Below are 72,089 nucleotides of genomic sequence, written 5' to 3' on the forward strand. Positions count from 1 at the left end.
TGGATGGATCAGGTAAATCACATAGTACAACACCTTTGATTTATAATACATCATATCTCAAGTGTTAAAAATCTCTGCCAATCATATGGAGTTGCTCCTCATTAATATGCAAAGTTCCTAGCTCATAATCAAAGCAAATTATATCTTGATAACACAAGCTGTAATGACTCCATGAAATTAAGTCACAAAAAGGAGTAAAACTAGGAAGTTTAATAAAATTTAATAAATAATTTATTTTTGTAGAATACAAAGTGAAAATTCAAAGACATTATTCAGAATCAGAAATCCCAAGTAATCATAAATGTTTTATCAGAAGGCCAAAAGTACAGAATACTTGAACAAATTCCAATAATCTTGAATGTTCTAATGCTCCATAGTCTTGAATGTACTGATATAGGAATAGTCTTGAATGGGCTGATGTACCTAATATTGTTGATATATCACAATGATATAACCCATAGCATCTTTGAACATGTTCTCAATAATCACAATGAAGTGTTTTAGTCCCAAAGTAAATGAGCACTTGATATTTCCAATGAATAATCTAAATAAATGCTTCCTCTAAAGTTCTATCTGAACACGACTAAAAGCTATGATCATAGATTCCCAAAACCTGATATGAAACAGGAATAAATACTTTGTTTACCACATCCTTTATATACAAAAACAGTACTCTGAAATATGATGCAATTGTGTGCCCTTGATGTGAATCATTTCAGATGGAAAAATCCATAAAATCTGTAAACACGGTCAGGTCTTACACTTAAATTCAAGTAAAAATGACAAAAATCAGGCAGACATGACCTTCAACCACGACAACAGTCAGGTAGGCCAAAAGTCTAACCTTAAGTGACAAAGGTTAAGCACACAATATACATTAAATGTCCATAACACAGTCTATTTACTAAGTTTTATAAAATGTCAAGCCAGTTTACTAAGTTAAATTTTTACTGAGTCAGAAAAATACAATCACTCAAACTGATAAGCAGTTCAGCCAATCATGTGCTAAATCACCTTGTTAATCACTTTAATATGTATAGCTCTGGCTCATAATCAAACAACACCTTATTAATACGCATAGCTCTGGCTCATAATCAAACAACACCTTATTAGTACGCATAGCTCTGGCCCATAATCAAACAACATTAAAAATCTTGATGATATAAGCTAATTCACTGAAAACTAATTCCAATTTAAATAGGGAAATGCCACCTTATATGGGCCTATGTTATTTTTTTATGACACAAACCTAAAACTTGCAAGCTTTAAGCAAAGCTGGAAGGGTCCAGTATTAGAATTTTGTCTGCCAATTTAATTTTGACAAAGTAATACAAGATCAAAAGCTACAATTTTTACTCAGAAAAGTAAACAAATTATTGATTATGCACAAACTGAATATCACTTATTTGTTATTTTGCATAACATAGCAATCATTACATACTAAGATTGGGCAACCTCACATAAAAATAGCATATTCCAGATATTTATTACATCTCCATCATTATGGCAATATTTCTAATAATCCAAGCAATTGATGTTTATCTGCCAAGGTTCTCTTTGCTGATCCTCCAACAACAAGGCTAACAGATCATCTACATCAGAGGCAGGAATTGCAGGTGCTTTTTTCTCCAAATTGTGTAGACCCTGTGCAGCATAAAAGCGTTTGATCCAAACCCTATTCTAGAATTGGCATCTGACAAATAGTTTTAATGTTGCTCTGTAGTTGGAATCCATATGGTGAGGCATGCCACATGTCATATTGAGCCGTGTCCTTCAGACTTTAGTCTGTGCTCATTCCAACCCTTTCTGAAGTCTTCTAGTCTTGAGTTTATGAATGGCCAAGTACAAATTCATCAGTGTCATTCATTGGATTAGGTGTGATATAAGCAATTTCTCATTCCATGGTGTGGATTAGGTGTCATTCATGCCATTCATTGTTTTAGGTCGTCTGGGTCTATATCAATTCTCCCTCAACATCGAAAACACAGAGTAGATTTGATGTAATTTGATGATGAATATAGCTCCATATCCTTTCAATCCTAAGACTGAAAACAGATTTTTACTGTAATATGACTGCTCATTACTCTTATAGGACTTTAGATTTTTCTAAACTCTCCAACACTGAATTCACCCTGGATGGCATAAAAGAGGATGCACACCTTTGCAGATTCAGGACTGTACACTGTGTATTAGCTGTCCCACACCTCACATAAGTAACCAATCACTGGAGCCATCAGTACCACCATGTGTGGTGAACCCCATCTGTAAAAATAAACATATTTATATTATACATCTTAAACAAGCCACTGATGTAGTCATCTCAAATAATGTGTGTTGTCTGCACTTTAATTATATTTAATAGTATTCTTTATATATTGCAGAGCTATTGTAATTATCTTGTATATTAAGTATGCTAGGGCTATTATAATTATGCTGTGGATTAAGTGTGATTGGGCTATTGTAATAATGGTGTGGATTAAGTGTGATTGGGCTATTGTAATTATGCTGTGGATTAAGTGTGATTGGGCTATTGTAATAATGGTGTGGATTAAGTGTGATTGGGCTTTTGTAATAATGGTGTGGATTAAGTGTGAGAGAGCTATAATTGTAATTATGGTGTGGATTAGGCATGAGAGGGGTACTGTAATTATGGCATGGTTTTGGTGTGAGAGGGGTATTGTAATTACGGTCTGGATTAGTTTTGAGAGGGGTATTGTTATTATGGTGTGGATTAGGTTTGAGAGGGGTATTGTTATTATGGTGTGGATTAGGTGTGAGAAGGGTATTGTAATTATGGTGTGGATTAGGTGTAAGAGGGATATTGTAATTTTGGTGTGAATTAGGTGTGAAAGAGCTATTGTAATTATGGTGTGGATTAGGATTGACAAGGCCATTGCAATCATGGCATAGCTTAGGTGTGACAGGGTTAAGTAATTTCTCATTCCACTGCACTTTACCTCATGAACAATTACTGATACAAAATCTGCACATTAGACAAACATCTTCCAAGATAACAAAACTTAGTGAATCACATGTCTGATGCATGTAAATTGAGATATTACTTTGAAATTAGACAATGACTGTATGTCCTCATTTATAATCCAAGCCTAGATATGTTGTCATATTAAGCAATGCAGATCTTGGTCTATTGGATCCACAGTTGCAGCTGGACTCAACTTATATGCGAGTATATATGCATGCATGCAATGTTCCTAGTCCAGTGGGTTTTACTCCCAAGATAAGGCTGTATCCAGTCCCTCAATTAAATTAGCTACATATGCATTATTATTGACTAATTTTTTTTAAAACTTGATCCCAATATCATATATTTATGGCAATACTGTGATCACATGACTGTGATCTGTTTTAAACAAGAGCCTGTTTAATAATTTGGCAAGATATGGGTTATTCTTCAAGAACAAAAAATTAAATTAGTTTTCCTTAATTTTGAAACAATTTAGGTCATGAAAGAGCTGATAGTTGTTAATTTAATAACTACTGAACAATAAAATCATTAAGTCTTCCTTAAATTTTGTTTTCATTTAATGCAGGGTATAAAACAGCCAAAAGACGTTTCAAGATCATTAACTACCATGTATGTACCAGGATTAATTTATATTTTCAATCGAGTCCATATTATATCCCACCTTTATTCATTACGCCAAACATGTATGGCAATCTTGTTTACTAATTAATGTATTCCTTTTTTATTAACATGTGCTACTTCAAATATATTATCAAGCTTTCTTTATTTCATTTAATGAAGTTAATTACCATTTACAGCATAGTATTTATCATACGTGTTTATTCATATAAGATATCTGTGTGAGTTTGAGTCTTGGGTTCAGCCATTGTGGAGAAAGCTTGCCAGTAGCTTCTCATGGGTCAGTGGTTCTTTCTTGGGTTTTCCTGGTTTCCTCCTCAACCATTTATACTGTCCACCATATATATGCTATCTTGTGCTGAAAAATGGCATTAAACCCTACAACAACAACAACAATAACTCATACAAGCTTCTTAAACATGTGCCAACAAACATGTTAGATCTTTGAATTTAACATAACTATATACAGCAATAGATAAGGTCAGAGCAAATGCAAACAAATTAAAGGAAGTGTACATGCTTACTGACACAGTGTAATCTCTGGAGAAGACTTGCAGTGAAAACAACATGCATTCTAAATATGTTTTCGATTGAAACTAAACTGCATATTTATGGATACACATATTGTAAATAATTAAATAAAATAATGGCATCAAACTCCTATTTATGGAGAGAGCCAGAATGGGTGTTGACTGGAGAACATAGACAAACTATTTACATGCAAACTGATGATTTTAATATGCATGTATATTTAACAATGAATGGTTTCTCCACTAAACAAATAAATATAAATTACTTTAAAAGTTTTAAGTAGGTATTGTTTAATATGGACCAAGTTCACAACTGTATCAACAGAGTACACTATGACCATATACTTATATATCCAAATGATTGGCAGGAAACAATTTGACATTTTTGTTGGAGTCTGCAGAATTTCATTAATACTGACACATTCCAATGTAGACACCAAATCTATCTTTTCCATCTGAGGGAAATTGCTTGTGACACAAATATAATCCAGACAATGATCTCCAAGAAATTCTAGAAATGTTTCTGGTCCATATAAGTACAGTATGAATCATCATCATCATCATCAGTCTCATGACCTAGTGTGGTCATTGAGGCATTGTGCTGCTGAACATCTGGCCAGTTCCCTCCACTTGTCTCGATCATGTGCCAATGCCTGTGTCTCCGCAAAACTTTTCCTGGTCCATTCTGTGATGTTGTCAGTCCACTTTTTTCTCTGTCTACCTCTCCTTCTGCCACCCTGGATGCTGCCCTGCAGGACTGTTGTGGATAGACTGTTGGCTCTAGTGACATGGCCATACCATTTCAGCTTTCTCTTATTGACGGTGGTGAGGAGGTCCTCATATTGGCCTACTTCGTGCCTAATGGTGTTACGCACTTCTTCATTTGTGTTGTGGTCCATGTAAGAGATGCCAAGGATGGTTCTGTAGCATCTCATTTCAAGTGACTGGATTCTTTGTTGTAATTCTGCTGTCAGGGTCCATGCCTCACATGAGTACAAAAAGACTGAGATGACTAGAGCTCGCAATAGTCTGATTTTAGTTTTCAGACAGATATTCTTGTCTCTCCAGATGGGTCTTAGCTTTGACATTGCTGCCATTGTTTGTGCTGCTCTTGACAAATTTTCTGCTGTTGATCCCTCTTCAGTGATTATGGAACCAAGATATTTGAACTGGCTCACTGTTTCCAGTTCATGTCCTCTGACTTTAATCTTGGCTGAGATTTGTTTGCCACTATTTGTCATCAGTTTTGTTTTCTCAGCACTTATCTCCATGTCAAATCTGGAAGATGTTTCATCCAGGTTCTTCACTAAGGTGGCTAGCTTGTCTTCACTGCCTGCCAGCCCATCAATGTCGTCTGCAAAGCGGAGGTTAGTGATATTACGCCCTCCAATGCTGACTGTCCCACAGTGGTTTTCCAGGGCTTTGCTCATGATGTGCTCTAAGTAGATGTTGAAAAGCGTGGGTGACAGGAGACAGCCTAGAAGCACTCCCACTGTTGTCTGGAACCAGTCCCCCACAGCACCTTGGGCAATTACTGCACTGGTAGCCTTGGCATACAGCTGCTTGATGGTATTGGTTAACTTTTGACCCATGTTATACTTCTTCACTGTGGCCCACAATGCCTCATGCCACACTCTTTCAAAGGCCTTTTTGAAATCTATGAACACATGATAGATGTCTTGTTGGTGTTGCAAGTACTTTTCGCACAGAATCCTGAGATTGAATATTTGTTCTGTTGTGCTTCTTCCACTCCGGAACCTGGCCTGTTCTTCAGCGATTATTTCTTCTGCTTGTGGTTTCAGTCTGTTCAAGATGATCTTCAGCATTACCTTACTAGCATGGCTGATCAAACTGATAGTTCTGTAATTTTGGCACAGCTGGAGATTGCCTTTTTTGGGAAGTGTTATAATCAGTGACTGGGTCCATTGTGTTGGCCATTCACCTGTCTGCCAGATATTGTTGCAGATTTTTGTTAGTAGCTCTTTCACTGATTCTCCCCCATTCTTGATAAGTTCAGCTGGGATACTGTCTCCTCCAGCTGCCTTCCCATTCTTCAGTGCTCTTATTGCTGACTCCACATCTTCTTTGAGAATGGGGAAGTCATCATCATTTGAGGAGTTTGGAACTTCAAGCACCTCTGGGTCTCCTGTGGACTGATGGTTGTAGAGTTCTTTGCAATACTCAGTCCATCTTTCTGCAATGTCACTCGCTTCTGTGAGGCATTTCCCATTTTTGTCTTGAATGGTACTGACTCTTGGTTGTTTCTGTCTGGTGAGGTCTTTCACAATTTGGAATGCCTTTTTGCTGTTATTTTTTATCAGACTGTTCTCCATTTCTGTGCACTTTTGTCCAATCCAGTTTTCTTTTGCTTTGCTCAAGTTTTTTCTCATATTCTTGTTTATGAATGAATGACAGTATGAATGGCAACAAGTTATGTGAAAGGATTGATAATAAATTATATGAATACATGTATTTTAAAATAACAGAAATGGAAATTTGTTTGGAAGTTGAATTTGTTTTCTCCCATTTTAATGCTAAAATATGGTCAATTAAAATTCTCCCTTCAAATGAAAAAGACTGTCAAACTCGAGACCCAATTTTGCCAATCCACTGGTCTGTTCTGAGCTGACCTTTCTGTTCCATCACATGTGAATGTAATATTTCATATGCATTCTAAATTGACTAACACAAATGAATGGTCCCATGCACATAAAACTGAACACCCCACTCAGATTTTTAATTGCAGTATTTTGCCGTGCATGAGTAGGTAGGATTGTACAGATAATTTGATTTAATTTAAAGTGATTATTATGAAAATATTTGATTATCTCTACTAATTTAACATGATGTGAAACAGACCATAGCAAGTAGCAAACCATTAATAAACAGTAACAATATCTGAAAATAAACCAAAGATATAACAAGTGCTGGCCTCATTTCAATTTCCCCACCAAAACTCAGAAATAAATCAAGAGAGTAAATTAAATCCCATGCTATTGGTTGGTATTTTTTCATTTCAAGATCTTGAATGTTTAGCACAGAACGAAAGAAATAACTTGTATGTAACTGCCTTTAGTCACAATGTGAATAGATGACTTGTATGTAACTAGCATTACTCACACTTGTGAAAAGATGACTTGAATGTAACTAGCATTAATCACACAGTGGAAAGAGATGACTTGTATGTTGTTGTTGTTGTAGGGTTTAACGCCATTTTTCAGCACACAATAGGCTATACATGGCGGCCAGTATTACTGGTGGAGGAAGAACCCGGGAAAACCCAGGAAAGAACCACCGACCCATGAGAAGCTACTGGCAAGCTTTCTCACATATTCACATTAGCCGAATCCGAGACTCGAACCAACGCAAACAGAGGTGAGATCGCAATGATCCGTAACGAAGAGCGCTTTAGACCATTCGGCCACTCGGGGCCCCAACTTGTATGTAAGTAGCTTTAGTCACACATTGTAAAGAGGTGACTTGTATGTAACTAGCATTAGTCACAGTGTGAAGAGATGACTTGTATGTAATTGGCATTAGTCACACAGTGTGAAGAGATGACTTGTATGTAACTAGCATTAGTCACAGTGTGAAGAGATGACTTGTATATAATTGGCATTAGTCACACAGTGTGAAGAGATGACTTGTCAACCCACTCAAAATCTGTGAAACTAGGGTCATTTCACATAGCTAAAAATAGGTTCATGGTCCAAACATAACTGTATATATCTTTTCTTTTCAGTCCCAGTGCATGTATATGCATGAACGGATAAAGGGTATGGATCTCAATAATATATCATTTATGACCATGGGGCAATTACTCATTAAATGTATATATAGTACTGTTGGACAAATCTTATAAATGTCTGCAAGCTGACAAGAAAACTGAACCTATCCTTGGGCGATTCTGAACCTTCAAAAATTTATGAAAAGATAATTTATCAGATTTACAAAACATGTTAAAGTAAAATATAAGATGAATTCTAAAATTTGTTTCATTTACAAATATATAACTTGTCTACTTTTCCATTTACTATGTTTTGCACATAAAAAGCAGGTGTGCAAAATGCTAAAAGGATTTTCAAAAAATCCTGTCAAGTTTCAATAATTAAAAAGTAAATAAAAAACTAATTCATGCTTTTATCAAAGCATTACATTTTAATGATGTCAGTCATATTTGCTTTGATTTGTTTTTTTTAATTTTATATGCATTACTGCAGTATATCATAATCAACAAAAGCTCCTGTTTGTATTTTTTTGTCATGTGATAAAAAGGCACAACAAAATGAGAATGTCATTTACAAGAGACCGATCATCTAATACTTAATTTTGGGGTTTGGATGAAGAGGAGAGGGGAAGGTGGACTGTTATTTTTGTCTAATCTGATATATTCTTTATTTTACCTCAAGCATGTCAAGATAATTTATTTTCACATACAAAAATGGATATAATGGGATTTTGTTTAGCATAAATCTGTATAATAATTTATATTCAAGCAATTTCACAGCCCAAATCTTTTTTCAACAAATTTCATGGTCCTTTCCTCACCCCACTACCTGAAAATTAAATGTTTTTTTTCCTAATAGCATCCAATGTAAGTTGTTTAAGTTATTCTAACTTAGGCTATTTCAAATAAAGTCTAATATTATCAATGGAAGGTTGCAGAGCTTAACTATGTATAGTACACTGCAAGTCATCATAGACAAGATACAATTCAATGTTTTTGCTTAGGACCAAGAGAAATGAGTGCTGGTAATTAACCACTCATCACTAATTAAGCTCATTTTCAAAGTGGTATATATTTCCAATTAATAAGATAAGTATTCCATTCAATTATCTTGAGTATCCAAAATGGCCATTAGACAGCAGTCTTTGCAAAGGATTTTGATTTATAAATCCATCAACCAGCTCATGTGAGCTATGAAAGAAGCCTCAGATGTGATGTCAGAACAAGGCTGATCTGGTAAATGATGGTCAGAGGTTAATGAAATTACAATGGAAGCCAGATTGGATATGGAAACTCCCCTGGTTTAGACCAACATGTAGGTCTCCACTTACTTTTTCTTTTTCTGACAACGGAATAAAAAAAGAAATTGGAACATACTTGTTGGTCTAACCCTGGGTAAGAAACAAAATTGATGTTGCATATGTGCTGTTTGTTTCTGGTCTGCAAAATGCACTCAGATTAACTCTTTTGTTAATGAAGTACTAATTTGCAGTCTTCTGCAATTACAAGACACAAGACAAACATGGTTCCTGTATGTACTGTGGAAGGAAGGAATGTTGTGGAGAAGAAAGGAAATGCTATACATTCTGCTTAAATCAAAAGTCAAGAGGCAAACAAATATCAGTACTTAAATCAGCACTAACAAATCAGTCATTCACTTTGTGGACTGCATTGGTTTTGCTGCTGGAACAGTATACACTACTCTCAAGGAAATACAATCTTTGTTAACAAAGGTCTTACTAGATAGTTTCGTATTTTGACACCCCCCTAATTTTTAAGGTAGAAGGCATAACCTAATTATCACTAGCCTAGCATTTATAAATTCACACATAAGCTAAATCTATAATGTGGTTCAGATTTACTTTGAGTTAAGCTTGGAAATAGGTTGGCTTGTTGGTGACTGCCTGTCACAGTTAGATTTGCACTGGAGATCAAATGCGTAACTTGGGCTGCAATGAGCTGTCAACTTGGCTTACGTATTTATGTGTGTCTGCTACAGAGGTAAATATCTAAAAAATCTAGATGGTTGATGGGTGATGAAAAGTATGCTAATTTGTTATAGTACTAGTAAACTTTATTCATGTATAAGGTACATACTGATTCTTCTAGCTGCCTTGTCACAGAAAAATATTCAAAATAGCTATTTCTTGTCAAAAATGAATGTAAAATTTAGGGGTTAGTGAGAGTGTTGGTTCAGTATAAAAACCACCAGTTGCATCAGGAATTAACCTGATTACTGCAGTCAAAATCTCACATGTATGCTTTCTACAAAAATCATTAGTTTGTTTTTATTTGTATCTTCAGTGTAAAATTACTCTCATTTTTCTGTAATTGGTCATCGTCGGATGAAAATTCACCAGATAAACTGTCTAGTGAGACCAAAAGGAGAGAAGATCCAAAAGTTATTTAGCTTTACCGTCTTGTTCATTATGTCACCTTCTTAATGCAACACAACATTGTTTGTTTATTTTATACTAAAAGGTTTTCTAAAGAGAAAAAAAATAAAGTGTTGTAATGCATAAAGGAAAAGTTCGGATTTAATTCTTACACTAGGTCAAAGAGTCAGGACTTCGTTCGGTTGGGGTCACCGTGGACTTTCATTCGGGTCTCCCATTTTAGGGTTATAAGTCAATGGTTCTCCATTTTCATAAACCATGGTAATATGTTATATCACCGGTTCTGAGTCAATAAGCCAGGACTATATTTCCCCGAAGGATCTATTCGCATCTTCAGTTGTACAGCTTCCATGTACATATCATTGTTTACGGACTTGCAGCCTTCAGAACGCTTATCACATTACTGTAACTTGTAAGCTTTCCACCGACAGCGACTCAGCAGGGGAGCAATCATTATATTATTGTATAGGCAAAGCAGATTTCAATAATTTCTAACATTACATTTAATAAACCATACAGTTTCTCATTATATATTACAAAATACAGGGTAATTTATATTATTATAAAATCATTTTCTATCACCAGAAAATAATGAGTCCGTCAAAAAAAAAAAAAAAAAAAAAAAAAAAATTCCCCGCTGTTTGTTGTTGTTGTTGTTGCATTCAACTCCAACTAGGGACAATCCATTTATCGCGAAATTGCGTGCAACGGCTTAGATTTCCAAATTGTTGTGCTCTTGAGTATCCTGGCACCAGGTCGACTCGTCTTAGCACTAACCTCTTCATATTTGTGTCAAGCGAGATAGCTGGTAGAACAATTTGTATGTCTTTGGTATGATTCTGCCAGAGGTCGAACCCGCGACCACACGCATCCGAGGCGGAAGCTCTAGTCACTTGGCCACGGAGCGGTTTGCCTTGTCGGGATGCTTCTGAGATCCACACAACACATATAATAATAATACTAATGATAATAATAATAATAATGATTTTGTATAGCGCCTAATCTTTAGAAGCTCTAAGCGCTTTACAACATTAGACAACACCTATAAGATAAAAAGACATATATAATGATATGATTACAAAAACAAACACCATGAAATAAGAAAACATAAAAAACATGCTGAAAATATTTAAGGTAGGAGACATTATTAGGTCTTTAAGTTTGTTCTTACAGTCAAAATAAGTGAGTTTTGAGAGCACTCTTGAATGGGATCACTGTCTTTGTGTCTAGGTTCAGTGGGCAATTCATTCCACGTTGCTGGGCCTGGTATGCAAAAGAACGCTGTCCATATGACTTTGTTTTCATTGTGCGAATAATGAGTATACGATTGTCAGAAGAGGAGCATAAGTATCGTGCTGGTGTGTACACTAATATAATAATGAAAGACACGTGTATATATCAAATGCTGAACAGTCATGCCCCAAAGCAATGCCCCTAAGGATGATTATTTGCCTTTAGATCTTAACTTGCAAAAGAGTCGAGGCCCCCATCTTTTAACCATAGATTGGCTGAATGGCACATGACAATAGTAGGCATATTTCAGTTATAAAGCCTGATGAAGGGCACTTGCTCATGGATCCTAACTTAGAAACCAACCAATAGCGGCCTGAGCGAGGTGCGAAATGTTTGATCGCACCGGGCCTGCAAGCGGGAGGGGAGGGGGGCCTCAACTTTGAGTCTGTTTCAAATCTATTAATATTAAAGCAGATCATATAAAAATAGTTTGAGTTTGAAAACAAACTTGTACGTTTCATTTAAAATTTCACATAATTTATTCAAAGATATAGAATTTTTAGATTTTGGGGGCCCATTGGCTTATTTTCTCAACGGGCCCGCGCAGCTCTAAAACAGCCGCTGCTATAACTAAACATGCACCAGAGTATGAGACTTGAACATGGCCCATTAAACCTGGGAACTATCAAGATTCCCACCATTTATATGTATAAGTATGTTTGAGTGCAGAATGGTTTCCGTTACATATATATCAGTACCCGTAGAAACGTGCTTTTCAAATAAGTTTCTAGTATCGGCTTTTACCTGAAGTTGCTTATATACCATACTTTTTTTGTCCGGTAGAGTTCATAAGACTATGTATGTAGGAAAGAGGAAACCAATCGTCTGATCTTCGATATATCACATCTCACTATATATCACATCTCATTATATGTCACATCTCATTATATCTCACGTCTCATTATATGTCACATTTCATTATATCTCACGTCGGAAGAAACTCTGGATATGATTTTGGTGTTTTGTGTCTGGGCTGATGTATGCTGATCAAGTTGAAATGTTGTTTTATAACATGTAATCGGAGCTAGATTAAAGTGTGCATGTGTAATTGACTCCATCTTTGTGTGCGTTAGCGCGTGCAAGCATATATGTTATAGATACAATTTTATGATGTATGTTCTGAAAGAAATTTCATACAATTAGAAGCAATCTTATTAGTCATACACTTTTGAATTCTAGGAATCAAATAAAACAATGACGATCCTTCTTATTCGCAAATGTCAAGATTGAAAGGCGTGTGGACAACCATAAAGTGATTGCAGTTTTAAAATATCGCTCGATATTGACGTGTCATATGCTTACTTCATATACATTCAACACATCGGTCAAATATCTAGCACATGTACATGCAATAACGATACCAGCTCGGCCTAGGTTTATCTTACACACGAGTGTCCCATTTCAGTGTGATCTTCGCGCTTATAGATAACAATAGTTGCCCCGTACTAAAGTGTCAGATTGTCCGATGTTTGACGTCGTGATATATTCTGTACTTACCCATCACCATCCCCCGCTGATCCAGTCACATGATAAGCATGTTACGATTCATATACTGATGTAATAACTACTCTCGAAAGCAAAATAAACATTTTGTGTCGTATTTGTTACGATTTTGACATACTTTGCATGTTCAGTCCAACCCAAGCCTAACCCCACACGAATCCTCTCGATACATAGCATCCCAATAACGATAACACTTGGCTTGAAATTGTACTGCAACATTCACCAATAAATATTATAAATGTACTTGTTACGTATTATTAAATATACATGTACTTGGTTGCGTATTAATAAATATCATGCTTATTAGTTTTGAATTTATTTGTGTAATACATAGCACACTTAAAATGGCATAGAAACATAATTGACCTATCTTTCAAACCCACAGGGCTTAATGCTAAAATAATGTTCTGTTTTCATTATTTAATTTGTAATTCTATTTTAAAATTCGTCCGTTTCCTTTTGGATAGATCTTTCTTCGCAAAACTAGGATTGAATTATGATCGTTTGTTTTTTTGGTTTAATTCTCGAATTAAATGTTACATGATTTGAGACTAGTGTGTACCCTCGAAGACGTATAAAGTGACAAAGCTGTGGAGATATATAATGTTCCAAGTCATACGAGATATGTTATGCTTAAGGGTGGGGGTGGGGGGACAGAAAATAAAAAGGTACTGATACATTCCACGTTTGCATCAGCTATAGCAATTTGATTGGATACGGAATGGCGATGTGATGCTCTCGCCTCTCGCTTGTTTGAAGTTTGCAGTGCGACATCTCTATTCCAAGATCCTTAATTAGATTGAAAGACATGGTGATGTCGACAGTCATTGGGTAAGGCTACGATCTCAGCATTTAAAGTGTGTAGACTGGAAGCTGCAAACTCCTCACATTATCTTTTGCTCAGCCGCAGTACAACGCCCCTTATCATTTGTCTTACGAACGTCCAGAGATCACTGGCCCATAGGTAGAGAGCCCGTTTACTGTTACTATGTTCCCAAACCCTATCACGATTGTGGTCGAGATATTATTTACCCCACCCCACCCCCACCCCTCTCGGCATATTATTTCATATCAGTGGTACACAGCCGCATAACCTAAAAAACTCCATATAGGTAGTTATACTTGGGTTCGTATAGAATACGGTACATTTTCAAACCTATCTTTAAAGGCATACACGGTAGTTGTGTAGGCGGTAAACTATCCATTTTTATGAGAGTACTAGGTGACTTTCATGTATCTTTGTTTAAACGTACTTAACAATACATTAGGAAGCTCAGATCCCAAATTAGGATTCGACAATATATTACCTTCTTTGATAAGCTTTACGTACAAAAGTGTCAACAAACCCTAATCATATGATCTAGTTTTAAAGGTTAGACTGACACATCAGTTTTGTCTAAAGGCAGTGGGTTTTTTTTCTTGTTTTTTATATCTTTTGGTAAAAGCAAAAAAAAAAAAAAAAAAAAAAACAAGAAAACAAAATTAAGTTACATGAATATTATTAAGATAAACGTCCAATCCGATTGTTTTTACAATTATAAAGTGACGTTCCAAATATCCAAATCAAAAGTTAGCAACATCATTGTTAATGGTGGACACGCGTGTTCAACATTTCGTTTTTTAAGGAAAACACATCCATCAATAATATATATATATATATATATATATATATATATATATATATATATATATATATATATATATCCAATTCCAACGTTCAAAAAAGTTATATAATAGATTAGAGACATGACCAAGTTATGCAAGGTTGTTTCGTTTACTCTCCTATGTCCCTTCCATTCTTCCGTATACATGAGTTTAGTTCTCTTTGACGTTAATTTACCATAACATTACATGACTTGCCGTCACGTGTTGGTACACCCATCCCAACCTAAAATAATCCTATCAGTATTGTAAACACTTGTATCGGTCATAATATAATCAGTCAATATATAGGACACGTACATCGCAACTGGCTAATGACCAGGCTGAAGTGGTTTAGTACAAACAAGGTTTAATTGCTTAGATGATGATGATGATGATGGTGATGATGATAACGAGAGAGAGAAGATGAATGTTAAAAAATTAAATAAACCAATCGTTTATATGTTTCCCTTTTCTTTTGTTGAGTTTTTACTAATCAAAATAATGTTGCCCTTTTACATCTTTCGCATATTTTTTTTACAGCTATGTTATATTTGGAAGATAATGCTAATATTGTAAAAATCCGTACCCGATCAAATTTACTTACGTAGACATCTGAACTGAATTTAAATAAGTAATTAAACAAGATATATGTGTTCACTGCTTTAATATATCTATATGACAACTGTAGGTGAAAATGTATGGTTTATTGACATTGTGGTTATTATTTTTTTTTAATTTTATTAAAACGGAATGAGAAGTAAAAACAATTATGATATATGAAACAAAAAGTAACATGCACCTAACACTGGTCGTATGTTGTGGTATAAAATAGCACTACTGGGCATTATCATTGATATGTAAACCATAGACTGTAAAGAACGGAAACCTAGAACAACGTAACTTGAAAATGGTACTGAATATATAAGGAAAATAACCATAAATGTCCTTTAGTGTCTGCATGCATACATGAATGGAGAGAACGTGACTGGTGAAACCAATATACACCCTAGCGTCTTCATTTTCTATATCTGTTAAATTAGCTGTGAAGTTTCATACCAACAGGACTACAGATGATAATGAACAAAATTGTAAGAGTTATTTCCCTTTAATTGTGTGGCATGCTATATGTGTTTGAAAAATCATGTGGAAAGAGAACTTCAAAAATTACACTTCATAACTTTAAGAACACTAAACCAACATTAGATTATCATTCCTCATATGGAACATATCGTGTAGATAAAGTGGTGTTGTCACACACATATAGGACATACATACATATACATACATCCAAATACATACATACATCCATCCATCCACACACACACACACACACACACACACGTAAGTACATACATATATACGTACAGGGTCTTTAAAAGTTTCATTATAACAATAATAATAAGGTCTATAACTTCATCGTAGCCCTGTTTTGCGAAGGGGTTGAAAGATGTTTATATTATCAGCTTGCAATGGAAGATATGGAGACACGCATTGCTTCTATAAAGACGCTAAATACAGGTTTTTTTAGAGCTCCCACGATAAAATCAATTCTCTTATATATTATGATATAGAGGGTCCTATGTCAGAACGGGTCATGGGGGTAATCTAAGGTAGTTTTGTCACTGGTTACGTTTATTTGTTTGCTACAGATTATTTTTTTTTCAACATCAAGCTAGCGTCGAGTACCTGTAGTTAGTTTTTATTTCAAACTGCCAGTTTTGACTGACTGGTGGAAAGTATCAAACATAGTTACATGATTTGTATCGGACTAGTTGGATGTTACTGGCCAATAAATTAAATTTGTGTATCCGATTCATATGGTGCCTTGATTAATGGTGATTGTCTTTCAATGACAGATAGCGTATCTTTCACAGATTTTAAGCAAAACTCAAAATGTAGCTTAAACCCTCTAATCTTAAATGTATTACAACTTTGTATACGTTGAAGTTAGAATATCAGAACATTAAGTATCTTCTAAATTTCGCTTCCTCTAGTAGCCTGATAAAATAAGATTACGATGCTTTCATCCACGTATAATATCAGAGTTTGTTGTTTTGAGCTGATTCTCGAGTTTATTTTGAACAATTTATCAAATGAAGGAACTTGTCATCTTTACTTATCTTTAGTCTATATTTGAAAAAAATACAAACAAAACAAGATATTTTGATTTCTGTTTAATATGAAAAATAGCAAGCACTCTAAATATGTTGCTGTTTCATCAAGCCAATGTTGACATCCATGAGATACGACCAAGAAATTCGACATTTAAAAATCAGTAATAACACTGAAAACCGAAATACAAAATCTATATCACCCGAGAGATAAATACCATAATGTAGCATAATCCCCTAGGCTACATTACCCCGAGTCTAGCTATATCGGTTTTGTATCGGATATATCTTAGTATTTGGAGTGATAACCGGCGGTATCTGTCAGAGGATTGGTGATTCAGAGTGCGTCATATTTCTACTCCAGTAGGATACCGTCTTACTCCTAGCTTCTTGTTGCCTGTGTTGCTGAGTTGTTGAAAGGGTCGCTGTCTGTGTCGTTGATTTTGGTGGACGACTGGGACGCTGAGCCGGCATCTCTGTCGTCAACTATGTCGCTGGATAGGCGACTGCATCGTCGTCTGTGTCGCCCACTGGTTGATCATTCTATGTCGCCGACTAAGTTGCAGAGCCACCGACTGGGTCATCGACTGAACCATACTTCTGAGTCGCTGAGTATTCGATTGGGTCTTGCTTCTGGGTCGCCAACTTAGGTGCAAATGTACTCCGGTTGGGTGGGTATACTCCTTCATTTACAAAACCGTTTCGCAACACACCGCCATTTCATCCACATCTTGCAATAGACGGTGCTACGAAACCAGCTAACATTTAAAATTAAACATCAATTAAAGTTAAACGAAAATTATCTGATACCAAACGAAAATGACTATCCATGTTTTTTTTTTCTTATCCCAGTACATCTGTAATCTTTCAAGTGCAAGTAGTGTTGCTTTCCAGGAAGAAGTTACGCTTAAGTTTTGATCATACAAACCAGGGTAGCCTCCTTTATAATATAAAATATATATAACATTACCGAAATGCAACCCTTCGCCCATTTCATGAATCTCATATGAATTGAAAGTCACTTTATCAATGTACAGTCTGCATATCGCCATAGCCACAGTACTGTAACTGCCTTCTGAGATTCGTTATCGACCTGCTCTCTGCTTTGGGTAGTGGAAAGATTAATGTCCCGAGCCTCCTTTACCCTTATGCTGCATTTTACCGACAAGTGCAGCATTTATTAAGTAATAAATAGACAACCTTACTATGGTTCATGTCTGACTTAGTCAACATGACACTGTGACCGTAAACGGAAAGCAATCCAACCCAGTTGATCTACGTTTGATGTTCAATTAGTCCCTGTTCTGGGCCATGTTATCTTGATTATATTTAAACAGCTGATAGTAAATATCAAAGATCAATATCAAGTGTATCACACATCTGTATGCTGATCACACTCAAATATATATATATGGCTGCCAAACTGAAGATGAGGCTACCATCTACATTGAAATCGTATCAGTGCCGACACAATTTAGCAACACATCATACATATAATACCCCATTGAGGACAATAACACTCAGGTTATCAGTAGGCCAGTACGTCATATTCGAGTAGATAGTGAGAGGGTAGTATTTAGTTCAGCTCAATGCACTTGCATATTAAGCGGGCGTGATAACTTCTATTTTGAATTGTAGCATGGTAAAATGGTCTGCCATTCCTTAAATATGTGAGAGTAAGTCAAATTTTGTATAGGCATTACAAGTCCAATACCCGCACTAAACATTTGTACATACTATATAATGCTACATAAATAAGAAATGAAAGTGTCAGCCAAGGCTGGAGGGAGCAGTCTTGGGCCCTAGTGTAAGGGAAACTTGGGCCCCTCCTGGTTCATGTTCAAGCAAACCTGTTATTTTATAACATTAAAAGGTGTTGTTCAGCAGAGGCCTCCCCATCTCTTGTCGCCCTGAGGTATGTGTTGATTCTTTACTCATTCTCGTGAACATAATGAATAGTGTTGTCCCTTGTAGGGTTATATAGTACATGTGTGATTTGTATATAAATTGTAAACAAGGATAGGAGACCAATTTTACTGTTATATGTTCATTATATTCCTCTCTCTCTCTCTCTCTCTCTCTCTCTCTCTCTCTCTCTATATATATATATATATATATACCTATCTATCTATCTACCTATATATATATATATATATATATATATATATATATATATATATATATATATATATATCTGATGAAAGCTTGTAAAAAATGTATTACATCGAAAATAGACAACAGATAGTAAGTAATTAATATCACGACCAGTTGTAGCCATCGTGGCTCATAAAACAAATATTTTGAGAAGCAAAATAAGATGTTGATGAATCTGGAAGCTCATTACATAAATTCTATGCCTGATGCTCTTTAACAGTTTATGTTTATTCTTCTTTTTTCTTTGTCATTATTATTATTATTATTATTATTATTAGTGTACGTCATGTATAACTTTTGTCTTAACTCTGCTCTAGATGATCTAACAACAGTAAATCCTGGAAACAACATCAGCTTTGTAAGTTAAGGATAATAATTTATAACTTATATTCACTATAACAAGACAGAGAGTAATGAAGACAGTATTCACTATGACAAGGCATGTATTAATCAACTCAATATTCACTATGACAAGACCTGAAAGAATCAGTAATCACTTTTAATATGTCTGGAGTAATGAAGGCATTAATCAATACGACACGACCTGCATTTATGAATCTAGTATTCACTCTGACAAGGCTTGTATTAATTAAGCCATTATTCAGTTTGGCAGGACATTGATTAATGAAGCAATCAATTAATATGGCAAGGCCTGGATTAATTAACCCATCAATCAATATGGCAATGCATGGAATAGTGAAGCCAGTGATCACTTGTGCAATACCTGTAATAATCAGGTCAGTATTCAGTCTGTCAAGTCCTGAAGTAATGAACTGATTATTCAGTATGGAAAGGAAATGCATAATCAATAATTACTGTAACAAGGCCCATACTAGTAAAGTATTAATCACTCAAACAAGGCCTATTGGAGTTAAGCCGTTTATCAATGTTCAAGGTGTCAGATGTGTATGTATGTGATCAGTGTAACAAGGCCTGGGATAATAACGTATAGTAATGTTTGCAACACGGCCTACACGTAATCAAGTCAGTAATCAATATGTAAAGGCCTGGATTAATCAGGTCAGTAATCACTTTGGCAAGGCCTAATGTAATCAAGTCTGTAATCAATATCACAAAGCCTGAAGTAGTCAATTCAGTAATCAATTTTGCAAGGTCTGGATTAATCAAGAGTGCAATCACTATCACAAAGCCTGTAATCACTATGGCGTGGCCAGGAGTAATCAAGTCAGTAATCAATATCACAAGGCATGGGATAATCAAGTTAATATTCATAATCATCTTTAATATTGATAGCTAATTTTATAAAATCAGAAGTAATAGGTGATCATACTTTTACAGCCTATCTACTCTTTATAACAGCAGATGTAACGTTCACTGAAGTTCAGTGTCGGTCGCTTTGGTTACGTAGTTGATATAAACTGGTGTTTCTGTTTTTTTAAGAGATTTTTTTTTTTATGGTCAGCATTCTGTCTTTATGACAACTGATGTCCAAATTATATCAAGCTTTACGTTTTATATTTTCAGACAAATGGCCAACTGATTGTAATGATCATATAGAGTTGTCATCCAAAGTTAAAGGCATTCCATCATGTCTAATGTCATGGAAGGAATGATTCATGCAACGCAGGGTATGATACAATTACACACATTACAATGTTAAATGAATTGGACACTATGTAATAAAAGACTATACAATTAAGAGTGATGTTGTTGTTCTTCGTCTTCTTATTATCCTTCTTCTTCTTCTTGTTATCCTTCTTCTTCTTCTTATTATTATTATTATTAGGATAGTTAACCACTCCAGCGGCCTATGTGTTTTAACAATGATAGTAGGAACTACCTCGTTTGTTACTCATCTTTTAGAGGCCAGTGTTAGGACTTATCAGCCTGGTGTCAGGATAATGGGACTGGGTGGGACATGATCCTACATGTCTCAGAATGTTGCCCTAGTGCTTGACTTTACTATATACTGCCACCGTCTGAAGTCATCATAGCCATGTTACTAAAGCAGTAAAAGCTACATTAAAAACTAAATAAAACCACAAACACATTAAAATAGTTTATTTATAAATGTTAAATGTTGATGTCATGTTCAGTATAGTAATTAACTATCGCAACATATTTCTTTACTACAAAATTTGCTTAATAAGCTAGTTTACCAAAGTGTCTACAAGGTCCTGCCCAAAAGTGCGGTGCAAACGTGTATCAGCATATCCATGATAAGCTGCAGGACTAAGTCACAAGTTGTAACATTTGGCATGTATATATATATATATATATATATATATATATATATATATATATATATATATATATATATATATATATATATTACATGATGGGCATGGACACCTTAGATCATCATCTTAAGCTACATAAATCATTGTGAAACTGCCTTTGTTTATTTCAAGGTATGTATACATATGATACTAGATGTTAAATGCATCTACCACCTTGCAATTTACGTCATCATCCATGATGCTTGTATACACAAAATTAGTTATTAATATGAGTAGTTGCTTTTATGTTTAATATTTAGAATGTTGTAAATAAGAACACAAACATTTTAAAATCACCACGAGTATATCACAATTTACACTAAGCAGATATTTTAAAGTTTTGACAATTTTTAACGCTGTATTTTCACATTATAATTCTTAAATAAAACGATTGCCAAATGTTATAAGATATTTTCATGGAAACTTTAGTCTTTGTTTAATTTCATGCCAGTATTTACTAAAACGATTTAATACAGATATGGTCAATACTTCGTCTTCTTCTAAAATGTTCATGGTATCGTAGAAAACGGGAGGTAGATGATAATGATCGTGGTCTTGTTTTTATTGGGTTTAACGCCATTATATCAGGATATGCAATGCATAGGTGTCTTGAATAACCCGATACATCCCCGAGAAGATCCATTGACCCACGGTAAGCTAGTGACAAGTTTTCTCACATACCCACAATGGCCAAGCCTTAATGCAACCCATTCAGACTGAGATGAGGCGCCATTCATATGTAACTTTGAGTGGTTTAGACCATCAATTCACTTGGGGGACCCCATGGGGTTTTTCTGACCTACCACATGTAATGTGTGAATTCTACCTTTAACGGGTGAAAATCATCGAGAGGATTGATGACATTTGTGGCATATATAAAGCTTAAAAGCAAAATATTTTTATATCTGTATACTCTAAATAATATCGAAATATCTCCCTGCATAACGTGTCAGTGTCCTCATCCTCATCCTTCATCAAAATCTAGAACTTCGAACATTCCAAACAAATGTTGGAATCTGTATTCTTTACATGTCCATTTGCTCCCATGATCTATATTTTACCCCCAAAAGGTAAACTTGTAAACATGCACTAAATAAGTGTAACTAGTGTGGACAGTTGACTTAACCTAATCCTTAAGATAAAAACCTCTATATAACCTTATGGCAGTGGCGCCAGCAATCCAAGCAAAGATTAAGCTGTTCACCTTCAAACTATCTTGCCATTTATGAGGGCCAATGACTATGCCATTTCGTTATGTTATGAAGGAGTGCGATCGAACTAACCGTTTTAAAAGCTTATATTTTCTCTTTCATCATATATCTCTAACGCAGATATGTTTAAGTACTATTATTCAGTTTCACAATATTGTATCTACAATGGTTGTCGAATATCACATTAGCGTTTCACTTATAAAGAGAGAGAGGTTATCGACGTTTATCGTAGATGAAGTTTGTGATTAAACATTTACACTTCCCTAGTGAAAAATGTCATTGTACCTAGAAAAATAACCAAGGTTTTCTTTCTATTGAATGTTTTAACCGAATATAGTTCAAGTTCCGTTAGTCTGTTTCTCCCTATGTATTATTGGTCGATTCATTACACCGATATATACAAGGTTTGAAAGTTTACTTAATTTTACAACAACAATATGTTCTATGTATTATCCTTCAAATTGTCCATGTTGAAAATGTTTGGTGTTGTTTTAATGCGAACTTGAAGAGGGTTTATCCTTGTTAACACATTTCTTTCGTAATTTGCATAGCGACGTGATACAACAATCCAACAGCATTCAGAGCGTCATATCATAAAACAACATAGCTTTATGGTTGTGATTTTAATTGTATTGGTTTTGGATGTTATTTTATTTTACATCTTCATTATCACGTAGAATGTTGACTGTTGGGAAGCGCCTAGTCTATTTGAAAACAAACGCTGTGCCTTCATTTTGAGTGTCTCTTATTTTCGTTTTCCAATATACACTAACCAAGGCCTGACCATACGTGATTGAGATGGTTATTCAAGTGAGAAACTAATTAAACAAGCAGTACTACTCTTGCTTTTGATGTTAAATATTAATTTTATTCAATTCTTGGCGGAACACTACTTTGATTACATACCAGTATACTGTATGGTCACCAGTGTTGATGCGTGTAAAGAATAGATCTTTTCGATGAGTAGACAGAGAAGAGGGGTGCCACAGTGTGACAGAAAAAAAGCAGAAAATGTAAAATAGTTGTAAATTTTGAAATACAGGACTGACGTACATGGACCAGGGCTGTCATATTTCCTAATTGAAAACAGAAATATGTTGAAAACAGCGATATCATCACGGTGGCGATGAAAATGGTTACACACGTTTGGTGATATAATTTTTCTGTCACTTTTACATTTCAATATCTTATTATGAAACATACGATAACTAATTTTGGTTATACATCATCCCTCTCACAATCGATCGATACGATTGTACTCAGTTAAAGCTAGAATCAGTACAGTAAAACATTAGTACATATTTTGTCAAATTGGATTTTGGGTTCGTGAGATATGTAAAACCATGCATTTGGTACATTCGGAATCCATTACCTACAAGTCTCCCTATTTTCAAGTATATCGTCATCTTTATATAAATTGTAACTGGCTGACTTATAAGCAGCAGTGCGGTATTTTTAATCTGTAAAAGGAAGAACTGATAAATTAATCTTTTTATCAAATGAAATTGTTTTTATAGTTCCGACACAAAGCTGATGCAAGCTTGTAAACAAGGCTGCAGAGATAAGCTACATACATCTAAAATTATACAATGATACTTTATATTATGGGCATTTAATTGTTTGATCTTCAGAGACAAATAACCTATAATTTACAGGATATACATATATGAAGAAAAAAAAATAGTCCGTTAAACTGTGTATCTTTGAAGAAAATTACTTTAGGAAATTCAGCGGAGTGCTAAATCAAATTTGTCATTTCACTCCATTCAGTATACATAAATAACAATATCATTAAGTAGTTTTATCTGGCATAATCATATTTGCCCAGTCTAGTGATGGGCATGGTAAAATATCTTAAAGGGAGTAAATGGTTCAAATGATACAATGTACTTTTCGCTTAGTGTTATTAGCCTTTATTGCATGTCTTTGTCACCCGTATATATAAAATAAATTTTTATTTATATTCATGTATGTACGCAACACATAACAATACATACATTTAAGCATTTGGCCTCGCAATTAGAAGTCTACTAATTAATCATGTTATTATTTACAATTAACAAATCACTGAAGCCTAAAACTACATTAAAATATACATATACTGGGTGAACAATGAAAATATATCATCGAGTGGGTGATGGTCTCATTTAATTATTCCCACCGATATTTACTCCATATAAATATTGATCCTTCATAGCATTAGCACTATTTACATATTGCTCGCAATAAGTGGTAGAGAACAAAAGAAGTGATTGACAGAGAGATAAAAACATGATCTTATGTCGCATTAATAAAGTAACCTCACGTGACAATTTTGATGTTTTTCACTTCTCATAATACCGTTAATTAAGGAAAACTTCAATGATTCATTCATCTATTGACAAACAGCGGAAGAGAAGAGATAGGAAGATAGTAATATAAATTTGTTCTATCTGATAACTATGTCAGTACGGTCTGGTCATATGTTACGGTGAACCTATTTCGTTTAGTAACATCAAAATTAAAAGTTTCTTTCCGACGATTTATCAACCACATGAATGCACATTATCCATTACATGAACTGCTATCACTCTTCATGTTTAGATATGTAAAGGGAGAAAGAGAACTAGTAATATACACCAGACAGAACATAAATTGATATACCTAGATTATATATAAGAATGCTTGATACTAGTAAGCAGAATTAATTTTTAATACAAATAACAATGTCATACAGGTTAAATAATTTTTGAATCGTGCTGCACAGGCTGCTACAATTATTCGATTACTCCGATACACAAGAGGACATTTCATGCTCATTTGAAATGATTGGGGAGGTGGTGTGATTGACTTCGTTTACTCTTTAGATAATTGTATTTAATTTGTTCCATTTCCTCAATTATTGTACATAACGTTTCTCGTAGATCTTGGTAATGTGCATAGATAAAATATGGCTTGACATATGTAACACATGTTAACTTTAGTAAGACATCATTTTATTATATTTGTTTTTCTTCTGTTTAAACAATATATATGTCGTTCTTAACCCATTCCTGCAAAAACCCTATCTTAACCTTCGAATATCGTTTCATATATGTGTGCAGTGATTTGGTTGTTAGTCCTATTTCCACGTATTATTCGCCACATTTATGTCAAGAGCAACAAGCAAAAGCGTCAGCAAACTTTATATTATGTGATTTTCCTGCCGACTAACATATGGATACTGCTTTGACTTGTGAAAATTTTAAGATTACTTTTTGTCTTGACGCTATAATGTTCAGTCTGTTGACCAAAGCTAAGATCTCATTCTAGCCATTTGGTTGCCGGACTATCACGTATTAACTCTCAATCCCATTGTCATATTTTTCGATTTTGAACCGCATTGTGCAACAAATACCATTTGCAAGATCAAAACCCTCATCAGTACATGTGACAAATATGTTATATATTCTTTTGGTATCTTCTACGTTGTCTCATATCTTTGTTGCCTGTAAACATAAAGCAGGTTGACCTATCAGTAAGATCTGTCATGCTGCTTGGATTATGTGTCATTACTCTGATAATGTACTCCGCTCTACAACGATGATGGTTCAAAACATTGACCTTCTTCTTCTTTTGTTCTCTCCAAACAAATATTTTTGAGTGAATATGCAAATCTTTCTTTGACATATCAATAACCACTCCTAGCATTATGACTGAGGTGATATTAATCAAATAAATCTCTTAGATCTCGACCTTTAAATAACCGCCTAGATTACAAAATACATGACATGGTCTGTGCCTGTTTTACAATTTTTCGTTCGGAGCTAAAGGTTGACAAAATGGATGTGAATGTCACCATCAAGGTCTGGCAAATAGGCTAAAAGCGTTTCAATATTTTATTATGTCACGATAGATCGTACATATTCCAAGTGTGACTGTCATGAACATATGCTCCATGCTAGGGTGCACTACAAAATTATCGTGTTATATAACTGATAATTATAATTAGTAATCTTCATATCATAATATTCCAGAATCTGGAAGATTACACAAACAGTTCTTTTTTTGCATGTTTCCTTGTTTTTCTCTGTCTTTCTTTCTCTGTCTCCCACACACCGACAAACATGAAAATATACAATATCAGAAAACATTATAATGAGTCCTTATTATTCGGCAAATAATATGGACAGAAAGTTATATATATATATATATATATATATATATATATATATATATATATATATATATATATATATATATATTTATATTGCTTTTTTCATAAAGACTAAAAGACTAATCTTTAGATATTGTGCACTTCGACCACAACTTACCATAATAAGAAAACGGGGCACGTCCTGGGGGTAAATAGGCTCATCACAGGGAGAATCGGCGAGTCTATTTGCGAATTTCACGCATATTGGACCAGTAAGATCAATGAATATTTAGTGAAAACAAGACTTTAAAAATGCCACGAAAACCTACCGTTTTACAAAACTACGGTTATCGTCCTAATATTAAGGGGAAAAAAAAGGCAATTACAAATCAAAGTAATGGTATAGTTGCCGGTCACAATTCCTTCTTATCACAAGCCAGTTTCAGGGTAATAATCATTAGCAGACATGTACTGCTGTGGCAAAAGGAAATACAAATTCGCCGACTATGATATGAACGTGTACTATAACTTCAATTTTATGCAATACATAAGGTTAAATTATATAGGTGTGACGGTCATAAGTGTTTACTAGTTATGTTCTGTTTTCATACTTGTGTCGTTGCTTTGGTTTAAACCATACTTAGGTAAAATGAGTTGAAAAGTTCAAATTAATTGCCATATGTTCTCGTGATATACGCGTTAACTAAAACATTAAAGTCGACGCTGAGTATACGAGCCAGCAATCGACATATGGAAATGAACATTTTAAAATTTTCATAGATCGTCTGCATAAACTATAACATAAGATTGTTTATAAAATTAAGCCTCAGAGCCAGAATACATTTTTCTCAATCTGTCTGACACCAAACAGTTGATTTTAAGGGATCATGATCTATTATCGTTATTAACATGACCCATATTTGAGACAGATTACTGAAGTGTAGATTTTGAGATTAAAATATATTTGAAACATTCCATTTAATGATTTAAAGGTAACTAATAATACATAAATGCTGGACAATTTTCGTAAGATATGTATAAATGTTATTTGCAGTATATATATATATATATATATATATATATATATATATATATATATATATATATATATATATAGTTGTAAAGGAAAACAAATAGTAGCATATAAGAATGTTATATATGTTTAAAGTCCTTGAACTTAAAACATCAAACTCAGGGCAAACTATCTGCCTCAAATGAAAAATAATATAGTAAAGCAGTTTCTGAATGGCCAATCTCAAATTTATTTGATTTATTTGTAGCGAACAGAGCTAATTTTACGTTGGATACTCATCACGTATATATTAAGACAATTATGACACTATATCTTGATAATGACATTATACAAGTGTTTCGTTTTTCAATTGTGTACGTCTGGGATGCATGGCGTCATACTACTATTGTTGGAATATCCCATTTATTGACTTATATCCCTGTCTGTGTTTCATATACAAAATAACGTATTGCAATGCAAATTCTTTATCGTAGAGGAATATTTCTTATCAAGGACATTCATTGCAAATATACCTGTCATCTATACTTGTAATCTGTAATTGTCTTTAGCTTAAAATCGGGTTCTTGATGTATCTGATTTGACATTAATTTTATAAACAACGTACATACGGTCTTTTTGTTTCATAGGCTTCTTGAACGAAGGAAGAAATAAGCACTATTTTGGTCTTATATTTTGTGAAAAGGAAATTGTTGGATATATGTGATTTATATTTGATTATTAAGCCTCCTTCTGGCACGGATATTAAATTAATACAATTTAAATGAAAACGCAAAATTTAAAAAGAGATAATTAAACATCAGCTTCAGCATGAGGAAGAAGAGAGACAAATGCAGTTTGAGAGGAACCAGAGGGGCAAGTATAGTTGCAGAAATATAAAACTTGGAGACATCTGCAAGAGCGGAACAGTGCGACGGAAGTGAAGTTAAAGAAAGAGAAAAAAGTGAACCAAGTGCATCTTCAGACAGAGGAAAGAGAAAATCAACTGTGATTGCATAATGAATAATGATAAATACAATTGCAGAAAGTGAAAAGACAGAGTCAAATGCAGTTGCAGAAGGATGAAAGAGAGATGTCAATTCAGTAGCAGGAATTGGAAAGCGAGAGGCAAATGTAGTTGCAGAAGCAGGATATTGAACGAAATATAAATATAAAATGAATATTCTTTGACTCTCAAAATTTGATTTCTTTGAAGTAGTCTTCGCAGCAGTTCTGTGTACAAATTAAAAACTACTGATTCCAAATCTCAATCTGTTATCAAATCTCTGAAAACACTGATCAGACATGTTTATCTTTCCCTACGATCACCTGCTGAGAGATGACATATTGTGTCGTTAATTATGCTACAGATTACACAATTAAGCAGAAAAAAAACCCAAGACAAATGTATTCCAAATGATCTTATTTCAAATGCCCTTATATTTTAAAGGTTAATATCAATGTCAGTTATTGAGAATAGCATATGTGCTTCTGACAAACAAACTCAATTTTTAATTGTATGGGGTAATACAAAACGTTCATGTCGAAAGTCATGAAACTATACATTTTAATAACGTATTACGATCAGCTTCACTAGTTACTGGAGCTTTTATTTCAAATTAGTTTTTTTATTATTCAAATGTCGTTGATTCTGATCGAAGTCATGAGGTTGAGGAAGTTTTTAGACGCAGTGTTGCAACATCTGGCAGTGGATGTTAACATTGACAACAATTTTGTTCCACTTGTCGATGAATATCTACAATGAAGTTATGTTACCAGACCCGCGCATGAACTGCCATATACTTGTCTTAAGGGTCAAGAAGAAATCGCCCGTTTGAATCGCCATGATGTGCCACAACCAGCTCTAGGTCAACTTGGAATCATCACATAGGGAAACACCAAAGGATTACTATAGCGCCCGATGCGAAAACAATCCGGCATTTTATTTGATATCAACGACATGGTATTCGCAGCTGTTTTCAGCCCGCTTATATTTTCCAATTAACATTTTACACTAACATTGACTCATTTGAAACAAACAAGATCACGATTGTTATTAAAAAATGATTAATTTTTCAGGGTAACATTTATTACACGAAGACGATAAATAGATGTCAAAATATAATTTAAATAATAAGTGAGTAATCCCACCAGAAGGCACAATCGATGGAGGTTTAAATATTCTCGAGGCTAAGATTTTCTATGATTGCATAATAGTTGAAGAAGTATAAAGATTAAGTAGATTGTATTAAACCTTGACGTTGTATGTCCAGACAAAGTCTGGTTATCGTGCCACCATACTACGCGATAGTATTTTTTGCAAAAGAACTACGATATACCATGACTCTTACCGACGAGTAAAACGAAATGAAATACAGACGTGAAATCAAATATCAAGATAAAATTATAAAATACAGTCAAGCTGAACATGATGTAATAGTCTACCAAGTACTATTCTATCCAACAATCGATCAGCACTGATATATATATATATATATATATATATATGTGTGTGTGTGTGTGTGTGTGTGTGTGTGTGTCTTAATGTGTGCCAAAACACACACACACACACACACACACATATATATATATATATATATATATATATATATATATATATATATATATATATCAATATGTATATAGATATCTATCGATATATATATATTTATCTATCTATCTATATACCTATCTATCTATCGATCTATCTATCTATATATATATATATATATATATAACTATCAATATATATTTATATATATCTATTTGTCTGTATATCTATCTATCTATATATCTGTCTATCTATCTATCTATCTATCTATCTATCTATCTATCTATCTACTGGTTATTAAAAATATGTAACATTCCTTTTGACTCCACTTAAACAAATACGGTTATATGGTTGAGGGACATGCTGCCATTTATTTTCGACAATAAATTATTGCTTTTATCACAAGTTGTTAAACACTGACTAGTGGTGCTCAACCACTCGAAAGTGTAATGCAAAATATTACAAAACGTTCAGGTGCCTACGTCATTAGTCTTTTTCCTACGTGTCATCATTTTTGGGAGAGAAAACACTGTGTTGATTTCCCAAACTTCAGAAACCACTTAGTTTTGAAATTGTTTGAATAGTTGACTTTATAACGAGCAATGGGATGTGGTCCGTTAGCATGTTTACGTATGAATCCACCGTGACAAGAAAGTGTATTTAACTATTAAGTATACGCCGCACCTATGGTCAACTCATTAAGCTGTATTACAGTCAATGGACCTTTGTATTATATTTTGTTTCTTTTGATATTGCTTTTGTTTAGTATTAACCTCTCATTGACCTAAAGTTTAAAATAACAACTATCGCTCCTCATAATATCAAGTTGACCAAAGGTAATAATGTCTGACTCGGCTTTATATGCATCTGATCGACATAGACATTCAACATTTTAGTGTGGAAAGCTGGAAGTCTTTATCGAAAGGTAGTGTTTGCCACTGTGCCTCCGTATATGTTGATTATTCTACCATTATACTATTTTTAGAGGTGTTAGTAATACGTGTTTTTGGTGAGAACGCAGCAGCGCCATTTGAACTACAAGGGATGCACATCATTTTTAATCTTAAAAAATATGGGTCATTTCCCAAAATTTAAAAAGGTTGCTATCTTGCTCTTCGTAAATGTTCAAATGTCACACTGACAGACACTGATGTTAAGTTGTATTTACATTTACAAGATGTTTCTCCTTTTTCAGAAAATGAGTAATGCTGCATATACCATCATTTTCTTCTTGACACTGGCAAGGTATAACGCTACTATCATTAGCTCCAGATGTCAGGAAAGGTAAGTCTACTTATTTATTTTAAGTTATCGTGTACGTCCATGCGATAAATTGATGTGTAGTTGCTGAGAAATCTGAATAATCTAACACCTACCATATTAGGAATCTCACTTAAAGGAGTGATTTACATACGAATCTATACTTTTATTATCACCTGAACTATCAGGTATATTTAAGAAGACAATATCCTAAAGTAAGACACAGTGTTCGCGTCTATAAAAAACCTCCCCAAAAGTCTTATTTGGTTCATTTTATTTGTTCCTTTCTTTTCGAACAAAGATCAAATCTAATGATGAACGTTCCTTTAAATGCTATATTTGTTTCATTTTGCAATGGATGCATGTCCGCATTGGTAATATTGATTATATACTTCTTTTGCAAGGACAGTTTTTCCCGTTTCATTATTTTCTGATTGCTGCAAAACAATTACGAAGAAACTTTACATTTTAACAATTATAGATCGCAGAAACATATGCATTGTTTAAACAAAAACAAATATTTTATTTTCATGTTCAACTATTAAGGATTATGTAAAATATTACATACAGAAAGAACTACTGATATGTTATACGGAGATAGCTTTCTTCATTCCAATTTAAGAATTACATGAGCAGAAAGAAAGTCGAAGCAAATACGATCTTATTTAAAATAAAGATACACCATTGAAAAAAACCGCATATGCCTCCTATAGGCAACAGGTAGAGAGATCAATTTGACTAATTTAAAGCATTTAAATGTGATAAAACTGTAATTATATATATATATATATATATATATATATATATATATATATATATATATATATAGATAGATAGATAGATAGATAGATAGATAGATACATACATACATACATACATATAAGAATCAGTGATCTTGCGAGATGTAACTCATGCAGAAAAGCTAGGGTACGTGTTTAATCTCGATATTAATATGTCCGTCTCATCGGCATGAGATACGTTCGAATAAGTGTGACTCTGAGAACAGCCGCCATGTAGATTCATTCGGTATGTAGTTTGGAAATGAAACTTTAGAAACAGATATGTCATTATTGATTCCCACTTATGTTAGCTGTACAGATCGATTAAAATGAAATGATATGTCAGTCGTGAAAAAGTTTTATTAAATGTCCAACTTCTGTGAATTTGAGCAGACCGGTAAAATAAGATGCCGAGTAATATCCGCAGGCGCATAAGCATCAAGAGTGCCGACAAATTTATTTAAGAAACGTTCAGCATACAATAACTTTAGGTTGTTTTAATCTTTAAATACAATATCGGCTAAATTAAATTTGATTTATCTCTGTTTCATGTAATATTTATATAAGCTGAAAATAATCAGTGCACAATGCTATGCAAGTTTATAGCTATGCTGACTGTGGTGTATGTGCCATCACCATATCGAACCTGATCATTGACTAGAAAAAAAGATTACCCATGATGTATCTGACTTATAGCACTTTATACCAAAAATTATTAGACCATTGAGGGGATATTCTCAGAAGAAAATTATTACCAAATCACATGTATTGGTTATGCCCATGACAAAGTATGTTTTTTTCATTGCAGTGGATGTCCAGTTGGCTTACTCTGTATCGATGCCAATAATGAGAATTGCGACAGTGAGGAGACTTTAAACTGTCTATGCAAGCCAGGTAAATTACACTTATTTACTGTAACCAATATGTTCCTTCCTCGTGGTTTTGACAGTGTCACCATTATTGTCACTATTGAAAAATAAAACACCCTGAATAACAACAAAATAGCAATATCAATATCATCAACATAATACGCATTATTGTCATCATTCTCCTAGTGGTCATATTATTGTTCTTACAAGTGCTAAATTCTCCCCTGCAACTACTCCTTTGCATTTGATAGCATTATGATAGACACCAAAAAATGCCAAGCATCGCCGGTTATTATCATTTTTTAATCTAGTTTTGAGTTATCAGTCTGCTAATCAGTTGATGAACAATGATGCAAATAGGTTTCCCTTAATCCTGTGAAACTAGTGCCGCTATTTAATCACATTGAACCCTTTACTCTATATCTGAATATTTTGTTCATTTCTACTTTGCTTTCATATAGTCAATCATTATGAAGATATGGATGTAATATTTTCAATACAAAGCTGTAGATAACTGTTAATAATTTAGAATATTTTGCTGCTCATTAGTGGGTCATTGCTAGTGATCACTAGCATAAAATGTACTTATTTTTAACTACCGTTGAGTGTGAATTTATTCTGTTCCAGAGAATGGCCCTGGTTTGATATATACATCTCACAGGTCACTCGGAAGAGCAACCGACAAAGTTAATGCAGTGCATATTGCTCAAAACGGCACACCCAGCCAGGATCCCATCTGGACACATAACTTTTCCACTTACGTTGAAATTATCCGTGTGGACGTGAACAATATACTACAGCAGGCATACTTTTACCATAGCGGCGAGAAAACCATATACAAGAACCCTAACTATAATTTTGGTAACTCTACTGAGAATGAGTGGACAAATCTACATAAAGGAATTTCAAATGGTTATCTAAAATTAGCGGTGAACTGGATCAGCCATAACATCTACTGGACAGACCCAAAGTTCAAGTGGATTATGGTTCAGTCACTTTTAAGCAATGACACTTCCATGTACCGTGTTCTAATTGATGAAAATCTAGAGGGACCTCATGCTCTGGCTCTGGACCCGAGTGAAGAGTAAGTACAATTCTTGTAAACCTTCCAACCTAATGTTTAGATGCTTAGATAGCATCAGGAACGTATATACCATATAAACTGAATATTATATGATGCAGACATCTACATCATTGACAATATTATTTTTTTCAGAAGACGAAAATGAGAATCCGAAACACACATACACACACTCACTCACACACACACACACACACACACACACACACACACACACACACATATATATATCCTCTGATAGTTGTCCCTCGATATTCAAATCTTTTATGTCCATGCTCATTACTGATCTTAGGGAACAATTTTACACATATATGTACTAACGCTGGGGAACCTTACTGTTTACATATCTACCTATTAGGGTACATTCACAGATATATGGAGGTTATTTGCTTAAAGCAACTGATCCACGGATATATTTCACAGAGTGGGTGAAAATCGCAGTTTTTGCTTGAGAAAATATTCTTTGTATTTTATGCTCAAGCGTATTGTCTAACAACTTGTATAAGACACTGCAGTAGCAGATTTCTTGCCGCATCCCGCTCGATGTCAGCATTTACCATTTTTGGTTTGCGATATGTAAATGTGCACATAAAAGATCAGTAGTTACAAAATGCTCCTTCCAAATTCAAGGCAAAACTGCCGACACCCCCCAGAAAAATGAAGAAAATAAAATCATGTTTATCATTGAATTTGATTTTACTCCCAGTCATGCAGTTTTCCAGATGTCCATTTTTACTTTTACATTACGCAAGCATCACGAAACATTAATTTTTTATGTACAAAATATATGTTACGGCCAGTGAATGTATATGCTTTCTTTTCACTCTATGACAGTTAATACAGTCTGAAAGTTCAGTATTTCACTGCTTCGCATGAAATAAATAAATACATTTATTCAATATATATATATTCACGGACATATATATTGCTCCCTTTTGCAAAGTCCCTTACTCATTTGTGGTAACCAAATATGCCATCCTTTCGAAAGACTCTATATAGTTTTATAAACCTTTAGGTTATCATTCGTGTTACTATAAACCTTTTCGGTCTCAACACATATAAGCAATTAATCAGTGTAATTATTTGCTCGAACCTGTTTTAGTAAAATGTATACATTAGCCAATTATATAACATTTACACTGTTTACAAACTAAACACCACAGCAGCGTTAATAATTGTTCTTATGTGCAAATTGTAAATCATTTTGTCATTTGAAAATGTATGTTTTATTTTTATATATTTTAAATATCATTTTCTTTCTGAGATTGTCCATCTGTTGACGAAATACAATGTTGTTTCATATTTAGAAAATCTTTATCTAAATCATGTGTTTCCTTACATCTCAGATTTGTTTTCTGATCAATGCTGGGTTTCTGTCTTTTGAAAATCTATATATCCATATAGTGTACGCCATTTTAGTACGTAAATACGTCTTTCAAGTTAAACATATTTCATTTCATAAATTTGTAGTTTTGATACAGGATTATAACCAAAGCCAGTGATTTATATTGTTTTTTCTCGTTTTGACGATACAAACATTGCAAATACATGTACATATTTGAGTTACATCAACAACCACTTTAAATTATTGAAGTCATAGTGAATATTATTTTAGCTAAGACATCATCATTTAGGCAATCTACATAGAGCGCTTATATGAACAATGATATACGTGATAACAGAATAAAATACAAAAGGGTTAAAAGGAGAAACTGAATTAAAACGTATATGTCATTGTATATGAAGTTGCAAAAAAATTAAAAGGAAAGAAATGCAAAGAAATGAAGAAAATTAGGAAAGAGGCAGATTTAAAGTGAACATTATTTACTTATTTAATGAGCTACATCAATGACATCTTATGTAGATGTTCAGATATATATATATATATATATATATATATATATATATATATATATATATATATTAACATTTTTTTGCATCACGTTCTCCTGACTTTTTCAATAAAAAACAAACTCTATACTCATATATACTCGTATATATATATATATATATATATATATATATATATATATATATATATATATATATATATATAATATTACATTCTCTGTTTCAAGAAAGCAATGTAAAGCAGCACACATTAAAAATAAGATTTGTTTAATTAGCACACTAATTCATCCAGAACCTTCCATGCGAAGATTTTTTCCAGGTGAGCTAAAAATGTAAAAAGATGTACAATATACATTTCTAGTCAAGGTACACAATATTCAACTGATGGCTGACAACTAACATCAAATACAGACCCACACCAACAGCTCACCTTTATGAAGCAGTAGGATAGTTTGAATTATTTTAATGTTGTAATTTAGTGAAAAATAAAATGTAATGGATACCTAATTGTGTAAACTGGGTGAATTACATTTTCATGGATATTTAATTGTTTGTATTTAATAAGGGGTCTCACAATTTTTCCGAGATAAAAACCTTCATGATTCGATTAGTCAAAATAAAAACATGCAAAGTAAACATGTATAGTGTGTATGAAAAGGCAAATGTATACTTGATATTAGTGAGTAGGACTGATTTTATATAATAAAATACAGCATATAAGCCACAAAACATTTCCGAAGTTTGGTGATCCTAACATGAACCATGCTAGAGGTAAGAGGCTCAAGTGGGTCTGAGAACACTAACCTGGCTGACAAAATAATTTGTGTACAATGTTAACTTACGATAACTGTGAATCATATTGTGTACCAGATTTGTTTTCAGTGTGTTTTTGGTATCACTTCAAGTGTGTATTTTTGAAGCTTTTAAACTGGTTCATTCTCTGGTCGTCTATCTGTAAATCAAAGGCTTTGAGCCTACTTTGGGTAATGTTGCATCTTGATCACCAAACATTGTTCGTCTGTTCAACCTCAAAATTGAGTCAAAGTCCGTTACTTTTATTTATCCCTGTGTGCCCAGCAATGCTTCTCCTTTCATGATTTCTGCACTTGTTATCATTAAATAGTGTACATTCTTCTTTGAGATATAATGGATGCTGGAATCTTTTTTTGTTATTTTGTAGATAGCTCTTTGAAGAGAACTACTTTTTTCACGGTTGAACTATTTAACAGATTTTATGTTTTCAGTTTTCTCAGAAGATCTGAATTTTACAAAAAGTCTTACCAATGTTTTGTTTATGTCTAAGCGAACACATTGTCTCAATTCGGTTGGTTTTCAGGTTTATTATCCCTCCACAAACGTGCTCCTATGTTCTTTACTATAAAATCTCTTTGACAAACATATTCTGCTTTATATGTCCTCAAAGAGTTCAACAGGTATTGAAAGCTGGTATCAGCAATATTAACTTCAGTAGCTAGCATTGCCATTGGGATGGGTTATGACAATGTACATTTGTCCAAGTGACATTTTTCTTTATGCCTTTCATAACTTTTTTTCCATATAATCCCTTACAAATTAGGTAACACTATTTGTTAGTCTGAAATGATGGGATTTCCTTTGAGCATATCATCTTGTTTTGTTCAATGGTACCCACCTTTCTCATTGTGCTCATTGTTGATATTTGCTGACTATGATTTCTATGATAGGATTTACATCCTTAAAATACATATGAACCTGTATTATATGTCTCTTCAATTTTGAAAAGAGCTGTCCAGATAAATTCATCACCTCTTTGGTTTGCAGTAAACAGCGAAACAGAAAATGAAATTGTGATACCGTTAATAATTGTAAGTCAAAATACAAAGTCCAAACGCTTCATATAACCACTGGAAATGTAAAAAGCTCAGTTAATATAACATAAAAACGATGTAAACGACAACTTGCTGCAATAAATCCCCGAGTATCAGTCATATTCTTGCTGACAGAAACTTACTCGCAAAGTTTGACCTAAAGCAATTCTTATATATGACTACAGTAGTTCTATATAGCAACTGAAGCAACATAAGTCCATCTTTCCGATATGTTCTAGTTTATAATGGACAACATATATTTGGGATTGTTAAGTAGATTATAACTATGAAACTATAGTTTTATAAGGAAATGTATGACCTATTTTTTTGTATATAAATGAGGTGTACTTTATTATACGTTTCTTAATATATTTTATAAATTAGATTTATTACCGTAATGACATTAAATCTTGGAGCAGTATAAGTCTTGGGATACACTTAATTAATTCTAAAAGTATTTTGTATGACCTGTAAGGTTGGAAAATGAAATGGACCTGTAAGGCACACACTACTTTATGCAAGTTTTAATACGTTGCATCAAAGTATGATGTACTGCTCTTGTAAATTGTAGAAAAAATTAATTTCAAAATTTGAAACGTGTGGTCCAATGAAGTTAAAGCAATATTACGTTAAACACTTCAACCTAAATGACATTCAGTTCAGTTTCAGAAAATGCTTCTACAATCGGCTGTCAATGATTTTATTATGGATCACCTTGATGTAATCTTTGTGTGTTTTTATTTTGTATTCTTGTAGTGGAAGTAATCATCTTGCTGTCTATGAGCAATGCTCCTTTTGACACATCATGGTGTCCAATAATCACAGTTTCTGCATGAAACATGGAATTAAGAAGTTCCGATGCGTCGTGATCTGTATTTATGATACTTATGCCTTTCTTGATCAATATTTTACTAGGTAGGACTTACTCGTTTCAGGGTGCATGATATAGATAGTCATATTTTATATTTATTTTAGTTCTATATATATAATATGATCTGACAACAATTTTTAAAGACAGCAATTTGTCTGTCACACCGACCTGGTAATGGATTGCAAACATGTTTATAAAAAACAAATGTCAGTCCGTCCAGAATTTAATGTGAAATGTCGATACTTTTAACCAGTGTTCCGTTGTTCTTCATCATAATACCGACAAATGGAAAATCCAGCATACACTTTGAAGAACTTTGCAAAGTATATATTTATGAATGTTCACGGTTGTCTGTCTGAATGTTTCTCAATATGCTGAAACAGCGTTCAGGATCAGCATTACTGTGCGGAAAGCTGAGTGCTGCCATAAAGTGATTTACTAGGTTTGGGAATATGGGTTTCTTCAAGAGTCTGGAAACTCAGCTTATCTCTACCAAGAAGACATACAATGGTTTTTCTCCCTGAGTGAAACTGAGTTGGTCTAATGCCGTACAGAGCTAGAAGTTCCAGAACTCATCTTCAAGTTTACACTGTTTGCCAGTTACTGTAACCAGTCTGTCACTCAGCTAAGCATAAGTGCTACCGAAATCGCCCATTTCGCTCAGTATTCAGGTAACCAAGGGCTTGCAGGGTATGGTCATTAAATGGAAACTTGACTCGCATTTTTGTTGTAACATAATCAAACAATGACCTCACACTCCTAACGAAGGAGCTCAGCTTGGTCGGAAAAATGTCATCTGGGTTGTTGTGATCAAAACGTCTGGCTTCCATACCCACTTCTAACAAAGAGTTGTCATGATGGTTTTCTGGTGACATGCAGTTGACTTCCGTAAGGCTAGCTGATGCAGTGATAACACTCGACTTCACAAATGTTTCCATGAATTTCCGTAGAATTTGTTCCATCTACACATGGAGGTAACCCACCATAGCATCACCAGCCTGGAACATGGTGTTAAAGTCATTCAGTGGTTCCATGATGTGTACAAGAAAGTGGTATGTTAGTTTCATCTATGGGTTTATACAGTTTTCGAAAGATCTGTTCACTCTACTACCCGTATTCTCAGCATCTTCCTTGCTCTGAAAATGACTGAAGGAAGCGTGCAATGCATTTCTTGAGTGGGAGCCACCTTGTGATACAATGCTTAAACGTTTCGTTCTCCTCAGTGTTAAAAAAGTATATGAATCCAATATAAACCTTCTAGGTTATTCCATGGAACCTGTCTTTTTGTTAAGAGTTCTTGAAGACAGATGATTCAGGTTTTCACCATTTCCAATATTTCAAATGGGCATAGCTAGGGATTTGGTTGTCACTCTGTGAATCTCACTGTCAAACACCGTTACAAGAAATGCTACACCCTTTTCATCACCACTATCATTAGACTCACATATCATCAATGAGAAGGGGTTTTACTTGCATAGTAAAGTTACTTGAATGTCATACATTGGACCAGGTGCATTGCAAACAATGTGTGTTATCTTATTTATTTTGCAGCGGCAGTTCTTAGCAATTTGTTGGTCAGGAAGCATAACCTTACACAGCTCAATACAGTGTTCAGGAACCAAGGTTGGTAGATTATGTTCTGCAACAAAGTTAGCAAACATTATATTCGCTTTAGAGACAGTGTCTACTGATTTTGGTGCAAACATTTGCGTTACTTTAGGAACATTATGTGACGATTTCTCGTTTGCAAGTTACTGCATACTTTTTTAAAGGCCTTGTAAGATTATTTTTCCCCCACGGGAAATGTACAGATGTGTGCTGCAAGCTGAGCAGTACGCAAATATTTGTTCCTTTTCACTATGCTTCACACATTTTAATTCGCTTATCCAAACACTGAGGAACGTGCAAACATATTTAGTTTTTTTCGAAGGAATATTTCTGTCGAATCCGTTTGTGAACGTTTCAACATGGCACCATAAGTTTTAATAACCCCCGAAATGGTTGCAGGAAATACACGAATGTGTATGAGGTAGGTGATTCGCCCCCGTGTAGCGCTCTACTTACTGTATGTCATTAAAGGCAAATGATATTACGATTATGGTGTGTCTCCTTCCACTGCCATATTGCTCCTTGTGAACAAAAGTAGCTCAGAAAATAATTCTCAATGTGCACGAATTACATCCGAGTTCTATTTCTCGAATTGACGGAAAAGTCAGAGAACATTCCGATTGTAATTACTTGATTGACGGATTACGGTTGTCGTTTAATAATGTATTTACTGTTGTTTTTGCTGAAAATACCTATGCTTCTTATGCTCCTTATTGCGACGTTAAGTAGTCTTGTTTTCTCATAGGAAGTGGCACGCACAAAGCAACAGCATGAAATTCCACAAGAGGAGGAAGGAAAATGCTGCAATCTTGCACTCATACACTTTATATCGCTTCTTATTCTCATTTTGCCTCTTACATTTCAAATTTAATTTTTCATTTTTCATGGTTAACCCTGTTTGTGACATTTTCGATTGCCTTTCATAACTGGATTTGGGCCATTATTACCACCTTATTATTTATTTTTAAAATTTCATATACCTATCAAAACAGAACAATTGTAAACTAGGTTAGACTGTAGTTTAGACAAGTGAATATGTGTTATATTGGTGCGGGACCTGCTCATTGAAATTCATGTTCAATATCAATGAGCTCCATTCAGACCAAAATGGAAATTGGCATGCCAAATGCGGGTCGCGGATATGTACAAACAACTTGAACAATGCTGAGTACATACTTCCATACAAATCTGGATGGAAGTGGAGAAAACGGAAGGAAAACAGGAGAGTATTGCGGTGGAAACTTTGGCGCATCTTGCGGATGCATGACACATAGAAAAGGTGCGTTCTCGGATAATTTCATCTGTATTTGATGCGGAAGGTCGCATCTCCGAAAGGCTTCAATGTGTTCCCTGGACAGGCACATAATTCAGACTAAGAACTTTTCAGTGTCTTACAAACTTGAAATGGTGTTTTTTCAAACAACAAAATGGTATAATGTAGTTTACAGGTATTTTAAACAACATTATATGCAGTGTGCTGTCCAACCAATTCTCGACAATATTAGTTGTATCCTTGCCATGGCACATTCAGTTTGAAATTGTACAACCTGATAATAACAGGCGACATTTTGCGTTGTACGAAGATTATACTCGAATACAGCATACACTTATCTGACGATGAAACAAATATTAATTTATTTACCTCGTTGGTCATTCCATAACATTGTAACTAACTGATACATAAATGAAAGTAACAGGTAGGTGTTACCCAAACTGTAGCCGGTTGCTATAGTATAACATGTAGGCTAGAGTGGCTTAAGTTAGGACGCGTTTATAATGGTTTTTCAGATCAATTACTTAGTTGTTTTTTGTTTTAATAGTAATTTGCTAATATCGTTTGGTTTATAGGATTTTTAAACTCTTAGGCTAAGACTTTGGCGCGTCTGCCTCGCATGTGTGAATGACATCAAATTGCATTTAATATGTTATTGTTCAGAATCAAAACTTATTCCAAACTTGAAACAATAAAGTTAGGTGATGCTTGTTATTTTCAGTGTACATACAACTCTTTCAACAAAGCTTAAGTATGCACCCAAATGAGCGCAACATCTGCATTACCGTATGCCACCATTTTTCTTTATATCTGTGCTAACCTACTACTAATGCGTGCAATATTAGACACTGGAAGACGAATTGAGTTTTTTATACTCAACCATCATTTGTTCACTTTCGAAATAATATATTTTGAACAGTTCTTATACCATGACGATTTGTTTATTGTCTCTTTGCATTAAAATACAGGTAGTCATTATGTGCTATAATACACAAATTATAACCATATTATATAAAAGTTGAACATCTATTTGATCATTTCTTCTAGTCGCCACTGTAGATTTAAATACATTTTGCTTAGCGTTGACGTAGGAGGAAAAAAATAGGTATGTACCCCACAGAAGAAATTACACGGATAAGATTAAGATTGACTGCCTTTATCATCCCCTGCTAGTATGCCATCACAAAATCAACAGGTACTTTTCGCCGTTTATTACCGTGTGTTTTATATCGACAATGATTTTGCATTACTTATATCATGTTCCTAGATGTTTTCTGTTATACAAAGACGTACAATTGCAATATATATATATATATATATATATATATATATATATATATATATATATATATATATATATATATATATATACCTAACCAATCGAACTAATTAGTGATATCACAGGGTAGGGAGTACGGAAAACATCTAAATCCTGCAAATTTAGCAGATAGTACTACCAAAGCAAAGTGCACATATATTAATTGCAACAGTTTTTACTCTCGTGTTATAAATTAAATCTAACATGGTATTATAAAGCTCAAATCAAGTCCAAACGCATCCAGTATTTCCAGTAAAGTTTTGATTCTTAAATGTGTTGGTCTGCCAACTTCCTTCTTGTCTTACAATGTTATTATCCAAAACTCGAGTTAATGAATTCGCATTATTCACAAAATAATGTATTACTCTAAGGAGCACGGCGTAATTCCAAGGATTAATCCAAACAAATGCGTCCTCTGAAATTGTATTTTAACACAACATTCAACAACGATGCATACTGAATGTAATACAATATAATATAAATAACCATGAAATAATTATCCAGCTGTAGCTGCATGTACATATATACCCATGAATCCCTAAGACGCAGTTTTCGCTACTTCACATTTCGCAATAAAAGAACCCACCTGACCAATGGAAAAAAGCGTACGGCTAATCATAACGCAAATACAAATATAAATTGCCCTAATCATGCCAAACAAAATGTTCAATATAGATGTCGAATTAAATGTGTAAACATCTAATAATAACTCACTATATTTAACCTCTAATTTAGCCCACATCCATCTAAGTTATCGTTTATCTTTTCAACAGATGATCAATATAACTTACATTCTTGAAAAAAGTTGCAATATATATATATATATATATATATATATATATATATATATATATATATATATATATATATATATATATATATATATAGTCATGTACCAAGGGTTACACAAAATCTACATGTACATGAAAACAATAGCGAACCGGATTCAATGTATAAACGAAATTGATCACTTCTACAACAGCCTACTATTCTGGAGTGATATTGGAACTTTTACCAAAATCGAGGTGTCCAGTTTAGCGGGTAGAAACCGGAGAACACTGGTATGCTCCAACTTATTGCTTACATACAGTATGGCTGCTGATTACGAATACCGACGTCTCTACTTCTTTGACAGTCTTCCCTATACAGTGGAAACAGTCACCTACAATGGCGACGATAGGAAAATCTTCCTAAGGTGTGAAATTGGCAGCTTCATTGATATAACTGTTTATAAGGTAATTAATATCGATGGTTCCGAAGAACGTATGATATGGTAACATAAATCTCGTAATGTCAGAAACGTTATCAGTAGGTTTAATGATGTTTCACTTTGGTGGCAGCATTATACTTATATAGTTCATTTATTATTGTATTCATATGGGATAAATCACATTATGTCATATTATGTAATAACTAGGTCAAAGGTCATATAAGCACACTTCAGAACAGTGTATCGTGATAATTAGAAACAATACTACCTAATTTTCCTTGAATAACTTTACTTTATTACACTAACAATCTTAGTTTGGATGATGAATCGCGTTTTTTGACTTGGAATATGGCCCATCATGTTAAATTCCCGTTGTCGCTATATTCCATGAGTTTAAATATAGGCATAGCTTTCAGTTATTGTTCATCAACCGGTAAAATATTATAAGCAGAGCCAGTTTAAATTTATACTAGACAACACTGGCAACATTTTTCTAATCAACACAAAAATTATTGTATGGACTACACAACGGAGACATAAATGGATATCGTAGATGATCTCAGAAACGTAGAACAATGTAATATACGGTTTTAATCATTTTGTCAAACTTAGAGTGCTCTATACAATAATATATTCCTTCAGTTAAAATAGACAACCTTGTAGGTCTTGTTTCCTAGTTTTAAAACTTATATGGCAATTTTATGACTTCAAGGTGAACCTTTGAGAGTTTGAAGTAACTTTAATGACTATATTTTTATTATGCTTTCCTTACAAAACCATAAAATGACACTATACATAGATTTTCTTCAAATAGTGCATATACTTTCTTCCAGGATTTTTTGTATGTGACTGGTTTTCGTAAAATTACTTTCCTCAACAAAACAAATGGGGATGAAATAGGCACGACGAAAAAGAAAAAGCAGGAACTTTCTACTCCGGAGTAGCAGTCTTCCATCATGACATCCAGCCCACACCTTTCACAGGTTAGCATGTTTGTACTGTTACAAATTTTGGATGTAATATGTTTAATAAAGACGTGTAATAAGTAATTAGAGTACCATGCCACAAGTACACTTACATTTAGAATATACAAGGTGAAAATTTTGGAGAAAGGTAGCATAAGGTGAATTTCGTAAATGTCTTATCGCAAATCAGAAAGCATTTAAGTAATGAATTGCCATAGTCCAGGCATTATTTATATGTCACCAAAATCAAAAGTCTTCTAATGTCGTTTCCAAAATTTATAAAAATGGCTTGATTCCAGAAGGTCAACACGAACATTGTAATATAAATGAATAGTTTAAATATATAATAATGCACAGCCATATTTTTTAACAGCATGTTCACATAAACAGAATGAATAATGAATAATCTGTTAATCAGACAATATATGCACAATCCGAGACTTTTATATGCTGGGGTAGAGTAATTTTTTGAGAAAGAAAATATTAAATAATCGTAAACTATTTACACTTGTTTTATTATAAGCAAGATTTACTTTGAAATATTGATATTTGAACGAATTGTTAACTAACAAATCGTGTGGATTATCAGCGCTGGAAAGCCGTCCGTTTTTACAAGCAGGTAGTATACGTTGTACCTTAAATATACCTGACATTCTCTATTACATGCATTTGCACTCGCTATATTGCAATTAGTTTGACAGCATATTATCTACACTTTCAGGTGCGAGACATACTGTATCCCTTACCCTGCCCTTTTATACTATCTTTATTTGTTTTTTTCTGTCTCTGTCTCTCTCTCCAACCATTATATATTCAATTTTGTTTTATTTAAATACGGATGTTTATTATCATGTATAACATTGAATCATGCCTTTTATGTATACCTCTAGTCAATTGTAAGAACTACGAATGTGAGCATATTTGTCTGACGGAGAAGAATGACGCCTTCTGCATTTGTAAAGATGGATACAGCCTCAACCAAGACATGAAAACATGTTCATGTAAATATACTAAATAGAGTTGCCAAATTATGTCATATTGCCTGGTTGTCTGTCTGAGTATATCATTTTAATATCAAATGTGTAACTGCATTATATGTTTCAAAGTACTTTCGGGTTTTTTTTCTTTTCTTAACGTAAAATTAATCTTGGACTTATAACGGCGTGTTGCTGGCAGGATAGTTCTAACATAAATGAAATATGTTATATTGTGTGATATTTGCACTTCATAGATTATGAGTAAATCTAAAATAAAGTAATTTTTACTCTTTCGTTTATAAGACGATTTCATTCTCAAACCCATAATCGTTGCATCATATGCTCAATGCCGAAACTAAGTGTAAACTGAACATAGAGTGAGTTCACATAATATATTCTTGCTTTAACGATATCAAGTGTCAACAACCGTAAGTACGACGTTTAACGTTATTGCAGTGAATATACTGTTAAAATCTTAATGTTTTACGAGACACATACCGAAAGTAAAATGTGATATATGGTATGTTAAGTAACATATTTGTGTTGTCGGACCGCTCAGGTAGCCTAGCGGTTAGAGCGTCCAACTCGAATGTGGCAGGTCAAGGGTTCGATCCCAGGAGAGTCCAACTCGAATGTGGCAGGTCAAGGGTTCGATCCCATGATGAGTCATGTCAAAGGCTCATAGAAAGGGTACTAACATCTGCCTTGATTGGTGCTCAGCATTAAGAGGTTAGTGTTATGATCGGTCGGCCTGGTGTCAGGATAACTTGACTGGGTGGGACATCATAATACGTGTCTGCAGCACGATGCCACTGTGCTAAACATCACTATAGACTACCACACTGCGGACATCGTATCGTTTGACTGAAAATTGTTAAAGCTACGTTAAAGTCCAAATCACACACACGCACACACACACACACACACACACACAAACACACACAAACACATGGTCAGATAATCATCGCATGTGTTATATGGACATCGTAGCGATATGACTGAAAATGGTTAATGCTACGTTAAAATCCAAATCAAACACATACATATATGGTTGGCTAGTCCTTGCATGTGTTATATGGAAAATGTGTTCCTTATAAAGAAGGTATTTGGTATCGAAAATAATTGTGGGTATATGGAAAAATACTTTGAGGTCTTAATAATAAGAAAAATAGGATGATCTTTTTAATCTACTACTACTTTCATTAATAATCCTATATTTCTTCTTATTTCAGTGAATAACGAATACTTTCATCGCTCACTGGTGTTCAGTAATGAAAGCAGCATCTGTGTCGTTGATATTAAAGTTCTCGCGGATTTTGTATTTGATCCAGTATGTGTACTGGAAACGACTGGCACTAAATACATGGTTATGGATACTGATCAGAGACATATTATCATCGCGAACGACACTGCCATTTATTGGACAAGTGTAGATACTCCTGAATTGCATCGACTTACTGAACCATGTGGAACAATCAGTGGTATAGAGTCACTACATTTAATTATTTATTTAATTATATTAAAATGAAAGATCTTTATAGTAGTCGCAGAGAACTGGACAAATATAATCTTGTTGAAGTTTTTCGATTTTGGGCGTGAATTTCTTTTGTAGGAACATAAATATGCATGCGTTGTGTTATTTAATAATTTGTACCAAACTGTCTCAATGTATTATGTAACATTTTCCTATGGGGAGTGTTGAAAGCTAATTATTCAGCTTGTATTTTTGTTCATTGTGTTTGCGCTGGGAGTGGTCTGTAATCATCAGTTTTCACCACTTCAATCATGAATTATTCTGCGCTAATTATTGGCACCAAAACACTGTATTGTTCTTATTGAGGCAGCTCTGTGTCCCTGCCAGTAGTTCATCGTCGACATTATTTTGATAACACCATATAGACCTGATACTATCGATTTAGGTCGGATAGTAATTCCGATTGTTACACCTAAATGATTGATGATGTCTTGACTTTGACCAACACAATTAACATCTAAAAAACACTAACGTTTTCAGCTTCCATCATTTTATTGCGTCTGTGACATTGGGGACATAGCATTGCTCTTTCAGTAATGATAGAATCTCATAGTAGAGTTGAACGACAGGCAAACCCTGTCCCGACCCATCACTCCGATGTACAATAACCTTATACTTTTTCAGTAAATTGTGCAATATCATCATCGCGGTCAGAACCTATCACTTATATACAAAATATATATAACATTATACACAAACTCAAAAAAAACAACATTAAAGTCATGTGTGGTAAAATGTTGATTCCTTCGATCTATATTGCATCTCCGCCAACTAACGGTACATGTGTTGTGTGTGTTGCCACGTGATGTATAATCTCCAATCAGAATCTCATTTTACACGATCACGACAGAAACTCGCTTACCATAAAAAATGATAACATCTACAGATATGACCAAGACTCGTGAACATTTATGATGCGAGAGTTCAATTTACCGAACAACTCTTGTAAGAGAGAAAAGATTGACCACGTTTTATTGACATTTCTTCCATTTATTTGAGGATTAGTATTTTTGTACGTATCTACATGAAGTTAGCACACGTGCTAATGCGGGCACGTTGATATTGTATCATCTGCTTATTTGTTTGCTGTACCATTACCACACTCAATACTTATTATTATATAAGCAGCCGACATACCGTTGTCTTTCATTCCACGGTTTAATTAGTTTCAACCAGGTTTTTGGCAATGCGTGTTTTGAGTTCGAAGATAACAAATTGAATGTCCACCTTAAGCGTTTACAGTTTGCAAGTCTCACTTTGGAAACTCACAAGCTCTTCCGTGTAGAAGTTAACTATATTTAGGTTGATAAATACAGTGTGCGAAAGTTATGTTGGAACATATGCTGACATGTATCAATGTTGTGATGTTGGTACATATACGACTAAAGAAGTTTATGGATGATATTTACCGCAAAAAGATCGGAGTCACACAGTCACTTCTAATTTTTCAAATATCTCGTTACTATATTATTTGCTAATATCTATAATTTTTGCCTACTACTTCAAGAGCACACATATTAATAATACGTAAGAACACACACACACACACACACAAACACACACACACACACACACACACACACACACACACACACATATATATATATTATGTCAGTGTGTGTGTATTATGATTATGATGATGATGATGATGATATATATATATATATATATATATATATATATATATATATATATATATATATATATAACGTTAGGTATATCAGTATAGTGTATATTATTTCGTTTAGATATGATCAAGAACATTTTAGTTAATGACATATTCATATATTGTTATTTTACCATTGTTTCAACTTTAACTGTGAGGATACATCATGCATATTGCGTAACACATTTATTTTACAGAACGTCACGGTCAGTGCATTAACAATAAACTAAGAACTAGAGATTAAAATATACATATTAGTGACGTGGAATGAGCCCAGACTTGTTTATTAAAAAGGCTCTTGATAGAAGTTTTGATTAGTCAGTCAGTTAATGTTACTCGTAGCAGGTCATGCAAGATTGTTTTCAACACTAACATTGTGATAACCTTTTTCACTTAAACAAACGGGCGTTTAGTTTAGAAATAATGTTGTTCAACACTTATTGCTGCTATAGCAAGGCTCCATGACATTGTATTTTATATACATGTTCTTGATTACATCGAAACCAAATACAAGACCATTGATATGTGACAAAAGTTATAGTAAATTGCTCCATCAACAAACACCAAACTAATATTGCATTTCATCAATGATGCTGTATCCTGTCAGTAGAAATGGATATAAAATTCATGAAAGAGACAAGCAGAGACAGGATGAGTTTGGAAACATAACCATTCAACTATTTGACGAATATGACAGGTCGATTATATTATGTGCAATGTAAAGCATATTTGAATCAAATAAGCAAATAATAATGATAATAATAATAATATTACTAATAATAATGTTAATACTAATAATATTTGTTTTTTGCATTCCATTAATGTGATTTAAGGCCTGTCATGGGATGGTTACAGCAGAAAGGTATACTGGACTGTGATAGACACAGGCGAAATTTTGAAAACGTCCATAGAGCCTGTACGTGTAGACGTTCTCCAAGAAAATCTTACAAATCCACGTGATATTCTGATTTTACCCCACGAACGGTATGACATTTATATTAATATATATATATATATATATATATATATATATATATATATATATATATATATATATATATATATATATGTGGAAAGTGTGTGTTAATGGTTATCTGACATCATGGGAAACAAAAGTCATATAAGCGTACATCACTAATATCGCCTCTGAATCCAACTGTATTTTCGACAGCAGCCACTGACATACTTTCTCATGTATTTGCTTGTAATATATTGAACATAACACTTCTAGATGTTTTAGTCCGTTGTTATCAAAATATTAAATAAATGATAACTACATATTTAAATGACATAACCTTTCATCATTCACAGCCTGGTGTATAAGACATCTGACAGGAACGGGAGTACACTAGAATCTTCCAAAATAGATGGCAGTAATCTTCATGTCGTCCTAAACTCAGACAATGAATTGCATTGGAAATCGCTCAGCTATGACCCCTATAATAAAAGGTCAGTAATGAAGTCAGTGTTTTTCTCAAATTCCCTTGCCTGTTCGTTAAATTTAGAATGAACTACGGCAGATTAATCACATTATTGCCGATATATCAAACACACAGGACAGAGTTTATAATTATTTTTTTTTTCGCGGCGGTCTAGTTGATATCTATGAAAGTTAACACGAATTCTTATATGTACATGCTTCCCTACGATATTTTCCTTTCATCACATTATATTTTTAAAATAACACTACACGTTCATATCATTTAGAAAGAGTTTTTACATGATTTTCTGGTGGTGGCTAATATTTTTGCTTCAGCTTAATTAATACCTCAAGAGTAGATTTACTTTATTTAAATTGTATTTCCAGCTATACAATTTGAAATATCAAAATAATTGTTTTAGCTGTATAGATATTCAAGAGGTATTCAAGGGTAATAGTTTTGCAATTATGATTAAATCCTCGTCAGCACTCACCTTTCAAATGTACTGTTACATTTATAGTAGTAATCTGGGTTATAAATCAACTATTTCCAGATTTATATGTCATGCGACCTTTCCACAAATTTATATAAATTTGATCAGCATAATTTATATCTTCAATTTTACCTCTTCCATAGCCAGCCAGCTGATTATGATCCTTGCTGTTTACTGGTAATAACACGATACTTTAATATTCTTTACTAACGTCAGTAAACTGTACAGAAATTATGTTTTATTATCAAACAACAGGAAGAGTATCACTCACTCATGTGCTTTCCGAAAGTAACGTCTTTAAAGTCATATAATGTGTGGCACCTATCAATATTTTAATGACCATACTACTGTCATGGCCTTTGATTAATCTGAGATTAATTCCATGGTTTTGAATATTCAAACTAAAATAAATGCTTATTATTATAATCTTGGTTAGTATAAAAGCAGTGTACTTCCTTTTTCTTCTTGGCTTTCGTCCGTCTAAGGGAGACAATGATGTAGGTTCAGAGTATGTTATTATTTCGTCTTTCTCATGGCTTTATTTCTAGCGTGCTTTATGTTCTTGTAAGCCGCGGCATTTTAACATTCTGTCTAACAGCTAGGCGCCTGGTGGAGAAGTCTTTTGCACAGTTCCTACAGTCGCTGATGTTGATATTGTCCGTCTTCGTAACCCTCTTGCAGATATCTTTGTAATGATGTGGCGGTCCAGTCGGTCGTGCGCGTTCTGCTAGATTCCCTTATAGCAGTTCGTTAGGAATTCGACCAGGGTGCATTCATTTGACGTGGCCTAACCGGCAATGGTGCCTTTCGCAGAATGGAGAACATGCTATTCATGTTGGCGTTTTCCATTAACTAGTTGTACGTTCTCTTTGAACGACCCTACTAAAGCCATTAGTCGTGGGGGCAGCCGATATTACAGCTCCGTATGTCCAGGACAAGCAGCTTCTTTAGGTTTATGAAGGCGATTTAGGGGGGCATATGCTGCTCGCGACAATTATACTGCAACTAGCAGAGCGTGGAGATAATGTCTACAGTTGACTGGCTGACTCGGAAACCACATGGGTCTCTGGGTAGACATGGGACCATAGGGTCAGAGAAAACGCCAAGGCGACACGGGCGAAAGCCTTTACGACCATGCTGATAACGGAGATGCACCGGTCGTTGTTGCACTCGCTACGGTCTCATTTCTTGTTGTACAAGTAGCGATGTCATGGATGTCCTGCCGATGTGTGCCTGTTCTCAGCAGATGCAGAGGCGTCCGTGCAGTGGTTGAATAAATGCTGATTTCTAGCTGTTGTGCACTTCAGGCATAATTCTGTCGCCTCAAGGTTACTTACCAAAGTTTAGTCAATCGATGACCTTTCCGATCTTTTCTGGTGTGTCTAGTTCCTCCATGACTGGCATGTTTAGGATGACATGCAGATCTGTGTCGTTGACTACGTTTTGAGCTGCATACAGCTGGATACAGTGCTTAATCCATACCTCTTACAGGGTGGTCAGGGTATCGATTTACTCCATGACATATAGCATTTCATTCATTTTGTGATAAATACATAGGCCTTAATATTAGTCACATAAATCCCATTTATAAGATATTGGCATTTTTGTTTCTAACGTTATTTAAGAATTGCGATTTCAATTATAGGATATATTTCCTAGCAATCTCGGAAAACGGAACCGATGTTGTCAGCTGCAAGCTTGATGGCTCAGACAGGAAATCTTTTTTTTTCACTAGTCCTTGAAGGGCTTGAAATATTCAAGGTATGTATGCAACCTTATGTAACTTGTTTGTTGGTAGTATTTGAGTTAATGATACTAGTATTATATTATTACCATTTCAATTATGATTATGATTACGATTATTATTATTATTATTATTATTATTATTATTAGCATTATAACATACTTTGAATAATATATATTCCACAGCATATAATATGTATATATGTTTGGCTACTTCAATCATTTCAGTATTGCCCCACACCGTCATGTCCTCTTTACAATAAAAAATTGGAAAGCATATTGCTTTATATATATATTCTGAATACGTTGTGTTGACTTTACCAAGTTATTATCTACTATACATGTAATTTATGTTTGATCATTCTCACATGTTATTACATCTTTTTGGAAATGGTCTTTATTTCAGGGATACATGCTAATGACAGAACAAGAACCCAAATAGACATTAATAATGTCTTATAGATCCATATAGTTTGTCGTCTGGCGTATTTACCGGCACGGGAGCTATTTCAGATATTAAAATATTTGATGAAAATTATCGTCAAAATGAAACAGGTAGTACAACACTGTTTTTATCGTCATATTTCATTTCCCGTTTAATCGCTATACCGTTCTTAATTTTAACACACACACACATACACACACACATAATTATATATGTACTTCAAAGTGTGGTACTTGTACCACCGGTGGCAGGCAAAATGATGTCAGCGACAATTCTTGCTAAACGATCTTGACGGCAATCGGAGAAGAGTTATGTTGTTACGATTATTAGACTAATGTCCAACATGGGACATTATCTGATTTTTGAAAATGTATTTCAGGGCCGTGCTTTAATTTAAATGGAGGATGTGAGCAGATTTGCATAGCGAACGGAATGTCGAGGACATGTAATTGCACCTTTGGCTTTAGGCTGGCAGAAGATGGAAAGGCGTGTACATCAGGTTGGCGATATTCATATATCTTTCAGAGAGATACGATACAATTATCATATATATTTTAAAAGATCTTGGTGAAAATGTAGATTATAACCTTAAAGGAAAAATACATACATTGGCATTTCTAGAAATATATATGCCGTGTACGTGCATCGAATGAAACGAAAAAGAACACATTTTAGATCTTTTTTAGCTACTTACACATGTTATCAAAACATTCGAGAATGTGATTAATATATAACGTATTGTTCTAATGACTAAAGAACTTAATTTTGATTACACAGTTTGCCATGGTGACAGTTGAATAAGCATTAATATCACTGGTCCCTAGAAATTCAGTAATGACGTTTGCTATCATCCCTTATGCTGCATAGCATGTTCTTTATACATGTTGTAAAGATGGATGTCCGGTTTAGTCACTAGTTGCCTTGGAATGCAATCTTCAACGTTTTTAAATTACTGCATTAATCAAGCACGCGTGTGTTAATAGCGAAAAGAGAAGTGTGTGGAAAGAATAAAAAATAGCATTACAAAATCAAGGGAGCCCACAAGTTCAATTACTTAGTCTTAAATATTGGAAACAAATGTAGCTGTTTTAAGTCACGCAATATTTTTAGCTAAGATTTCACCGAAGCGTTGGACGAGTAAGTTATGTTTCAATTTTGTTATATTGTAGCAATACATACTTTAGATCGACAACAAATAAAGAATTGTTATTTAATCTGGATGAAGTAGTCTTTCATTCGCTTTTATTTTCTATTTTGAAAGACCCAATCAATGACAATTTCATGCTGGTTAGCGACATCACGTATAACATGATCTACCGGATCAGTCAGAATGATGAGAGCGTTCAAGGAATTAAAGCCAAAGGGATTAACCCTGTATACAATCCCGTGAACGATCTTCTTCTATGGACTTCATATTTCCCAGATGAACTATTCAGCATGCACCTTAACGGCACAAGGAAGAAACATATCCCAGTCTGTATGTATCTTGATTCAATGTATTGATACAAAATATCAAATATTATAGTCCAATTTGTTCACAATAAAGTATGAAACGAGCAAATTATGTTTAGCCAATATAAGGTTGAACCTTAAATGAAGTGGTCATATTCACACTTCCATGCTACATGTCAGGAACAAAGATTAAGTCATGTTGGAATAGTTTCATGTTAATTTTAAAAAGGCACTCAGACGTTAAATAATGAAGGAGTGAAACTGCATTAGCCTAACATTCACAAACAGCATCATTTAATGAATTTTGAACTACACAATGCCCACTTGTTATAATGTAAAGTGTCTTTAAAAGACAATCAGTGCAATTTGTTACACTTTTATTGTTTCCTAGAGATGTTGCGTCATAGATTCGTCATCACTTTCACAGAATGACTAGCACATGTTTGACATTACATAACATCCACATATATCGTCAAAACTGTCCAACATAAAGGGAAAAGATGACCTCGATTTAGTTACGTTCTACAAACATTCAATAAAGCATTTAGTTTATTTTGTACATTTTGATGAAACCCAAAGCTATGCCAATCCTCGCTTTCATAACTTGAACCTTTTACAATTATCTAGTGAGTAATAAATGTGATGTTTTTTTTATTTTCGTACTACTTAAATCGCAAATCAAAGTGCATATATGGGGTTGGGGTATCTGAATTATCAATTTTACCAATACACGCAAATAAATGATCGAAAAATGAAACGTGAAATAATTTAGAAGATCATACGCAATTTCATGTCATTCAACATAATCCTTTCAGCGCGTTTAGTATTTCTATTTAATGTGGATTATTCAATTGGGAATGTTTACTACGCATCAAAGATACTCACGCCAAGACAGCATTGGATCAGCGTTCTATCGCCGGACGGAAAACAGCTTGACCTTCTTCACGATCTAGATGATATAGAAGGCTTGGTTGTCTATCCTTCACAAGGGTATGTAGACGCCCAGTGGCTTGTTTGATGATAAAGGTATAAGCTTGTATAGCGCAAAGACTTGTATGACACAACTAGAATATTTTAACCGTCTATTTGAAGCCAATGATCGAAACAACGATTTTTGTTTAATTTTTTAAACTGCAATGAGACATTCTTGTTGAAAACAGTATACATTTCAGTTATGAACCCTAGCTGATATCAGAAAATGTGTAACTGAATGAATAAATAGACAAAATAAGAGACTTTAATACAACTATGAAGATGTAATGATAACGAATTATACGGTAGTATATCCTCAACGCGAATATTAAACTATATTTTCTATATTAGTATGATATTTTACCTACATGTTTATTCGTTATTAAGGTTAAGTGTTTAAATTTCAGATATATGTTCTTCCTTCATAACAATTCCCTTGTACGGGCAACGATGGATGGGAAAAAATCAGAAATTCTTCTTGACGGTTTAGAGACGACAACAGGGCTCACCATAGATTACAAAAGTAGAAGCTCTTTCAATTTCTCCAGAATATATTTAGAATATAATCTATAACAAACGTTAATTCATGTTTATGCTACTGTTGTATGATGCAGAGCTATAACCAGTTTGGTACTAGTATGTGGTACTTTATACGACATAATCCTTGAAATCATTTCTCATTTTCCTTGCCAAAGAGTATGTGAGATGGAAATATATTTTAATCGTTTTACGTTTAAAAGAAGAATTCCAGGGAAATAAATGTCCCCAAATTGCAAACCAAATAAAATGATCAATGTATTTTGGAATAAATAATATGCGCATAAGGCTATTTAACGATTTCATTGAAAACTGACTCTAACACTAAATGTTTGCAGGCATTGTTATTAAATATGTCGACTTTTTGTAACAAACCAAGGTATAGAACATTCCGTGTGCAATAGTCTCTGTCTCTTATCATAAGTATAAATAAGAAAATCATTTGTTTTTGGTACCTTTTTATACGGTACTCCTGGTTTCAGATGAGTACCTCTGCTGGATCGAAAATACTGAGACGACAGGCTTCTACGATATCAAATAATGCAAACTGGACGGAACTAACCTCACCACATTGTTTACGATAGAGGAAACCGATTTTTTTCTAGAACAGATAGCTGTCTACGAAGATGTTTTGTTCATTTCTTTGAGAGAACAGTCGTAAGTACTGTGAATAGATGCATCAGTGTCTGCACCAATCAAAATCTTAGAGTGTCTGCGTCGATGCATTTCGTCCAGCACGGAGATAACTGCTTACTATTATATCTAGTATGTCTCGTACACACTGAAAGCCAAAAATAAACATTGCCTCCCTTAAACGTGAAATGTTAATTCCTTTGAAATAAATACTAAAAGGTTTCTGACACCTATTTGATGGTGTAAAACTTACATCTTCTTTCAGTAGGATGTGTTGGATTATTTTGCTTCATCTATACCGAAACTAACAGAAAACGTAAACAAACTAGATTTAATTCATCCCCTGCACATAATCTATTACGAAAATGTGCTTTAGTTCAATTTTTATACCTCTTAAAATATGTAGTTCAATAATGCTAGTATAATCAACAAAACTTACAATGCACATCTTAATATTAAAATATGTACTAGATTGTATTTAGTTATCATTTTAATATTTGATATATCTGTTGATCATGTCCTCACATGTGTCTCCTCAATGTGATGAATACAATATTATAATTTTCAATTGTTGTTTTGTTTGTTTGCTGATTTGATTAGTGTTTCCTATGGCATAATCCGTACATCTTTTTCAGAATACTTTGTCGACTACATTTAATTATTAAAGCCCTAGTTGTCAAATACACAATAAAGCATAATGACAACCAAATCAGTTCGTACCGGATAGTCAAACATGACTGAAAATAAATGCATCATGTTTTCTTTGCGAACTTAAGGCATCTGATAAAGCTGAAGATATCCCTTCCTAATGAAATGACTAAGCTTACGATACACGGGGCACTGGGTAAAATCTTAGACGTCAACATTTATTCATCGACGGCCCAAAACAGTGAGTAAACAGACGTGGATTAAGAACCATACGATTTTACAAGTACAATATCTGACAAACTTATTATTAGATAATTGCAACTATAGTTTCGAGGTATTTTTCACCATTGTAATATGGTTTACATTTTTGAATTTGATGCAACTAGCATTCATTATTGTATCACGATAAGGTTATGTGTTACTTGTAGGAATATCCATGCAGCGTAATCATACGGCTCGCAGTTTAATTTTCATCCACAATACAATAATTCAAAACATGTTCCTACAATGATATCGAACATAATATTTAACTTATACTGATGGTCTTTATGGTTTGCTTTCTTAAGGAAATGCATTCTGCTCTGATCGCAATGGAAATTGTTCCACCTTTTGCTTGCCAGTCCCGGATGGTGGTTCATGCGCTTGTGAAGATGGCGTGGACGTAAAGGAAGGAAGTACCTCAGTATGCTCAAACAGTAAGTAGCATTGATTTTTAAAAGAAGCTTTGTAATATGAATCATGTTTAAAATAAACGAACTGCAAAGCTCAACCGTACGTGATCTATGAAGCGTGCACGACTTATACATAATGAACTAATGTGTGCAATACAAATATAAATCTACAAATTATTTAATCAGGAAAATGTGCTACTGTTCCGCAGTTTATAGGAAGTAAGCTTGAATGTAACTATATTTATGCCAGCAGTTCCTTTAGCTTCTCTATGTCATAGATTATTTCATGGGTATGTCAATTTCAAAGTAAAATATAAAGGTTACATTTTAAACAGATATCTTAGAAGATAATATGTGTCTCACCAATGCATCAATCAGTATAGATGCATTTATTTTGGGACATATATGATTGTGTTTAAATGGACATAAATTATGATGCTATTCATTGAGGACTACAATTATATAAGTACTTAACCAATACTTAATGCAACATCAAGGATGCTTCAAAGGTTTCATTTTATCGAGAATTTTCTTATTTTATTGTAGTTCCTTCAGTGGCGGATCGATCGTAAACACAAGAGCCGATAAGCTCTGACAGCTATGTGATTAGTAATGCATGGAATATGATTAAATGTAAAATGAAAATATCACAAGAATAGAGTGCACGGAGTCAGTCGCTTGGAGTGAAGATATCAACAATCGTTGTCAATATATTTTTTATGAACTATTTCACCTTTTAATATAAAGAATTGTTTACAGTATGGTGTCATGCATGTTTCTCAACGGTATTTATTTTTTTATTTCATTAAAATAATGTGTACATGTTACTCATTTCCATTAAATACATATACTTGTAACGGTCTCACGTCGAAACCACATGGTTATTTTGGACACGATCAATTGTCATATATTTTGTCAATTTGATGATTAATTTAATTCGTCCCTCTGTTGCGAGTAACTTTTGCGTAATAAATTGTTTACTGAGTCATTGTTCACATAAATTTATGTTACTGAGAGCAAATTGGTAGCTTTCCCGCTTTTAACATCTGAACAGAATATTATATGTTGTTTCCATTGAATATGATTGTGTTAATAAAAAAGGCTAAATGAGAAAGTTTAGAGCATAAATATTACCCAGTCATTTCAGATTTGAGACCGACAGTATTTACATTTACATTCTTATTTCTCCTTTTGAACTACATTCGGAAGTACATTTCGAAATTGGGACTTGAACATGTTAAACTTTGGATTTTGATTTATACAATTTTCTGAATTGAAAAGATTTTAATTTATCTGGTCTTGATTTTTATTTGTTCAGTTTTTAGACTTGCCCATATTTTTATTCATTATTTATTCGAAAGTATTTCATATTTTCGTGTATTATAGTTTCAAATTTGAAGAATCATAGTTTCAAATTTTCCGAGATTTGTATGTATTGCAAACTCGGGTATGGTTAGGATTTCGTTTCAAGTATTTTTGTTTTCTTTTTATTCATATATAGTCGTCACCAGTATCTAAAGAATATATTACAAAATAATGTCATATTCCAAATTATTTATTTTTCAAGTTAATATGGACAGTAACAATATGATAAAATTCTATTTTTTTAAATCAATTTTGAAATTGTAGTGAAGTGTGAAGATTGCTGTGTGTAAATGCAATTGTGATAATGTAAATAAGAGAAAATTAATAGAGAACATAATAAAAAGTAAAATACAATGCATTGTGTGTTTATTTATTTCAAAAGTAGCATAACACAATGTCGTTCTTCTCTGCATTCTCTATATCGTCCTGTGCTATATTTTACAGATGTATCGCTGAAAACACCAATATGATATTTATATAATGGTTTTACCTAAACGCAGCACCAGAAAAGAAGGTCATGATACGGCCTTACCAAATGTTTCAGACGTGGAATCCTAGAAAAAAGTTTTACAACACAATGCTAGGTGATATAAAGGATTAAACAAAATAAGAAAAGGTTTGTGAATAAATAAACGTTAGTCTTGTAATAGTATTGTGAGCCAAATTGTTGTGAATAGAAAAATTAATTCTTTAGAACTTGTTTCAGCTAGTGCTCTACCCGCCAGTGAAAAACATAATGAAAACAAAGAACAAAAATGTGAATAAAATTGGAAATAATTGTTCCTTTGTTTGACTTGAAGAAAACGTGGTATAGAAATCTGAATAAGAATACACATAAAGCGAAAGACATACAATCCTCTCCAAGAAAAACAATGAGTGATCAAGTTACTAATGTTTCCCACAAATTGCAAGAAATGCATGAAATTATTGATCAAGTTGTGGTTGACCAATTAATGATACAACATAAGAAATTAGCGGTGCAAACTCGCCTGAAAACATAGTTTCAGACCATAACGAGCAAACATTGCATATACAACAAAACAATTGATGATCAAATGAAATCGCTAAAATCAAACCACAGTTTAATTTTTTTTTTAAGAACATTTTGACAGTGATGTATAATTCACCCAGTTTAATATTCGAACATAGATCAATGACTGGAATCATCATTAAAAAGCACTTAACATAACTAGCATTTTGTACAGGAAAGCTTATTCACTGCATAATGTATTTGAATACGAAGAGAGAACTAACTAATTGGATCACTTGTGAGCTAATTTGAATGTATGAGCATAGCCGAGTTTGCTCCATCACAGTTTAAGACATGTAAAAGAGAGAAAGTGGAGATAATTCCTAGACCAATACAAAATATCTGAAATGTGCCAGATTAGTATATTCCTCATTAATCTGTGGAACTCTTAGTAGTGAATCAGAGTAATGAAGTCAGCAATGGCTTCGTTATAAGACTGAACCATTGCGAACATATGTCAAATACTAAGTCAGCGGTTGAAATATTGAATGTATAACTGGAGCACACACAATAGCTGATAGACAGAATTACATATAAGTAGGTTATGTTCAAGATTATATACCTTAAGTGATTAAAGATTTAAAATTAACGTATGGGTGTGATGCACTAAAAAAAAAACGTGTAGAAACTCAATGCAAATCAAACATATATTGATCAACAACAGGCATCGAACGATAATAGCAAGAACAATTATTACCAATATGAGACAAGAAACAAAGCAAATTAAGAATTTGGCGGTTTTAACCATCATCGCAATAACTTTGAACCAGAATCCAAAGTAGAGGTACAATAATGAAAGTTCAAGAAGATTTGAGAGTGATTTGAGTGACAACATCAATCAAAAGCAAAGGCAAGAACAATGCAAATGGAATGGGGCGATATTATGGACCAAAACCTGACCCTCCCTCATAGTAGGTCACCAAATTTAGCCGTAACAGCTTAGTATATGATGGAGGACACTTTCATTAATACTAATAAATAAGAATGCAATGAGGCTATTTTGTAATACAGTGGCAGATGTATCTATTTTAAGATTATGTGATGTAGTGGTTAAATCAACCATAAATAAATACAATGCTGGCAGTATCTAAACAACACCCATCAGTCACATTTATAAGACCTATTATATATTTAGACCACTTGGCCATATGTATAAGACCTATTATATATCTAAACCATTTGGCTACATGTATACGACCTATTATATATTTAAACCATTTTGCCACATGTAAAAGACCTATTCTTTATTTAGACAGTTTGGCCACATGTGTAAGACCTATACTACATTTAAACCACTTGGCCACATGTATAAGACCTATTATATATTTAGACCACTTGGCCACATGTATAAGACATACTATATATTTAAACCATTTGGCCAAATGTATAAGACCTATTCTATATTTAAACCACTTGGCCACATGCATAAGACCTATAATATATTTAGACCACTTGGCCACATGTATAAGACCTATAACATATTTAGACCACTTGGTCACATGTATAAGACCTATTATATATTTAAACCATTTGGCCACATGTATAAGACTTATTATATATTTGAACCACTTGGCCACATGTATAATACCTATTATATATTTAGACCACTTGGCCACATGTATAATACCTATTCTATATTTAAACCATTTGGCCACATGTTTAAGACCTATAATATATTTAGACCAATTGGCCACATGTATAAGACCTATCATATATTTAAACCATTTGGCCACATGTATAAGACATATTATATATTTAAACCACTTAGCCACATGTATAATAGCTATTCTATATTTAATTCACTTGGCCACAGTTATAAGAGCCATTATATATGAAGACCTCTTCTCCATATTTATAAGTACTATAAGTACTATTCTATACTTATATCTCGTGGCCACTTGTGTATGACATATTGTTTACTTAGACCACTTGCAATAATCCGAAAAACAGACCCTACATTGTGTGGCAGTGTTTGTTGTAATAACATCATATCATTTTTTTCACTATGAAGACATACTGAAGATATGTAATGTTAACGAATATAATGATCTTTTCGGTGAATAAAATAAACTTATCACACAGCATAAATATTACATTATCATACAGTATAAGCTTTATATCATCAAAGATAATATGTATTACATCAACAAAGATAATGCGTATTACATCAACAGAAAGAATACATATTAAATTAGCAAAAATTATACATATTACATCATCAAGCAATATTGATATTGCATCCACACGTCTTCTACATGTTACATCACTGAAAGGCATACATATTAAATTATCAAGCAGTATGCATGCTATATCGTCAATTATTATTCATGTTACATCTTCAAACAGGATACATATTGAACCAGCAGGCGGTATACATATTATGTCATCATAAGTAAGCACTTGGTTAACTTTTGGATTAGAACACTACTTTGGAATTATCGTTTATTCATTCCTTATTATGTAATTGGAAAACATCCAGACCCTTAGTACAACAGTCCTTTGAAGATTGCTGGTACATTAATGCACTTAAGATTTTTCTAATTCATTGTCACTTTGTAATGTCGGGAAATAAATTGCAGACTTTTATTAAACTTGATGGCATCGCTTTTTCTATTACTTAGTTAAAGTATGATAGGGTTGTGACAATAAAGACAGAGAAGTTGTTCAGTAATTATGGAACAATTTGAAAATTAATTCCGATATAATATTAGGGTTATCCAAAACCCGCGTCAGTTGCATTTTATTGATAGGCATGTGAAATTCAGAGATAGCCTTCACGTTAAGATCTGTATGTTGAACTTGTATGCCACCCCCCACCCCACTATATGTCTTAGACAACGTACACAAATAAGGCAAGGTTAACGTTTCGATAAATACATTTTCCATCTTGATGTACGTATGCCGACATTTCTCCATTACCCATTCAGTGAAAAGGTCAAACTGGGTGATATATCTTACGATTCCTATTGTATCGATGCAGTCATTAATTCTTGGCAATGGAAATGAATATAATGTGGTCGAAGCATTTCACTTTTATATAGTCAGTTCCTTTAGGTAATGCATTATCTGGTTTTGGTACACAAGTTAGGTTCACTTTCCTGATTAAGAGGGTTCATATTGGACCGATGCTGTTTCTTGCATGGAATCTAGAATTTTAAAATCATGGTAGATTTTATTTGTTCGTGTAGGAACGTAACTGTGTCGATAAACCATGGACTCTACCTCATGGGCAAGAACAGTTTCTTTACAAGACGAATTCGCATGCAACGTTTCGGATAAGACAAGACTCTGTTAAACTCATACGTGCTTTACAAGTTTGCTAGTGATATGATTGTCAGAATCACACATTACTCTCATTAAAGCATTCGACTTCTCATAAAAAAGTCAACCAGACCGTGGTTTGTATGACCCAACAAATGTATTGTTTTCAATACACGACGTTCAGCTTGACATCTAAGACAAGTTTAGTACGAAATAAATTGGGCATATCTTAAAATTACCAAGGATATCCAGCAAATGATATAAATTAAATTGTGACACACATGCTGAGGTACGATATAAAATAATCTTATTTCGCCAAATTTTATCATTGGGGTTTTTGAAGAAACAATTGGTACCGTGATGATTTAGGCATGACACCACAAGGCAAGGTAGAGGCTTAATCTTACTTGCCAGGAACTGTTAACATTTTCCAAGAGAGTGAAATCTTAGAATTAAACAAATACGCAAATGTTGCCACTCTCCCCGAATAATGTTCGCGAAAGTAAAGAAAAAGTGAACAAGTAGCTTATTTTACTACTGCAAGAAATTAGGTCTCCTAAAGTTTTCTTTTAAGCTGAACAACTTTCCCCTTATTTACCTGATTTTTCTTCACGGTGAGGAACAATCGTTTCTGTACAAAGGTGATAGCTCTAACTTCAGAATAATTCCGATATGATATTTTAACTAGAACTTCAGTAATACGAACATATTTATATGTAGTAAAATTATGTCAAATTATTAAGCATACATAATAATATTAATATTAGTTGTTCTGCACATAATCGATGTTAATGACGAATGCCATGTATAATAGATTCTTACTGAATCTAATTAAATTAGTCGTGGCTGCTCTTCCACAAAATCTGTGTGGAATTGTTCATTAGTATTTTCTAACTCCGTATGCATTCACATACACTTCAAAATGATTATGTTGCTAGTGATAACTGTTTTCTGCGAAACTCAAGACATTAATGTACAATATCACCTTAAAAAAAACTTTGATTCTTGACAGGTCTAATGTATATGATTTACAGATGTGTCGTTGTAGGGTAAGACATTTATAATTAGACTGGTTTTCCTCAGCCATCTCCTCGTATTTTCGCATTAGTTGTTGTCTCCTCTGCTACACTCTCCTTCGTTGAGCTTTTAAAATATGTATTAGTGTTAAGCATATCTGTTTTGCGATGTCGACAACGCACAATAATTGAGGTTAAGGACTACCTGACTAATTATCACATTGTTTTAAACAACGCATTACATAGCTAATTATTTTGTATGATTTTATATTATATATAGGATAATTATTACATGACGGTAAATATATCTTCAAAGTTATATTTGTTTAGAAATTAAACATGTTCTAGTGGCAGGCTGTTTACGAATTTGATGGGAAAATGACCCTCATCATTGCTTAGTAAAGATCTCTTAGTTTTATATATTAAAGTTTGTGATCGCCATAAGTATTTATTCCATATATTGACATTAGATTTTGTGGGATCAGTTACAATTCGGAGGATTTATTAAATTACATTTTTCATTGGAACCACACATTACTCTCTGATTTAAGACTTAATCACTATTTTATAGTTATTGCAAATTCATGCAAGGACAGTTTATATGATATCAATGTAACAAGACAAGACTGTTAATAAATCAACTCTATTCGCAACTATTTGAATATTACGAAATTCAAGATTGGAGTGTATTCGGATCAGCTGGCAATTCATTTTGAATAATTTATACTTTCAATCTTATAATACAACTTTTAAGGAATAATTTGATATTAAATTAACAATATTCATTTTTTTAATTATTACTATATATATATATATATATATATATATATATATATATATATATATATATATATATATATATATATATATATATATATATATATATATATATTTAAAGTGAGTTAAATGTTGTTGATGAATTTATTTGTTCATTCTTTATTTTACTTAGTCAAAGTCCAGAAACAATATAATTGTAAAACAATAGGGGCTCGAACACGGAACGAATTTTAGAAATATGTTTGAGAAATTAAGATTATTTTGTAAATTTGAATTCACTTTATTTTGCTGTCTCCTTAGTTCCTGGTATTTTGGTTTCAGTGAAAGAATCCATACTGTTTTACAGATGCATCCAAGAGGGGGACCTTGTTTTAAATCCAAACCAGGAAGGGTCATGCTTTGAAAAAAACGGAAAGAGGGCTAAGAAGATGGGGTTTGAGTATAAGAAATTTCAGTTCTGACAGAAAAAATTCAAACACGAAGGTATAATGGATGATGAGAGAAATATAAATCCAGAAACAGGAAATGGAGGGAGAAAGGGGAGCGGCACATGCAATTGCACTTCAATGGTAAAAGATAAAGAGAACAAGAAAGTAGAACAAAAACAAAAGAAGAAAAGTTACAAAGGGCAATGGAAAAAGAGGCCAATGAAGAGATAAAAAAGGAAAATGGGATATACATTTAAATAGTTAGAAGTGACAACGTGAGCTAGCTTTCCGTTTCAGGTCTTGGTGTTGTCACAAATAGCATGTTAGTACCCTCTGTTCTCAAAAAAAAAACAAAAAAAAAAACTTAGTCAATACATAATTTTATTTTAGACATTTTGCTGCAAATTTGCATTGGCCAATAAAGCATTGGATTTATTATAACAAAGAACATTAATTATCAAAGTTTTCCAAGGCTATATTTGACTATCGGTACAAAAAAGTACTAATTATGACGTTGCCAAAGACTATATCTGGAAGTTTTATTATTCGGTACCTGAGACAGTTTCGGTTGATAAAAAAATCAGTCTGACAACTTCTAGGAATCAAATTTGTGATAAGATGTGATTTGAAATCCTTATATCTGAATATTTACGTTTATTGTTAAAAGAAAAGGCACGTTTTTCAGATTGCGTCAGACCGAATAAGCAACAAACTAAATACATAATTATATTAAATGTTCTTATTTCTGAAAAGTCAAAGTCACAGTTATGTTAGAAATGCAATGTATTTGTTGGGTCAAACAAATCCCTGTCCGATAGTATTATGTGTAATTATGAACCAATGATGTCGAAGGTGGTAATATCATTTGTCTGTGATAATGTCAGTGTTTTCAGTTAGTCTTTCTTCTCATTGTGTAAATTACCTTGAATGTCAAGCGGCTTTTGAGAGATTTGATCTCGAAAATCAAGCAATAAATAACAGTAGTTCTTTAAATCATTAAATATGGCAGACCTTATGTTATATGCATATCAGTATATTTTCCTTAAAAGGTGTTTTCCTTTTTCAACTAAGAAATATGTAATAATGAGTTCCTTCTAACTAAGACAATATGCAATATTCTTCAAATTATTCATACAATATAGTCTCGTTGTTGATTATATGAAGATGTCGGATGGACCATAAATCTGCATACATACTTTACAGGTTATTGCCATTCTAAGCTAAATTATAAATACGTTTTCCTAATAAGTGATTACTCAGGACGGGACAGACTAGCATCGTCATATATGTATGTAGCTTTAAAGTGAAATGCTTTGTCACTCTCACTAATTATGATGGTCGCGTACTGTGTACTAACAAACAGACGGCTAGCGAAGGACATGCATGGCTAAGTGATAGTTAACTCGATCAAAGCTTTATCGAGAAAACTAATAGGTAGAGGAATTGTTGAATAAATATCTCATATTCCATTATTTTGTTATTAATCTTTTCTTTTTCTGTTTTTTAATAAATATTTTAATATAAGGAAAGAGGCACATCCATAAACCGACAACTCCGATGGCATAGTGCTTAGAGCATCCGCCTCGGATAAGGGAGGTTTAGGTTCGATTCCCGGCCGAGTCGTACCAAAGACTTAAAAAAATGGTATTAACAGCTGCCTCACTTGGCGCTCAGTATTAAGAGGTTAGTAGGACTGGTAGGCTTTTGACAGGATAATGCGACTAGGATGGACACGCTAATAAATATCTTCAGCATGATTTGCCAGTTCTAGACATCACAATAAACCGCCACACTGGAGACATCATAGCGATATGACTGAAATCATGTTAAAGCTACGTTAAAAATCCAGATCACACACATCGCATCACATCCAGAAACCTACACAAACGCAATGTTTATACAGAAAAATATATACACACAATTCCATAATTGCTGGGCCCTAGGGGATGATAATAATACAAAAATAAATTGACGTAACGTAGAGCTACAAGGATGTTATATTTCTGATATATTCATACGGCAAGGTTCATGAATAGGGTTCTTCTAAATAATTGGCCAAAAAATGAGTTCATGTTCTAAGATAGTCCGCAAAAATATTACTTACACCGAATAAAATTAATCTTCAGGACAATAATTATATATAAATAAAAAATAAAAAGATATAAGGGGTTATTTGCTTTATGATAACATTGCTCTAGAAAAAAAAAAACACGTTACATGTTCAATGACAGCCCAATTAATACTGGTGCGTGTGATGACGTGATATGGGTGCTCACTATTCAATAGTTTTAGAAATGGAGCAATTACTGCCATGGTAGACCATTGCTAAGGACGTTTATAGACGAATAATCTGATGAAAGCCTTGTAATACGCACAAATGCACGCACATACCCACATATACATATAAAAATCTGTGAGAGAGAAAAAGGAAACAACACCATCTCATTTCAATCTGTAATTATTACTCGTATTCCTGTCTGGCATTATATATGTCTTTTCTACAATGTAGGCATGCATTTATGCATAGATCTATGTGACGCATAATATATTTGTATTTGTTGCAAATTGCGCGATCAGAAATGAATCGATAGCTTTATCTGATGACTCAAAATGTAACGTATCATGTTCTCATCAAGGAAAAATGAGGTTTTGTTCCAACTGACCTAATGTATATATTTTGCTCATTTGACAAAGTTGTTGAATATTTTTTCCATGTTGAATAGTACATTATGAATTATTCCTAGTCAAAATCTTCATTATATTATCTTTCCACCATCATTTAAGCTATACATATTTAAATACTTTTCATCATTTCAATTATTTATATTCAAAGCTTTTCATAAATTCAAGTATTAATTTTTATAGCCATGTCATCAGTTAAAGTATTTATATTTATAGATTTTAGTCACTTCAAGTATTCATATGAATAGCTTTCAAGCAGTTCAAGTATAAATATGTATAGTTTTACAACAGTTCAAGTATGCATATTAATAGTGTTTCATTTGTTTAAGTAAATATATGTATAGGTTGTTATCAGTTCACGCATTCATAGTTATAACTGTGCGTGTACACGTGTGCGTGTGTGTATGTGTGAGTAATATTTGAAGACATTTTCATAGCAAAGTATGCGTGATCTGACACCAAGGCAAAGATGAGAAACGAATAGTCTATATGAATGGTGTATTCATTCCTGAAATAAAGAATACCATTTCCTTACAGACGATATCACTAGCATGTATAATTACGTTAGCTGACATATCAAAAGTAAGTTTATATTGGATAATTAACTTTATTGTTAATTAGTAGGAACGGGAGTAGAGTTCATAGTATAGGTTGTGTTAAGTTAAAATTAACATTATTCTGTTTTGTTTTCATATTATGTCCGAATTAGAAGTATACACATTCAGTCTGATAGTTTGTATCAATAGATGATGCATGAGTTGAGCTACAAATAATCTTTTTCGGTACTCGCATCAATGTATTTCTCCTTTAAGGATAAACGTGTGTCACTGGTCATGGCACCAAACAACTGCTATATGAATAAATAGCATACTTACTAACAAAATGGGTCAATATAAATTGCAGAAAGGGTGACCATTGATCGGATGAGGCGTTAAATTTTATAACTCCAGAAGTAAACATAGAACATGTAACCCAGTAAAAGTGAATATGTTTGACTGTCTCGGAAACTCAAATACATCAAACTTCCTAGATTCCATTAATTTTTTCCAACCTCAAACAGTCTGTTAACCAACCCACTCCTAAACATGGTCACATTTTAGACTGGATTCTTCATAGACCTGATGGTAAAATTATACATTCCTCCCTGGTATCACATGACTTTACACCAGATCACATCTGCATTATATGCCATCTTAAAGTATCAGTCCCTAACCCTCCACCATTATCTGCTACTAAGAGAAACCTCCGTATGATAAATACAACCAAATTAATGCACGACATCCAAGCAAACCTAACAACTTGTTTACCTCCTACCACAGAACAACTCATAACTGTCTGCGTTCATTACTTGACAAACATGCTCCAGCTAAAAAGTACAGAGTATCAATTAAAATGTGGCAACCATGTTATATCAGAGTTAGGGACCAGCTTCTCACTGATAAAAGAGATCGCAGTAAAGCTGAGAGGCTCTGGCTTTCCACCAGACTCACTATTCATAAGCAAATATATAAAGTCGCTAAGAAAAATGTCACATATATAGTCCATGCAGTGAAATCAGCCCACTACACTACTAAGATCATGGAAATTTTCAGCTGCAAAGAGCTCCTCGAGATTACTAACAAGCTGATGTCAAGGAACAAATCAACACCACTTCCAACTACTTTCTCTCCAGTCGACCTTCCGGACATGTTTGCAACATTTTTCCGTGAGAAAGTACAACCTGTTAGAGATTAGCTTGACAACACAATTTCAATTGACTCGTCGTCACCATACAGTTGGGATACAGAATTTGAGTGGCAACCATTAGCAGCATTTGAACCTGTCTATGAATTTCGTACGTACAGTTGTGATGAGTGCACTAAAGTCATGTGAACTTGATCCAATTCCAACATCACTGCTGCTTGATTGCTTAGATCCAGTATTGCCTTCACTAACTGATGTTACTAATACCTCTCTCTCATCTGGGGAATTCCCATCATTTTTCAAAACTGCCATTGTAAAGCCTCTGCTGAAGAAACCAACACTAGACCATAACGATTTAAAGAGCTACCACCCAGTTTCTAATCTCCCATTCATTTCAAAATCTTAGAAAAGGTTGTTCTATCCCAGTTGGTATCTCATCTAAATTCAAACAGTCTTTTTAGCGATGTACAATCTGCATATCGCCCTTGCCACAGTACTGAAACTACTCTTCTAAAAGCAGTTAATGACATTCTATCTGCATTGGATAGTGGAAAGATTACAGTCCTCACCCTCCTTGATTTGTCTGCAGCATTTGACAAATTAGACCATGATATATTACTTCACCGTCTCCAGCATGTATTTGGCATTCATGATACAGCCTTACTGTGGTTCAAGTCCTACTTGGTCAACAGGACACAAATTGTATATGCAAATGGAATACACTCCAGCCCAGTCGATCTATGTTGTGGTGTTCCACAGGGGTCTGTTCTTGGACATGTTCTCTTCATTCTGTACACTCAGTTGCTCTCAAGTGTCATAGATCATCCAGTGTCTCACCAACTGTACGCTGATGACATCCAAATATACAAATCTAGCCATCCAACTGAAGTTGATGCTACCATCCAAGGTGTAGAGAGGTGCATTTCTGATGTGAAATCATCGATGACTTGTAATAAGCTGCAGATGAATGATGATAAAACTGAGGCCATTCTGATCAAAACACAAAAAGACTTTCTCATTCACATCCTTTACCTCAAACAATAAATATCAGCAACACCAACATTAAATTCACACAATCAGTACGAAACCTAGGTGTTACTCTAGACAGTACTCTCACATTGCACCAACATGTCATGAACATATACAAGGCTGCATATCTTGAGCTGAGACGCATCAGCTCAATTCGCAAATATCTTTGAGAGGCAACTATTAGCAGCATTTGAACCTGTCTATATGGATTCGTACGTACAATCGTGATGAAGAGTACACCACAGTCATGTGAACTTGATCCAGTTCCATCATCACTGCTACTTGAGTGCTTCTATCCAGTATCCAGTGTCCAGTATTGCCTGATGTTATTAATACCTCTCTCTCATCTGGGGAATTCCCATCATTTTTCAAAACTGCCAATGTAAAGCCTCTGCTGAAGAAACCAACACTAGACCATAATGATTTAAAGAACTACCGCCCAGTTTATAATCTCCCATTCATTTCAAAAATCTTAGAAAAAGTTGTTCTATCCCAGCTTGTATCTCATCTAAATTCAAACAGTCTTTTTAGCAATGAACAACCTGCATATCGCCCTTGCCGTAGTACTGAAACTACTTTTCTAAAAGTAGTTAATGACATTCTCTCT

General features: G+C 33.8%; 2 protein-coding genes and 1 long non-coding RNA gene across 3 annotated transcripts; 2 read left to right on the forward strand and 1 right to left on the reverse strand.

Annotated features, from left to right (window-relative positions):
- Positions 1–204: 204 nt before the first annotated feature.
- On the reverse strand, positions 205–10,631 carry LOC149784212 (uncharacterized). The gene is made up of 2 exons (XR_016414113.1): positions 10,410–10,631; positions 205–2,262 (listed from the first exon to the last, which is right to left on the reverse strand). It is a non-coding gene; the product is annotated as an uncharacterized LOC149784212 (long non-coding RNA).
- Positions 10,632–26,213: 15,582 nt separating this feature from the next.
- Positions 26,214–34,083, forward strand: LOC149784213 (uncharacterized). The gene is made up of 4 exons (XM_089933326.1): positions 26,214–26,237; positions 31,283–31,371; positions 32,935–33,020; positions 33,623–34,083. Exons 1-4 carry the CDS (start codon positions 26,214–26,216, stop codon positions 34,081–34,083), a joined length of 660 nt encoding a protein of 219 aa, XP_089789452.1.
- A 19,597-nt stretch (positions 34,084–53,680) lies between these two features.
- On the forward strand, positions 53,681–57,230 carry LOC149784214 (uncharacterized). Its single transcript, XM_089933236.1, has 5 exons — positions 53,681–53,797; positions 54,560–54,775; positions 55,566–55,740; positions 56,130–56,245; positions 56,742–57,230. Exons 1-5 carry the CDS (start codon positions 53,731–53,733, stop codon positions 56,798–56,800), a joined length of 633 nt encoding a protein of 210 aa, XP_089789362.1. The 5' UTR covers positions 53,681–53,730; the 3' UTR covers positions 56,801–57,230.
- Positions 57,231–72,089: the final 14,859 nt, after the last annotated feature.

This window comes from Sinohyriopsis cumingii, chromosome 14, assembly GCF_028554795.1.
Source record: "Sinohyriopsis cumingii isolate HCF-2022 chromosome 14, ASM2855479v2, whole genome shotgun sequence".
Taxonomy (NCBI): Eukaryota; Metazoa; Mollusca; class Bivalvia; order Unionida; family Unionidae; genus Sinohyriopsis; species Sinohyriopsis cumingii.

Excerpts from the sequence above, each read along its gene's own strand:
- LOC149784214 (XM_089933236.1), top strand. The coding sequence starts at position 53,731 with ATGTCGAGGACATGTAATTGCACCTTTGGCTTTAGGCTGGCAGAAGAT. Across the intron at positions 54,776-55,565 it reads GAAGAAACATATCCCAGTCT|CGCGTTTAGTATTTCTATTT; the intron begins GTATGTATCTTG and ends TAATCCTTTCAG. Across the intron at positions 55,741-56,129 it reads GTTGTCTATCCTTCACAAGG|ATATATGTTCTTCCTTCATA; the intron begins GTATGTAGACGC and ends TTTAAATTTCAG.
- LOC149784213 (XM_089933326.1), top strand. The coding sequence starts at position 26,214 with ATGGATGTGAATGTCACCATCAAG. Across the intron at positions 26,238-31,282 it reads ATGTGAATGTCACCATCAAG|AAAATGAGTAATGCTGCATA; the intron begins GTCTGGCAAATA and ends CTCCTTTTTCAG. Across the intron at positions 31,372-32,934 it reads AGCTCCAGATGTCAGGAAAG|TGGATGTCCAGTTGGCTTAC; the intron begins GTAAGTCTACTT and ends TTTTCATTGCAG.